The sequence below is a fragment of the Podarcis pityusensis genome (genome assembly GCF_964106645.2).
Source record: "Podarcis pityusensis genome assembly, chromosome: 16".
Lineage (NCBI taxonomy): Eukaryota > Metazoa > Chordata > Lepidosauria > Squamata > Lacertidae > Podarcis > Podarcis pityusensis.
This window is the reverse complement of record NC_138041.1, coordinates 6,179,857-6,251,775: the sequence shown is the minus strand read 5'-3', so window position 1 is coordinate 6,251,775 and position 71,919 is coordinate 6,179,857. Positions and strand designations below refer to the sequence as shown.

At 44.8% G+C, this 71,919-nt stretch overlaps 5 long non-coding RNA genes across 6 annotated transcripts; 3 read left to right on the top strand and 2 right to left on the bottom strand.

Moving 5' to 3' along the window:
* The first annotated feature begins 5,045 nt into the window (after positions 1–5,045).
* On the top strand, positions 5,046–7,397 carry LOC308465162. The gene is made up of 2 exons (XR_013980302.1): positions 5,046–5,507; positions 7,075–7,397. It is a non-coding gene; the product is annotated as an uncharacterized lncRNA (long non-coding RNA).
* A 5,800-nt stretch (positions 7,398–13,197) lies between these two features.
* Positions 13,198–16,258, bottom strand: LOC308465137. The gene is made up of 2 exons (XR_013980272.1): positions 14,787–16,258; positions 13,198–13,847 (listed from the first exon to the last, which is right to left on the bottom strand). It is a non-coding gene; the product is annotated as an uncharacterized lncRNA (long non-coding RNA).
* A 5,910-nt stretch (positions 16,259–22,168) lies between these two features.
* Positions 22,169–25,945, bottom strand: LOC308465498. The gene is made up of 2 exons (XR_013980485.1): positions 25,065–25,945; positions 22,169–23,290 (listed from the first exon to the last, which is right to left on the bottom strand). It is a non-coding gene; the product is annotated as an uncharacterized lncRNA (long non-coding RNA).
* Positions 25,946–27,326: 1,381 nt separating this feature from the next.
* Positions 27,327–34,724, top strand: LOC308465171. 2 transcript variants are annotated; one of them, XR_013980314.1, is made up of 3 exons: positions 27,327–27,368; positions 31,935–32,205; positions 33,829–34,724. It is a non-coding gene; the product is annotated as an uncharacterized lncRNA (long non-coding RNA). The 2 variants fall into 2 exon arrangements; XR_013980315.1 differs by having other exon boundaries at positions 27,328–27,368; positions 31,941–32,205.
* A 7,810-nt stretch (positions 34,725–42,534) lies between these two features.
* On the top strand, positions 42,535–45,418 carry LOC308465150. Its single transcript, XR_013980285.1, has 3 exons — positions 42,535–42,736; positions 43,160–43,380; positions 44,792–45,418. It is a non-coding gene; the product is annotated as an uncharacterized lncRNA (long non-coding RNA).
* The last annotated feature ends 26,501 nt before the right edge of the window (positions 45,419–71,919 follow it).

The window sequence follows — 71,919 nt, the reverse complement described above, 5'->3', positions numbered from 1 at the left end:
TTCAAATGGTGTGCTTGCACCGCATCATGTGACCGATTATGCTAGGTGGGGCTTCCCTGCCCCCCCAAAAAAAATTTGATTCAAGTTGGCACCTCTGGTATAGAAACACTTTCCCCAGCATATGCCCCCTTTTTTGGTGCACATTACAGTGGTACCTCAGGTTAAGTACTTAATTCGTTCCGGAGGTCCGTTCTTAACCTGAAACTGTTCTTAACCTGAAGCACCACTTTAGCTAATGGGGCCTGTTCCCAATTTCTGTTCTCATCCTGAAGCAAAGTTCTTAACCCGAGGTACTATTTCTGGGTTAGCAGAGTCTGTAACCTGAAGTGTATGTAAACCGAGGTACCACTGTACTTGAATAGAGAATGGCATTACAAAATTCAGAAAAGTGCAAATTTCAAAGTATGGCAGTGCTTCAGTTCACGTATCAATTATGAAAGTGCAAATTTGGTAAGTTGATTTTTCAATGCAAACTGAAGCAAATTTCTCCATCATCCCTTGTCCCAACAGCAACTAGCCAACATAGCATCTAATCTCCTTTCAAACAAATCTGGTTGGGTGCTCAGTGGACACATTGAACCTTGAAGATAGGTTGAACTAGTAAGTGCAAAAAAATAAACTCAATACCATATATTTCTACACCATATATCTATATGTACACATACTAGGAGCTACTACCCTTGCTCTCTTCACTTGCCAACCCTCTCTACCTGCCAACATTTTTGCCAATGTCCCTTCCCCGACACCAGCCCTCCTCCCATTACACCTTGTCCCACCCCTTCCACCCACAGTTCCCCCAAGCCTCTGCCCCTCCTCTCCCAGCTCACTTCAACTCCCAGCCCCTTTTCAAGGAGGGAGGAGATGCTTCTCACAGTGGCTTGCTAAACCGCTGTGTGAAGTGTCTCCCTCCCTGCATTTAACCTCGCTGCAGCAACACTTGATTGAGGAGGAGTGCTTCACAGAATGGCATGCTAAGCTGTTCTGTGATGTGCTCTCCCCTCTCCATTAAGAAAGAAACACATAAACTCTTCCTATATGTCATGCTGGAGTTGGCAAGGCTACCTATTGGTGGTGACACAACCTGCCAAGTTTGATGAAAGAGAGAGAAAGAGAGAGAGATGATTGATAAAAAAATCTTCTATCCCATGGCCAGAGAGATCAACAAATGCCAACAATAAAATCAACAAACTATAATATATAGTGTCATTTTTTTAAAAAATACAATGACTCATTAAACAATATTCCTCAATAAACAGGTAATCTGAAAGCACTTCTAGTTTTATGAGAAAGGGAGAAAAAGCTTCCTTACGCCTGAATCATGAAGTCCAAGCTATCCTCATCTCCCATGGATTGTTACAACTGCACATGACTCACAGCTGCTAGAATAATAACCAGCAACACTTTGATGTGTGGAAAGTTAATTGCGATGCTACTTTCAAGAAGTATCTTAAAATGATTTCCATTTGCCAGTATTCTGTTTTTTTAAAAAATGATATTTATTAAAATTTCAAAAGAAAAAGATTACATTAATAAGAAAATTAACAATAAAAAGGAAAAATACAAAGTACAAAAAAGAAAAAAACAGTTAAAAACAGTTCCATCTTTTCATCACTTCTCTTACATTTACTTGTTTCCCGGACCTCCTCATACCTCCCTCTTTTGTATTCCAATTCAATTTGTTAGTCCAGCAATTCCTTTCCCTCCTTTTTAATCCTGATCTTTAATCTTGATATATTATAACATTAAATTTTTACGTATTAAAAACCATTTTTTCCATATTATTTTATACCATTACAGCTAGAAACCACTTAACTTCAATCCGACATCATTCTAACATTCACATTCGCCAGTATTCTGAGCATACCTGAAAGTTAACCCTACCTTCTCCCTTCTGGAAGAGCTTTTTCTGACACTCAGAAGCCATTGTCTTATTTCTCTGGCAAAACAATCCACTTGGATTTCTGCACACCCATTGGATTATAACCACTCTGTTGTGAACCTCTCCAAGAAGTTTAAACCTCACTGGAAGACATGTTTGCATGTTATGAGATGAAATTTAGAGTCAGGACTTGGAGAATTTGGGAGGGAAGATCCTACATAGATGCTCGATCTTGTTATGGAGCTCCTATATAAGGACCCTCCAGACTATATCTTGAAGAGCCACAAGCTTTCCTTCTCTATCTTACATCCTGCCACATGTCCAGGAAACCCAGAATCTTCAAACTGCAGAGATTCTCAACATCTCTCCTCATTTCTCCAGAAAGCCACCTCTATTCCTGACCATTGGCCATGTCAATAATGTTTACTTCAGTTGTTCCTACAGGAAACTCAGCTTGGTTAGTGTGCCAGACACTTTCTGGAGAACCATGGGTTCCCCAACTCTGCAAGTGCATTAAACGTGCTCCGTGATTGATTGGGACATGCTTCTAGGACAGGGGTGGGGAATTTATGGAACATCCAAATGCCATCATCCCTGACCACTGGCCATGCTGACTGGAGCTAATGGAAGTTGGAGTCCAAAAAGACTCCCTGTCATTGGACTAAAGCTTTCTTGGTGTGGTCTGACTTACCCTGTGGATAGTCAAGGCTCTGTGAGGCGATGCAAGGGCGAACGTATGAGGGACCCATGGCCTTTTTATAGGGCTCAGGAGCTCCTCAATAATGAGAGATGCTGCTGTATATGGGCCTTTCATTCCTTATGTCAGCCCTGGTAATTTGGTGTTCGCTTGATACAAAATTTAACACATTGACTCACACTTTTTCAATCTGCTTCCATTCCTACATAATGACAACCTGAGCACCATAAAAAAACAGAGTTTTACAACTGAGCTAACCTACATTGTCTTTTTATGTGTGTTTTATTCCATGGTGATACTGGGAGCAACTATGTTTGTTTAGCACTGGAGGTGATCAAATTTGAGGCACATCTGTTTCAGAACCACCTATCATGACTGGGTGATGATGTGGTGACCATGTTTAGAATCCAACCATTCCTGGCTTGTGCCTTTGTGGTAAACCAACTGTTCTGTCATGTTCCTTTTCTCACACCATTTATCTCATTATGTAATATTAGAAAATAGAACAGGTGTGTGTGTGTTTGCCATGTGTGTGTGATTACTTAAGAAGTTCAGGTGCTTTTCTATAAATTTTTAGAAGACATGTGGACTCATCCAAACATGATCAAGAAGTGAGTTGGTAGTAGAAGGATGTGATAAATTCCTGAATTCCAATATAATGCTTGCTGGGCTTGTGAACAGGACAATGACTTCGTTCTTATTAATAACAAAGACAGGAAGTTGCCTTATTCCAAGTCAGACCACTGGTCCTTCTGGTTCAGTCTTGTCAACACTAAATTGAAATGACTCTCCTGGATTTTAGACAGAGGTCTTTTCTGCCTGACCTGGAGATGCCAGGAACTGAAGCAGGGACCTTTTGTGATTTGTACCTATGAATGATTTTCTTCTTCTTCAAATAACATTTTTTTTTTTCCAAAATAGTTTTTATTAAACATGCATGCATTGTCTCTATTTTCAGGTTGTAGAGTTTTTTTCTACAGATCACTAACATTCTGTGTGAGACACTGATGTTGTATACTGTATAAGGTTGGGGGGGAGAGAGAGGTGGAGAGAGAGGGGGCAGAGGAAGGTGTATTGAAACTTACCTATAGTTGGTACCCAACACCGTGAAAATTGGTGCTGATACGCCCAGGAAGCTCATCAAAATGCTGGGTAGACTGCACCTCTACAGGCACATACCTCCACATGTGATGAGATTGCCCCCAAATCCAGAGCCGTCTTTCCCATTAGTGTTAGTGGTCCGTTGCGCCAGGGTGCCGGCCTCTCAGGGGTGCCCTAGCGAGTTGGGGAGCTGCACGGCTTTGCCAGCAGCCTCCCCTTTCCCTGCATGCCTGCCAGCTGCGCCCCGCCAACTATATGGCTGGCGGGCATGCAGCTTCCTTCCCAAGCCTCCACAGGAAGAGAGCGATCCCCGCAGAGGCCTCCCAAGCATCTGTGTCTGCTAAAGACGGTCGTTGTCCTCCTTCTGCTTCCTGGCGAAAGGTGGCACGCAGCCTTTCCGGGCTGTCTTCTCGGGCGCTCCAACCCCTGGGACAATGTCCACCAGCACATTTTCCTGCTTGATTGCCACCACCACATCAGGAATCGGGACAGTGGGGGAGGCAGAGGACATTTTCCACCATCCCCTCCCTTGTTTTGGAGTTGCCGGGGGGGCGCCAAAGGGATCTTTGCACCACAGCACCTAGTATGCTTAAGGCGGCCCTGCCCAAATCCAACCCTTCTGGGCAGCAGTCCTGCAAATTATGCATTATCTGAGACAAATAGGGCTTTCAGCATAGGAACACAAGCAGGGTTCTGCTGGATCAGACCAAGGGTGGCCTATCAAGTCTAGGATTCTGTTCTTACAATGGCCAACCAGTGTCCCAGTGGGAAGACTACAAGCAGAATGTAACGCAACAGCAACTCTTCCCACTTGTGAATCCCAAGAAGTGATGTTCGCATCCCTGTTGAATTAGGCTATAGGACTGTGCAGTTCATTACCTTGTTCTCACAGCAGCAAGCCAGGTGTTCAAATGGGAATCCCACAAGCAGGAACAATAGCAGGTCAATAGCAACTCTCCCAAATTGTGATTCCCACAACTGGCATTCAGAGGCATTCTGCCTCCAACTGTAGATGCTGCAGGATGGAGTGTTAAGTACTACAGACATGTTAGGATATAGTTCCGTTCCACCTTAAAAGGAACAGGCATGACTGTTGTGTGTCACATGCCTGTTTACTTCCAGCACAGTCTGCTGGGAACTTCCGTTTGTATATTGCTTTGGCTTTACTGCAGTTTTGCTAGACACGAAGGGAAGCAGACATGTTTTTCCTTTGTTCCTGAACTATGCTGAATAAATACCTGTAAATAATGCTTACACATGACTCTGTCCGCCACTTCCGCTGTGAGGATTTATTCACTCTGCTGATAAGAGTGTGCACAGCTTCTGAATGTTTCTGAGGCTCGTGTTGCTGATTGATGCTGTACCGCAGGTCGCCCAGCTGCCGGCCAGTGGCTGGAGCCAGCTGGGGGCCTGCCAAATGCCCCCATCTCCCCAGCAGTATCCCAACAAGCCATGCCTTCTTCCAGGATATTCTATTCCATATCTTCTTGCAAGTTTCACAGACACCCAAACAAACAAACAAAACCAGTAGCATTCTGTAGCACGAAATATGAATATTCTCAGTGCTAGGTAGCACAAACCATCTCTTTGTTCATAATAAGGTCTAAATTGCCATTCCATTTAAAATAATGAGCCCAAGATCAGATGTTGGATGAAGGCACAAAAAGACTGTTGTGGTTCGGGTTAAGACGCATGATGTCTTTTCCAATTTGGGGCTATGCCTCACGTCCTGGGGGAGGTACATGGCACTGTATAAAATGATGGCTGTCCTATGGTCCAAATAATTCACTCAGAGCACTTTGGCCTTCTGCTGCACAGCTGCCATAAAGGGTGAGCATGAATGGATTTTGTTATATTTGAAGATACGGGGTGGGAGAGGCTCAAAGTTGCTGTTGGGGGGTGAGAGGCTTGGAAAAGCTGTGAGGAAATGGGGTTTGAGTGAGGTGTAAAGGGAGGGGTAGATGGTGCTGGCAAGCAAGGGTGGAAACCCCTACCGTGTGTGTGCGCGTGCGCACGCGTGCGTGCATGTGTTTGCATCCAACCCAATGTACATTGGATTGGATCCAAAGGTTCTCTGTTTGTGGTAGGAGTCTTCTTTTGATGCAGAGACAGGGAACCTGATGTACCTTGCAGATGCAGACATCTCTGACCATTCACTAGGGCAAGGGACCTTTGTCATTCCAGATGTAGTTGTAGCTCTCATCAGCCCTAGCCAGCATGGCCAGTGATGAAGGATGACAGGAACTGTAATCCAATAATGTCTGGAGGGCCACTGGTTCCCCATCCCTGCCTGATAAGTGATGATGAGAGTTGGGAAATGGAAGTTCAGCAACATCTGGAAGGACAGAGATTCCCCCTATGTGTGTTCCAGGGCTTTTTTAAAGGCAAAACTCGCCAGAACTCAGTTCTAGCACCTCTTAGGTGGTCACCATTGCCAATATAAGAGAACAAGGGAGACTTTCATGGTGAGCTCCGGTACCTCTCTTTCTAGAAAAATAGCACTGACTGTGTTCTAATGGAATAGCACCTTCTGTTGGGGAAAAAAGGAAGCGCTGGATTCCATCTGTCAGCCATGAATGCAAATTTGTGTTTGGGCTTATATCCAGACAGAAAGCCCCTTGAAAAGTCAAGGGGTTTGGCTTGGTTCTGAGAGACCACCATGCTAAATGCTCAAAGTAATAGGTGTAAGACTTTAACTGGTAACACTAGGTTCATTTCTGAACTTGTTTTGGTGTGTTACTGTATCAGGAAACAATGGCTGTTGTTGTTTCAAAATGGCATTTCTGTAAAAGAATGAGTGGCTTTTAAACTCCTGAGCAGCTCTGTAAGATGGCTTGAGTGGCTGGAAGACTCTGGCTTGCCTATTCATACTACCTTCATCTAGCTCAGGAGTACCTACTGTGGTGCACTCCAGATGTCATTGGACTATAGCTCACACCATTTTTGACCTTTGGCCATGCTGGCTGGGGCTGATGGGAGCTGATAGTCTGTAACAACTTCTGAAGGGCACCATGTTGGCTATGTCGGATATGGTCATTAGTAGGAGGTGGCTGAGGAGGTAAGGCACCTCCATTCCTCACCTCTGAAGTAGCAAGACAGGGCAGAGAAAGAGGAAGCTGCAATTAGCCTTCCGCATCTCAAGCCTTTAGGTGGACAAGACTGACCTCCAGTGGAGATGTGTGAGGCTGTGGGTGGCAAACCCAACTGAAACAGCTCAAGCATTCAGATAGGCATCTACATTACTCATGAATTGGAAGGTCCCTCAAAAGTGGCCAGCCAGCCTCTGTTTGCCAGTTTTGAAATTTATGACAACTTCTGCAGAGACAGGAAAGAGTCATGTGGGAGATATTGAGTGCCATAACTGCTCCTTTCTCAAATGCTTTTAATCCCTTTTCAGCATCACCACAGCTACAGGAAAGATGGGCTGTTGTGGAAGTGGTATGAGGAAGCATGACGAAAGAACATGGCATGAAACCCATAGACATGCAGCGTGTGTGCCAAAGCAGCCCAGAGACCATCATAGTGGTGGTGGCTGCTGCTGCTGCTGCAAACCACGACCTGCCCACCATGAGTTGGAGCATTCTGGACATTCTCCAGCAAGGCAGAATTACCCTGTTCAACCTTACCCTTCAGCACCCATGCATTATAAACACCATGACATGTATTCCCCAGAATCTGTTCATACCAAAGGCTGAATAAACTACCATTTCAAGCACTGCAGCACCCCAGCACCATAAATTCAAAGACTTCAATTCAAAACTCGAGGATTTAACACCATCTGTTAAAACGAAAAATAACAAAAACCATGCACTCCACAAAAAACCATGCACTCATTTGTCATGAAGTCTGAAGTTGACTGTCAAGGTCTGGATTTTTCAGCCATTGAAATACCACAAGCGGATCCTTTGGGAGAAAGGGCAGAACATAAATCTAATAAATTACAACAATTAGATCAACAGGAATGTCAGAAATAATACCAATAATTATAGTAAAAATATGGATGTGAATGCTATCATTATTAATGCTATCATCCAGCTGAATGGATAATGAGCTGATTTAGCTGATGTGGTTTGGTTTGTGGTGAAATGCTCTCTCTCTCTCTCTCTCTCTCTCTCTGTGTGTGTGTGTGTGTGTGTGTGTGTGTGTGTGTGTTTAACTGGTATGGCCAATGCACTGTGCAAATCGAGCTAATTAGGCATCACTGAAGGAAGCCACCTTCTATTGAATCAGCTCATTGGATTGCCTGGCTTAGCATTGTCTTACACTGACTCCGATTCCCCTCTTGGAGTGGTTGAATAATCAATCCCTCTTCCCAGGGAACTCTGGGAATCCCACCTCTGTGAAAGATGGGGGAATCTGCAGTCCTCCACATGTTGTCAGACTCCAACTCCCATCAGCCTCCAGTAGTAGTAGCCACTCTGGGCAGGCACTCTGGGCAATGAAATACTAAAATACAATAGTCCTTCAGATATTAAAAGCTTCCCTAAACAGGGCTGCCTTCAGATGTCTTCTAAAAGTCTGGTAGTTGTTTTTTCCTTTGACATCTGATGGGAGGGTGCATTACACAGGGCGGATGCCACTACCGAGAAGGCCCTCTGCCTGGTTCCCTGCAACCTCACTTCTTGTAGTGAGAGAACCGCCAGAAGGTCCTTGGTGCTGGACCTTGGTGTCCGGGCAGAACGATGGGGGTGGAGATGCTCCTTCAGGTATATTGGACCAAGGCCATTTACGGCTTTAAAGGTCAGCACCAACACTTTGAATTGTGCTCAGAAATGTACTCGGAACCAATGTAGGTCTTTCAAGACCAGTGTTATGTGGTCTCAGCAGCCGCTCCCAGTCACCAGTCTAGCTGCTGCATTCTGGATTAGTTGTCATTTCCGGGTCACCTTCAAAGGTAGCCCCACATAGAGTGCATTACAGTAGTCCAAGCGGGAGATAACTAGAGCATGCACCACTCTGGCAAGACAGTCCACAGGCAGGTAGGGTCTCAGCCTGCGTACCAGATGGAGCTGATAGACAGCTGCTCTGGACACAGAATAGACCTGTGCCTCCATGGACAGCTGTGAGTCCAGAATGACTCCCAGGCTGCACACCTGGTCCTTCAGGGGCACAGTTACCCCATTCAGGACCAGGGAGTCCTCCACACCTGCCCACCTCCTGTCCCCCCAAAACAGTACTTCTGACTTGTCGGGATTCAACCTCCAGGTCTAATGGTCAAGGATAATGGGAACTAGAGCCTAGAAGCATCTGGGAGGACCATATATTGCCCATCCATGGTGTACATCTGAGGCAGGGATGGGAAGCCTGTGGTCCTCTAATGCTTGTTTGACTGCAACTCCTGGTAGCCCTAGTAGCAACATTGGATGACGGTAACTCTGCAGCTCATGGGTCATATCTGGACATTTTATGGTTCACAATACCTCCACTCCTCTGTCACCAATGCCGTCCAATAGACCTCTTATAAAGATTATTAACTCCCACGGATCCACCAATCTGAATCCATTTCAGAGATCCTCATGAAGATCTATGGTTAAAGAACTCTGGAAATTCAGCTCTGTTGAGAAGGATAGGGAAGTCTCCTGACAACTCTCAACAACCTTAACAAACTAGAGTTCCCAGGATTCTTTGGGGGAAGCCATGTCAGTTTGAAGTGCTATGCTACTGTATGGTGCACATATGGCCAGAATTTCTAAACACCTTTCATTTGTTTTCCTGTGTGCAACTAATTATACAAATCTAATTTGGATATTGTGTAGGGATAGGATTTCTAGCAACACTGATCAGGAGAATGCAGAAGAATGGATGAAGTGAGTATATCTGAATAGTGGGGCAAGATACCATTTGGTAAATGAAGAAGGAGGAGGAGGAGGAGAAGGAGGAGGAGGAGGAGAAGGAGAAGGAGGAGAAGAAGAAGGAGAAGGAGGAGGAGGAGGAGGAGGAGGAGGAGGAGGAGGAGGAGGAGGGAGTTTGGATTTGATATCCCACTTTATCACTACCTGAAGGAATCTCAAAGCGGCTAACATTCTCCTTTCCCTTCCTCCCCCACAACAAACACTCTGTGCAGTGAGTGAGGCTGAGAGACTTCAGAGAAGTGTGACTTGCCCAAGGTCACCCAACAGCTGCATGCGGAGGAGCGGGGACGAGAACCTGGTTCACCAGATTACAAGTCTACCGCTCTTAACCACTACACCACACTGGCTCTCTGCTGTGTACATTCACACTGGTTATACCTCCTTTGCCCAGTGGTTAGGGATGGGAGAAAAATTCAACCCAGTTTGCATTTAAAGGTGAGTCTGTCAAATTCACACCTTCCAAAACAATATTAGAACCAAAACACACACACCCTTCGAAATGCACACTTATCTGAATTTTGTGGTGCACTTCTCCCCCCCCCCAAAAAAACAGTATTTACAAAAAATGCATATAACAAGGGAAAGTGTGCATAAAAATGAATATATCAGTGAAAATAAGCTACAAAAAGCATTCCATTAGAGGAAATGGCTTTTAAAAATATGCACATCTGTCAAAATTGAATATAGAAAAAAATGACATTTGTATGGCAAGGCACCCCCCTACTCTTCAGTTCCCCTCCCCCAATACCAAGAATAAGACACATGACATCCAATATTTGGGAGAAATCAGACCACAACTTTATTGATTACAGATGCAAGAGATTTGGCATGGGCATTGGATAGGCCCTACCCCTTCTGGCCCACCTGCCCAAAGAACTTGCATTTTGGGGTCAACCAGAAATGACCTACACCCAGAGGTAATTCCTCCACTGTGTTGTACCTGGAGAGTGCTGTGGCACCTTGCCCCCACATGGGGATCTGGATAAAAGCATCAACCCTAGATACCCAATTTCGGATGGGCCAGGCAGATGCTACAACCTACCCTCTGACCAAGACTATGCCTATCCAATGCCTAAACTGCTGAAGTTGCAACAATTGCTATGAGGATGGTGAAAACCAGAGGGATGGAGCCAATTTGCCAACTGGGAAAGTGCCAACCTGGCCCTGAATACACTGAGCAACTATACCATAATAAGGTCAAGGAGAACAACATGTAGCAGCAATATATAAAGGGTGGGAGGGAGAGATCCAATGAAAAGTGGCTGCAGAGCAAGGCAGAGGCTTATGTTATATACAGGAGGAGTGGGCCAAGCCAGCCTGCTTGTGATTTGCTGATTAGGTGAGCAGGTAGGACCAATTTACCCAGGTAGCAAGCTGAGCCCAGAGGCTTCCTTTGCTGTCTGGGAAACAGTCCCTGGGACTTCCCACATCAGATCCCGGAGTGCGGGAGGATGCCACCACGCAATGGTGGCCACCAGAGAGGGTGAGTGGACTAGTCCAAGCTGCATACAGAATGTGCTTATTATGAGAAATTTACATTAATATGCTGATGAATTCCCACGAGACATTTTTAACATAAAATCAAGTTATGGCTGAAATGTGGGGAGCTGCAATTAAGATTGCAAAAATGGGGGGGGGGGTGAGAGAAGTGAAACTAACAGATTTTTCCATCTCTACTAAAGGTAGACACTTTCACAAATGTTTCAATTGGCCTTTTTGGTCTTGGATGGGGAACTTGCAGCCCTTAAGATGTTGCTAGATTCCAACATCCTTCAATCCCAGACGACTAATGAATGTAGGAAGCTGCCTTATTCGGAGTCAGGTCATTGATGCATCTAGCTCAGTATTGTCCACACTGTCAGTAGTTCTCCAGGGTTTTAGGCAGTGGACCGTACCCAGTCCCACATGGAGATGTCAGGGATTGAATGTGGGACTTCCTGCATGCAAAGCCACTGAGCTCTACCACTGAGCTATGGCCCTTCCCAGGTGGCCACACCATCCTAAACTCTCTGCCCTTCCAAGCAAGCCTTAGGGTGGGCCAAACATGTGCTGAGAGGAGGAAGCCTCCAGGCCCAGTCATGCCTTTCTTTCTCCCCTCTCAGCTCTCCCAACCTAGCCCCAATAATCAGGAATGATGGGAGTTTCAGTCTAGCAACATGGGGAGGACAACAGCATCCCCACCCTCCCTGCAGGCCTTGCCTGATTCTTGGTGGAGAATTCTTTATAATTTTATTTGTGACCAATGGGTTCAAGGAACACCCTCAGCCAATTAGATCACCCCTTTGATTGTTGTAATTGCTTGAGGAAATTAAGAGCCCATTAGCCAGCTGGCCTGGGGGACACGAACATCATTTGGACAACTAGAAATTCTAGCTCTTCTCCCACAGAAAGTGCAAGCCATCACAGAAGCACTATTCAGATAGAATCCTTATTCTTTCCTAGACACAAATGTCAAGCTAAAGCCATTTATTTATTTTACATATTTACAGTGGTACCTCGGGTTACATACACTTCAGCTTACATACGCTTCAGGTTACAGACTCTGCTAACCCAGAAATAGTACCTCGGGTTAAGAACTTTGCTTCAGGATGAGAACAGAAGTCGTGGGGCAGCAGTGGGAGGCCACATTAGCTAAAGTGGTGCTTCAGGTTAAGAACAGTTTCAGGTTAAGAACGGACCTCCGGAACGAATTAAGTACTTAACCTGTGGTACCACAGTATTGCATTTACATCCTATGCCCCCCCCCTTCAAATTGCTCAAGGTAATGTGGATAGTTCTCCCCTTCCTCGTGTAATCCTCACCATAACCATGTGAGGTAGATCAGGCTGAGAAGTAGTGACTGACCCAGTGAGCTTCACAGACAAGTGGGGATTTGAACTCTGGTCTTTCTCAGGTCCTAGTCCGACACTCTAACCACTATACCACACTGGCTGTTGAGACTTTTTATGCCACAAATACTCTGGTTTATTTCCGACTTGCTTTTGTTGCACTGTAGACTTTCCAGGCAGCAATAATGCGGTACAGCATTGGGGAAGCATCACAGAAGAAACTAAAGCTGAATAAATCCATGACTGGTGCTCTGCTGCGAGTTCAGTTCCAGGCCCAATTCAAGGCTTTCTAGGTGTTGCTGGGTCTCTCAGCATCCATTGTTATTTTTTAAAAATGATTATCATTGGTAAATCACAATGCATTTAGAATACAGTGGTACCTCGGGTTACATATGCTTCAGGTTACATACGCTTCAGGTTACATATGCTTCAGGTTACAGACTCCGCTAACCCAGAAATATTACCTCGGGTTAAGAACTTAGCTTCAGAATGAGAACAGAACTCATGCTCTGGCGGTACGGCAGCAGCAGGAGGCCCCATTAGCTAAAGTGGTGGTTCAGGTTAAGACAGTTTCAGGTTAAGTACGGATCTCCGAAACGAATTAAGTACTTAACCTGAGGTACCACTGTATCCACAAGATTAGAGACTGTGTGTATGCTGTTATGTCAAGAGCATATTGTAGAATACACTGTAATAAAACACTAGTTTGTAGGGGCCTTTTATCTCCAGAATTATCTCCACCCTGACCCATTCCCCCAAGTAGCAGAAATTCATCTGGAAGGAAAGTGAGACCATTTCAAGCAAAGTGATTTGCAACAAAACACCAAAACAAACAGGAACTTGTGCAAATTGCATGTAAGCTTTATTGTACTCTAGGTACCTCATCCAAGAAGGAAGCTATAGAAGAGAGGAATATGAAAGCAATTTAGCTCACCTATCAAGGGAAAATATCAAGAAGACTATTCAGCAGCGAAGCTTCTGTTTCTTAATAACAGCTGTGATAAATATTGTACTGATTCCAGGAAAGAGAAGAAGAGATGTTTAGCAAAGGAGGGTGAGAGAGCTGATAGCCTTTGCCAGTTGCAGGCAGGAGATGCACCAGGAAGTCTTCAGCTGATGATACTCCAAATCCATCTGATAAGCGAGCAACTTGGAGGCTGGGTTTTATATCCACAGATGTTCCATTAACAAATCTTGGCTGAACCCAAGCTCTGCTGAAGGGGAATGGCACCACCCTTGGATTTCACGGGTGCAGAGGCAGATTGCAGAGACTGGCAGCAGGCCTTCGCAGGGGCACAGGCGGATTGCAGAGACTGGCAACAAGATTGCATGGAAGGATAGTAGCTTTGGACAGGGATACACTGGGGCGCATAGCATGGCTGGGGTGCCATGGGCATTGGGCAATAAATGATGGTTGCCCCACTTCCACTGCCACCACAGCAGCCACCACAACAGCCACAACAGCTCATCTTTGTTGAGCGAATGAAAAGCTGGAAGATAAATCAAATCACCTTAGTTAGGTATGGTTACCATAAGAAACAAAAAAGAGACACTTGCTGGTTCAAAATGGGTATCCTTCTGGTCCAGGGATGGTGAACTTTTTTTTTTTCATTTCAAGGGCCACATTCCCTTCTGAGAAACCTTATGGGGGCCACATGGCAGTAGGCGAAAGGGAAAAGTGGATGGAGCAACACATGTGAATTTTAGCTTTGTGCAGCAGGTTAATTTCTTTTCACACACTCCAACTTTGTCCTCCATGCAAGCAAACAAGGGGCATGATCAGAGTTCAAGGACACATTCCAGCCAGGTAAAAACACTCAAGAAGGATTCAAAATAGGACTGGTGAGGAGTGTGGTGGGAAGATGGGGTGTGGCTGGGAAAAGTCTCCGGGACCAAATGGGGAGATTGGGATCAAGTGGGTTTGGAGGAGAAGGAAGAGGGTGGAATCCACACACCCCTCCCCCCCAACACACACACACTTGGTCTCCTAGGAACATACAAAGTTACCTCATTTTGAGTCAGACCATTGATCCATCTAGCTCAGTACTGTCTACGATACTGACTAGCAGTGGCTCTCTGGGGTTTCTAGCAGAGGGCAATCCCCAATACTTGCTGGAGATGTTGTGAATTGAACCTGGGTCCTTCTGCATGCAAAGCCAGTGCTTTTCCAGTGAGTTATGGCTCTTCAACCGGAGAGAGGGAGGTTTGCAAGGTTTAATCTCTCACCTCCCTAACCTCACCCTTCTTCATTAGAACACAGGAAGAGTCCTGCTGGATCAGACCAAAGCTCCATCTAGACAAATCATAAAGGTTTCCCATTGGAATTCAGAGCCTGCAAGGAGGGCATGAGGGTAACAGCCTTCCATGCAATCAGTAAATAACCAATGAGAAGTCCACCCAAAGTTGAACATCAATGGAATATTTCCTACCTTAGTTAGCAGAAGCAACCGGTAACGATGAACCCAAGTGGATTGGATGAAGTTCTGCGGGATGGCGGACCTTATTTATACATCTCAAGTCGCCCTTCCTCTAGGAAGTGACACATCATCGAGAAGTTGAAAATTCTTCTTCAACCTCCAAGGCATCATTATTTCTTCCTGATTATATTTCCTGGCTCAATTCAACTCCCATTAAAAATTATGCTCCTTTAATGGTGCAGATGATGAGACTGGTCGTCAGCTAACATTATAATTTTCAAACTAGCCCAGCTAGGATTCTACTAGCTGGAAAAATGGAAAGATGCCAAGATGCCAATGAAAGAAGAATGGCAAGTTAAACTTATGGAATACGCAGAAATGGCGAAACTTACGGGATGACTCGGAGACAATGACAATAGAGACTCTAAAAAAGATTGGGAACCGTTCATGCTGTATTTACAGAAACATTGTAAAGAAATGGACTCACTAGCAGGGTTTGAGTAAACACATACAACTAAGAAAACAAATGTAAAGGTTAAGAAACAATAATTTGGAAATGAATCAAGTGTAAGATGTAATTTGAAAGAAAACATGGTATAAAATGATAAGAATATAAGAGCGTTTAGCTAAAAGATTACAAAATTAAGGAAAAACAAATTAAGGAGAAGTAGCAAATATTTAAAGAACCAGAAGGGGAAGTTGAGGGAAGTCACAGGGTGGAGGTGGGGATTTGTATTTTTTTATTTTATATGATGAATGTGTTGAATATTGAATTGTAAAAACTAATAAAAAATCTTTAAAAAATAATTTTCAAACTAGCCCAAAATTCTGTTACAGAATATCGGAGTGAATGTCTGCTGATGGCTTTTCTCATCGGGATCTCCATAGCTGAATACTACGAAGCTTATGGGTGCCAGCAACATATCTGACAAAGCATAACCTCAAAATCTAGGACAGAATCCATCAAACAGACTCTTAAATCTGCCATTTGAGTGGATAGCGGGCTTTTTTCCCTATGGCCAGTTGTTTCCCCTATTTATGTGACAGCTTCTAAGGCTTGCAAAAGGTTCACCACCACAGAATTATAGGGTTGTGTAAGAATGCAGATGGGGAAATCTGCTTGTATTCTTCTGATTGTGTTGCCTCCTCTGCATATGCTCATTCAGGAAGAACAACAAAGCACCCTTATTTTCCGATCAGTGAATGACAGACTTTGTTGTTGTTGTTGTTGTTGTTGTTGTTGGCATCTGTCTGTCTTGAGAGACAATACAGTGCACCTCTGGGGGTGAAGTTAATCTGCTGTGCTAGCAGCACCAAAGTGACCTCCCTGGGGTGCAAGCCTGGGCAGTGTGTACTGAGGTCTTGGGATGCCTGGATGACAAGACTCCTCTGTCTGCCTCACTGATGTGGTCCAAAGGAAAGCAGAGCAATACGTTTGGTACCAGCTTGGCTGCAGGAGTTGCTGCAGCAGACAAGGCACCATCCAACCGTCTTAGGGACTCTACTCTGGGTTTGTGCAAGGCTGTCAACTTACAGATTTGAAAATAAGGGACCAGCAGCTTCGAAAATAAGGGATCAGCAGCCAAAATAAGGGATTTTCCGAACACAGATATGTTCAACTTCTGCCCCTCCGAGCCAAAGGCAGAAAGCCCAGCTAGCAGCCAAACGAAGCCTCAAGTGGTGGTTCCCACAGCACAGCAACCCAGCAAAGGGGATGCAGCAAGGAAAACCACCGTCATCTCTCCACTGAGAAGCGCTGAGCAAAGGCGAGTCCCCAGGCAATGCGGCCAATTTGATCTGCACAAGGCATGCAAGCTCCACCCCCCAGTTGTTCTTAGACTCCTTATTGGGTGAGCAACACAGCCAAGCAACACAGTTGGAGCCTCCCTCCTCCCTGGCCAGCAGGGAAGGAGTGAGAGGAGCTGCTTCCTTTGAAACCTGGGAAATTTAAGGGACATCATCAATAAGGGACAGCAGCGGGACACAGTGCTGGGATAAGGGACTTTCCCACCAAATAAGGGACGGTTGACAGCTATGGATTTGTGTAGGGTTTACTCCTTAGTCTTTTCTTCTCCCAAAGATATCCCACAAGGCAGCAGAGGTTTAAGATCAAAGTTTTCTTTCAACTATCTTCCCAGGTTGAGCCCCATCTGCCCTTCACTTCCCTCAACAGCATGGGCAGAAACTGCCTTCTTGACCATTGGACCCACTATTGGGCTAATCCAATTCCTAATTCCCAGAAACAGGAAGTATTGAAGAGCATTCCCTTTCCAACTTCCTCCTTTAGCAGTAAGCAGTTTTCAATGGGTGGAGGTACTACCCTCACCACCTCAAAAGGAAAGGAGAGGTGAGTTAATTCATAGACATGTGAAGTGCTAGAGCAACTTTTCAATGGTGGCATTGTCCTGCAAGGCACCTTCTTGATTACCCCAGGTCTAGATGTGGGTCTCAAAATATTATAGGCTGATCCTATGCAAGTTGTAGATACACTGTACATTCAAAGGACAACTAAAATTTATGTCTGTGCCAAATATTCTTGGGAACTGTTAAGAATGCTAGGAATTGTAGCTCAATGAGAGGTGAGCTACACGTCCCAGGAGTCTTTGGGACAAGTCCATGAGCTTTACATATGTGTTGTGACATGCTACATGTGTACAATATTGTGGAATGAAATGTTTCAAGGCAATATTGGACAACTATATTGTTAGAACAAAGCAAGAAATAAAACAACCAAAGAGATACAAACAACAGGTGGAAAATACCGTGCCCTATATTCATGATAATTCAGCCCCATGCTCAAACTTCCGGTTCATGCTCTTTAACTCAATTCACAGCTCACCAGGCAAATATTTATTTACTTTTTGTTTTGGTAGGGTAGGCAATTAAGCTATCTTTGGATAATAGCAGGATTATTCTTAGGCTAGCCCCAAAGGCAGTCACAGGTCTGTGTTTAAAAGGTGAATATTGGGGTGCTTTGACTCTGAGTGTCTTGGTGACTGTGCTTCAGGTTGCTTGTGATTCTGACTTACAAGTAGCTTAATTTTATTGGGCCTTCATTGCAGTATTTCCAGCTTTCTTGTTAAGTATAAAGTCTTCTCTTATTTGCATTTCATAGACCACAGAGTTAGAGGGGCTTCAGCAAAGGTTTGACCCCAGATTGCCAGCATAGGATCTGCTAATAAATGGGGGGGGGGGGTTTGACCCTCCAGATATTTGACTCCAACTACCATCTTTCTTGTCTATTGGCTGGAGCTGGTGGGAATTGGAGGCCAACAAGAGCTGTTGACAAATTCTGTTCATAAGAAGAACCTACTGAATCATGTCAATGGCCCATCAAGTTTAGCATCCTGTTCTCCCAGTGGTTCACTGGATACCTGTGGGAAACTCACAAACAGGGCCTGAGAACAAGATCACTCCCTCCTGTGGTTACCAGCAACTGAAATTCAGAAGCACTGGTGGCTTGGTTTGTGGGGACAGAGTATAACCATAATGGCTAGTGATGGTTCGTACCTTTCTCCTGCATTAATTTTTCCAATTAAAGCCATCAAAGTTGTAGGCCATCACTGCCTCCTGTGGGACCAAGTTCCATAGCTGAACTTTGTGGTGTGAAGAAATACTTTCTTTTATGTGTCTTGAATCTTCCCACACACTGCTTCATTGGATGCTTACAGGTTCTAGTGTTTTGGGAGGAGAAGAAAAACCACTCTCTGTTCTATGCATAGTTTAATGAACTTCCATCATGTCACCTCTTAAGTGCCCTTTCTCTAAAACAAAATAATAATAATAATAATAATAAAATAATAATAATAAATAATAATAATAATAATAATAATAATAATAATAATAATAATTTATTATTTATACCCCGCCCATCTGGCTGCGTTTCCCCAGCCACTCTGGGCGGCTTCCAACAAAGTATTAAAATACAGTAGTCTGTTAAACATTAAAAGCTTCCCTAAAGAGGGCTGCCTTCAGATGTCTTCTAAAAATCTGGTAGTTGTTCTTCTCTTTGAGATCTGGTGGGAGGGCGTTCCAAAGGGTGGGTGCCACTACCGAGAAGGCCCTCTGCCTGGTTCCCTGTAACTTGGCTTCTCGCAGTGAGGGAACAGCCAGAAGGCCCTCAGCGCTGGACCTCAGTGTCCGGGCTGAATGATGGGGGTGGAGACGCTCCTTCAGGTATACAGGACCGAGGCCATTTAGGGCTTTAAAGGTCAGCACCAACACTTTGAATTGTGCTCGGAAACGTACTGGGAGCCAATGTAGGTCTTTCAAGACCAGTGTTATGTGGTCTCGGCCGCCGCTCCCAGTCACCAGTCTAGCTGCCGCATTCTGGATTGGAGAAAACTCCAAATGCTGCAACTCCTTCCTCAAAGGGGAGTTGCCCACCAGAACAGCCCTGCTGAATCAGGCCAATGGCCCATCTAGTTCACCTTCCTGTTCTCACAGTGGCCAGCCAGATGCCTGTGGGAAACCAGAAATTAGGACCTGACTGCAGCAGCGCTCTCTCACTCGTGATTCCCAGCTACTGGTATTCAGAGGCATATCGCCTCTTACAGTGGAGGCCGGACATTGACTACCTGTAGCCTAAGATAGGGTTGCCGTATTTCAAAAAGTGAAAATCTGGAAGCAAAAGTTGTTGAGAGTTTGGTTGTTGTTGTTTGAGTTTTTGAGCTATTTTTAAAAGAAAACAGCCAAAATCTACACTTCCAAAATGGGATGCCATATGTCTGGATTTTACTGAACATTTTAGCAATTTCCACCTGGACGCAGTAGAAAATGTACATGTCAAAAAGAGGACTTTCAAACCCTCCAAATGTCCCTATTTCCCAGGGACAGTTCTGGATTTACAGAACCCATCCCAGTTTCTTATTTGATCCTGCAATGTCCCTATTTTCCTTAGGGTGTCCCTGTTTTCATCCGAAAAATGATGGTAGGTATGGAGTTACACGACCCCCGAGCCAAGGAGATAAGTAACTATACAACCTTTAGAAGACATCTGAAGGCAACCCTGTATAGGGAAGGGTTTTTTTAATGTTTTACAGTGGTACCTCGGGTTACATACACTTCAGGTTACAGACCTTTCAGGTTACAGACTCCACTAACCCAGAAATACTACCTCAGGTTAAGAACTTTGCTTCAGGATGAGAACAGAAATTGTGCAGCAGCAGCGGCGCAGCTACAGCAGGAGGCCCCATTAGCCAAAATGGTGCTTCAGGGTAAGAACAGTTTTAGGTTAAGAACAGACCTCCAGAATGAATTAAGTTCTTAACCTGAGGTACCACTGTAATATATATATGTATATATATATATATGTTTGTGTGTGTGTGTGTGTGTGTGTGTGTGTGTGTGTTTATATATGTTGGAAGTCGCCCAAAGTGGATGGGGCAACCTAGTCAAATGAGCAGGATATACAGATAATTAAGTTACTATTATGGAATAGGATATCCCTATTTTATCAGAGAAATGTTGGAGGATATGAACTTTCGGCCCCATAATATGGTTATATTCCATGTAGTGGGTTTTATTAAGAATGTAGGAGCTTTCTATCCAAAGAATGCCTTCACTCCAACCACAAAACTGGGGTAGCACAACTGGCAGGCTAAAAATAAAATGGCCTTTATTATAAGCCAAACACATTTCCAGGGCAGAGGAGAGACTTTTTACAAGGGCATACATATCCTTTCCCATTTGCTTCTTGCATTGTCCTACAACTGACAGGTTTGGACTGCCAAAATGGAGCATTGTCCCAACAACCTGCTGAAACATCCTTTCAAATATCTAAGCACAGGAGTTTCTGGGCCTAAGGCTCAGATAAATGCTACTTTGCAGTACTTCAGATGTCCTCCTTCCTCATTTCCTCTTTCCTCCTTCCAACACCCACAAACATAAGTACCAGGGATCTGAACTCATAAAGCCAAGGTAGTTTATCCCTCACCGAGAACAAGGTTGCATCCTGGAGGCTGAATCTGCAACGTAGTCATTCCACAGGTCAGTGTTCTTCAACTTTGGGTCCACAGAGGTTGTTGGACTACAACTCCTACTATACTTGAACACTGGCTAAACTGGGGGTGGGGGAAAAGTGATGGGAGCTGAACTCAGTAATTTGGAAGCAGTAATGTTCCAGTTTCTGAGATTCACAGGTGGGCACAGTGTTGTTCAGCTCATGTCCTGCTTGATACTCACATGCATTTGTGAGAACAAGATGAAGGAACAGGTGGGCTATTGGCCGGACCCATGTGGCTGTTCTTAAGTTCTTATGTAGTCCAACAAGATATGAGGACCCAAGGTTGATGAGCACAGCCATAGATAAAGCCCCTTGCAAGTGGATTTGGATACCTCTGGAGAAAAAATGCAGCAACAGGAGGAAACTGATTTCCTTCCCCTTGCCTTTCATTTCTCTGGATCACACCCTCACCCTATCCTTTTATTCATACTCCTCCGTACCACGCTTGCTAGGCTTCTTCCCATTTCCAGACTCCAGCTTCTCACCTTGTGAGGATTATGCAACCCATTATTCTGTACACCATAGGTGAGGAATCTCAGGCTTTGTGACCTGAATCTAGGAATTCTCCTCAGCCATTCCCTTTCTCCTCAGGCCACATCCATCACTGGTCCTAATTCACACCTAATTCACAAGTGTGTATGTGTACATTGTGGGGGGCTGCCTGACTAGAATGTATACTTGAACTCTGGTAATGCACGGGTGGCGCTGTGGGTTAAACCACAGAGCCCAGGACTTGCCAATCAGAAGGTCGGCAGTTTGAATCCCCATGACAGGGTGAGCTCCCATTGCTCGGTCCCTGCTCCTGCCCATCTAGCAGTTCGAAAGCATGTCAAAGTGCAAGTAGATAAATAGGTACCGCTCTAGCGGGAAGGTAAATGGCGTTTCCATGAGCTGCTCTGGTTCGCCAGAAGCAGCTTAGTCATGCTGGCCACATGACACAGAAGCTGTACGCCGGCTCCCTTGGCCACTAAAGCGAGATGAGTGTGCAACCCCAGAGTCATCCGCGACTGGACCTAACGGTCAGGCGTCCCTTTACCTTTACCTAATGCCTCTTGCTTGCCTTTATGGGGGTTAGAGAGGGGTGTCTGTGTTTGTAGAAAGTAGCCTACTAGACAAAGAGGAATTTTCCAATCATTATTCCACCCTGTCTACCACTGGCATGGGAACCTCAGAAGGTTGGTCAGAAGGGAATGTGGTCCTTGATCTGAAAAAAAAGTTTCCCAACCCTGCTGTAAGCCATTCTGTTTGCCCCTTATCTCTCCCCTAGGGGATCAAAAGAGCTTATCCAACAGCAGCCAGCAGCTCCTTGGAAGCCCATCCAATGTTGCTTTGGTGACTGCCAACAACCCTCACCACCACACGACCCCTTAATTCTATGACAAGACACAAGTTCAATCATTCCAATATTTTATTGTATTGAGCCTCTCAATTTACAGCTAATAGACCATGGGGGGGGGGTGTATCATTCCCAGATGTCCTTGTGGCCAAAGAAGGATCTGTAATTTAAGAAAGAGCTTCAGGCGGGCAAATTAGCAAGATGGAGGCCATGGAAGTGAATCACCTAGTCTTCAAATCACCATGGAACGTAGTGTTGCTGAAGTTCATTCCCGCTGTTATTCTGGCAGATGGCAGACTTGAGCTTCCATGCCAGATTCCCCTTTTGTTGAAGTTGGCTTGCAAGTTGAAGAGGATTTCAGCATTTGGATCTGCAGCCACTGGAGCAGCAGGAACAGACAGAGTGACGAGACTAGGGATAGCGGGGAGCAACCATATTCAAAGTGGGGATGGCTGGTTACAGGGACAGGGGACAGGGAAGATTGGCCATGGAAGCAAGGGGCAAGGGGAGTGTAAACACCTGGAATGGAAATGGAAGGGGGCAGTGGCTTCATCTAGGACAGCAATGTGGGGGGAGAATGTCTGCAGTCAATATGGCAGAATGGGGAGTGGTCACCCTAAGCATAGCAACGGGGGGAGTTGCTGCAGCCAGGGTGTGGGAACAAGGAGGAATTGTTACACTCTAGATGACAATGGGGGAGTAGCTGGATCTGGAAGGACAAGAGGCTCCACATGGTGTCGAAACAGGGGGGAAGTGGCTGCACTTGGGATGGAAATGGGGGAGTGGACACACCTTGGATGGCAATGGGGGAGTGGAGGAACCTGAGATGGAAACAGGGGAGTGGAAGCGACAAGGGTGGAGGCTGGTGGGGGGGATGGCTACCCGTAGAGTAGTAATGGGGAGAGGAGATGGCTACCCATGAGAAAGCACCTTGTGGTGCAGCCGTGGGCTGGGCTCAGCATTTTTTACAGCACATCGGAGAACAGCAGGACGAGCAGCAAGCTGGGCGGCAGCAGCAGCAGCAGCAGGGAGAGCAGCAAGGTGTGCAGCACATTGGGGCGCAGCAGCAAGGAGTGCAGCAAGGCCGGCAACCCGAGGAGGGTGTGCAGACAATCATGGTATCGTTGCAGCCGCTACCACCGCAATCGCAGCAGGAAGAACCACCGTTTCCCATTTCTGTAAAGCAAAGGGGGGTATTGATAGAAAACGGTCTGTGGTTTTTGTGTGTGTGTGTGTTTAAAAAACTAGATTAGCAAACTCTGAGCTTTTGAGAAAAGCACTCTTTAAAATCCAGCCCATGTTTAGAAGGGTAGCCAGGTTTTTGAGATGAACGATGTGGTTTTCAAAAACTGGATACACAGATCAGGCAACTCTGAGCTTTTGGGACAACTGCTCTTTGAAATTTAGCTGTGTTTAAGAAGGTAGGGATGCGGGTGGTGCTGTGGGTTAAACCACAGAGCCTAGGACTTGCCGATCAGAAGGTTGGCGGTTCGAATCCCTGCGACGGGGTGAGCTCCTGTTGCTCGGTCCCTGCTCCTGCCAACCTAACAGTTCGAAAGCACATCAAAGTGCAAGTAGATGAATAGGTACTGCTCCGGCGGGAAGGTAAATGGTGTTTCCATGTGCTGCTCTGGTTCACCAGAAGCGGCTTAGTCATGCTGGCCACATGACCCGGAAGCTGTACGCTGGCTCCCTCGGCCAATAAAGTGAGAGGAGTGCCGCAACCCCAGAGTCGGCCATGACTGGACCTAATGATCAGGGGTCCCTTTACCTTTACCTTTAAGAAGGTAGCTTTTGAGACAGCACCTTTTGCAGAACCCTGGCTGAAGTCAGGAGCACATTAACCATGAACCACTGAATATATGTTGGAAGCACCAAGGTTCAATTGGTCTCCTAAGCAAACTTGGAAGAGTGGGTAGATGTCATAGTACTTCCTTACAAAAACAGGCTCCAATTTCCTACAATAAAGAATCCCAGACCTCGGGCTTCAACAGAAAGGGTCATTTTATGTTATTGAAGTCCATAAGGTAGAACCTTCTGGAACGCCATTTTTTTGGGTGGGGAGGTAGGGGAACAATCATGTTAGAGGTGCTTCTCTAAGACAATAAAATAAATCTACTTTTTAAGGATTTGAAATTTTAAAAGCCTGGGGGGTGGGCAATTGAAATCTATGGCTCTGTTTTAATATAGGTGGCGGAAGAGAGCCACAGCTGCCTGCACTAAATGAACTTTCTAAATAGTCTCCAAGGGCAGCCCCACATAAGGCACACAGCAGTAGTCTAACCTGGAAGTCAACAAGCATGAGTGACACTGGCCTGGCCTCTGCCATTCAGTGCTGGGCATAGCCAACTAATAAGCCAATGCTGATAAAAGTATCCTGGACTTTAGCCACCAACTTCTTGTAAACCACTCTGAAGTTTGTTTGTTTGTTTGTTTGTTTGTTTGTTTTACAAACAAGCATTATATAAATTGCATGAAATAAATAAAAAGGCGAGCAAGCAAATATACAAACAAGGATTCCTGGAGCAAGGATGCTTCCAACAGTACCCTCTTAGCAATTAATTTGGTTCCTATAGGAGAATGTGATCCTATCAAGGCATTGCTCAATTTTACTTAGACCTCTACCATAATCAGTTTTCTTATCAGGATTGAGTTTAAGCTTATTTACCCTCATCCAGTACGTAGTAATTTTTAAAAGTATCATATTTTGAAAACAAGACATTCACTACTGTTTAATCTTTAATATAGTCCACTGTGAGCATTATAAGCCACATTATAAGCCTGCGGCTCTGCAGATGTTGAAGGACTGCATCTCCCATCATCCCTGAGTATTTTCCATACTGGATGGGAGCTGGAGTTCAACAAAATGCAGACAGCCACAGGTTACCGTCCCCTGATCTAAAAGTAAACCATTTCCCATTGCAGTAATGACCTGTCAAAAGCAACTTACCGTTCGGAGAGGTTGAAGCTGGTATAACGACAATGAACCCAAGTGAGATAATGAAGATCTTTGGGGATGGGGGCACCTTTTATATATTTTCCCCAAACCTTCCTGTAGGAAGTGAGGCACCGCCGTGGAACGGCAGAGCCTTCATTCATCATCAAAACACGTTTCCTTCCTTGATGCCATCATCCAATTCATGCTCCTCGAAGGAATGCCCATTTCTCATTAAAAGAGCACTTCCCCATGGCGTGTGTTTAAAGGGATTTTGAGTTAGCAATGTGGTAATTCCAAGACCAGGAGGCACATGAATAGTTTTAAAATATGAAACCTAAGGAGGAAGATTAGTGCTCCAATGCTCTCCTTGTGGGGACCATATGACTAAATATCCATTATTCCCCAAATGCTTTTGACTCTGCGTCCTCTTGATGCATCATCAGATTATCACAGGTGTGGAGAACCTCGGCCCTCCAGATGTTGCTGAACCACAACTGCCATCATCCCCAACAAGCATGGCCAGTGGCCAACATCTGGGGGGGGGCAAAGGTTCTTGCTTCCATAGTGAATGTAACCAGCAAGGTCTAAAGCAGGTGGGAAAACATGGTGCCCTCGTATGTTGTTGGACTCCAACTGGATAATCACGGTAGGACATTGCTTAGGGGTTGTAGCTGCAGTCAAAATTAAGGACTGCAGCCAACTAACATCCACTTACAGTAAGCCGATTAAAAACAATGAACCTGAGTTAGTCATGCCCAGCTATTCCGTTGGGTCTACTCTGAGTAGGCTTTACATTGGATGCATTCCTAAGTTTTAGGAATGCTTTGTAATTATCTGGATTATGTTCCTCTTTTAAAGTTTTCATTATCTTTTTGTTTGTTGGTTGTATCCAGTATCAGCCCTACTCAGAGTAGATCAACTGGATTTTTTTGGGGGGGGGTTCATAATTTTTTTTTTTATTTTCACATTTGATTTTCACATTTTACAAATTTACTTAAATTTCAGTGTATATTTTTCTTAAAATTTTGACTTCACACCCTTACCTCTATGATGTTCTTATTTCCACCTTATACTCTCTGCTTTATGTAACATACTTTTATCTAATACTATTATGATCTATTTCACTTATTATTGTTTTCATTCCACTGCTCATAATTCCAACCTGCCCATGTTTTCTTTTGACTGTAACAGTTCTTCAAATAGTCCAAAAAGTGTCTCCACTCTCCATGAACAGTTCATGATTGGATAAAACCCTAATTGACTATGTGAATATTGTTATTGATTATATTACTATTCAAGTTTAAAAACAAACAAAACCCAAGTTTCTTCCCCTTACAGCAGTGGTGGGGAACCTCCGGCCCAGGGGTCAGATGTGACCTCATTAAACCTTGGATAATGCCAATGGTAGAAGAATGGCAGATGAAGATGTTGGAGTTTTGGGAGCTTGCTGACCTGACTGGAAGAATCCGCGAACAGAAAGAGGAGGAATACCAAGAGGATTGGATCAAATTTAAAGAATATTTAACTAAATACTGTAATATAAGATAATTAAGAAGCTACTTGAAAGTATTAAACAGGCCTAGGATTATAATATGAATGTTGTATAGTGAAATGGATTTAAGACAATAAGAAAAGAGATGAAGATAGTAAATGGAAGGAACTGATCGTAATAGAAAGATGTTTGGGAGAACTGTTACAAGGGAACATAATGAAATTCAGTTAGGGGGGATTCGAGGAAGTCACATAATAATGGAATTTAAAATGACTATAAGAAGGAATATGTGTTTTTGTTTTTATTTTTATTTTTCTTGTAGTATTGTAGTGTGTGTTCTGTTTTGTATGTTTTATTCATTATAGATGTGAAAAATCAATATTATTTTTTTTTGAAAAAAATAAAAATAAACCTTGGATAATAATCAACAGTCAAGAGTCACATGTTCCCAATAAGCAGACCCTACAACATCCATAGACTCCACAGTGTGTCCTTTAAAAAAGAAAACACTCCTCTCTGTGCCTCCTGGGAAGCCCTAAGAATCACTGTGCTATTATCTAAACAAAGCTTTAATCATACATAGTACAAACACACTTCTAAAGAAGAATGGGATATGGGGGTTGAGTCAAGCGCCATGAACCATTAGACGTCACGGCAGGTGACCATGTGTGTTGATGTTTAATGAAGACCTTGCCGTTTCATGGTGGTGTCTCACTTCCAAAGGGAGAGTCACAGAGCTGTATAAAAGCTGCCCTCCCCCAGCAAAACTCCTCATTTGCTCAATAGGATGCATCCCTCCTTGCCATTTCCCATTGCTTAACAAGGTAAGTCTAGCTTGAGTAATCTTTGTGAACTGCTTAATAAGGTCTGTTTTGCTCAGCAGATCTTTGTTCACAGTAAAGGGATAAACATAAGAATGTGATAGAATTAGCCAACGTCATCATATAAACCGGGGGTAAGGAAGCTGTGGCCCTCCTGATCCTGCTGGGCCCTAATTCCCCCAAACTCCGGTGCCTGTGGCTGATGGGTTGTTGGAGTCCAAGAACATATGGGAGGCTGCAGTTTCCCCTTCCATGACGTAAGGCCTGGGAGGCAGCGGCGGAACAAGCCGATCAGGCACCGTGCATTCCCTGCGCCCAGTGGCGGGGTGAGCTGGGGCAGGACACTCTGTGGGGCCTCCAAGTAGTCTGCCTGTCTCCTCTCAATCAGCCACCCTACAGCTGAGGGGGAGGCAGCGGACAGACCTTTTGGGACAGCGCGGAGTCTGTGCACATAAGCCACTGCGTCTCTCCCAGGAAAGATGTGTGGCTCAGGCATGCTGCAGGCCCCGTGGTGAGTGCCGCCTGGCATTTTATCACCCCCCTCAGTGGTGACACCCAGGGCGACCCACCCCCACCGCACCCCCTTCCTCTGCCCCTGCTGGGAGGTGGGGTTGGAATATGGAAAGCCATAGCTCAATGGTTGAGCACATCCATTGCAAGGAGAAGCTCCCTTGGGTTTCTTGAGGCAATTTCACAAAAAAAATCCTCTTTCCATCCTCGTCTCAAAGATGTTGTGTGGTTCCAATTGTCGCTGCTCTCCCAGCTGTTGCTGCTGCAACTGCTGCTGCCACCCTTGCTGTGGTCCCAGTAGTTTTGGCTCTTGTGGCTGCGGTTCTGGTTGCTGCTATCCTAGGCAGAGCTGCTGCTGAAGAACCTCAAGGGAAGCTTTGGAAGCAAGTAGGGGACGTGAGGGACGCGGGTGGCGCTGTGGGTTAAACCACAGAGCCTAGGACTTGCCGATCAGAAGGTCGGCGGTTCGAATCCCCACGACGGGGTGAGCTCCCGTTGCTCAGTCCCTGCTCCTGTCAACCTAGCAGTTCAAAAGCACGTCAAAGTGCAAGTAGATAAATACCGCGGGAAGGCAAAATGGCGTTTCCGTGCGCTGCTCTGGTTCGCCAGAAGTGGCTCAGTCATGCTGGCCACATGACCCGGAAGCTGTACACCGGCTCCCTCGGCCAATAAAGCGAGATGAGCGCCGCAACCCCAGAGTCGGCCACGACTGGACCTAATGGTCAGGGGTCCCTTTACCTTTACCTTTACTAGGGGACCTGAAACCACCACCACCCAGACTCGCCCTGCTGCTTGTCTCCTTTTGTTCGTTGTTCCAAGTTGATTCCCTCAAGCTTTGCACCGGCCTCCTCTACTAATTGGTAGATCACCTTTCATATTCTCTCATTCTACTCTTTGCTTTGTAATTCGTGGAGGAGGCATGGCTGTTTTCGAAACTGGGTTCTCCTAGTTCTGTTCCATCTCTGTGAGTAACTCCACTGTTGACCCAATGCAAAATATATGTATGGGAGATAAGACAATCCCAAAACCATAATACAAAATAAGAGGATTTTCCTCTTGCTTTGTTTGGAAATGTTGCAGCCTGCCCAATAGGTCGAGCACCTGCTTTGAATGCAGAACAAAACAGCCCTACCAATCCAGGTGAAGGATTATGGGTTTTATTTACTTATTTAAAAATATTTAGATACTGATATTCATGGGGGGGGGGGGAGCAGAGTGGTTTACAACTGTACACAAAAGCATGCAATCACGTATTAAGAATTTAAATCCAAAGTCAGCTAGCTATTATGGAAAAGTTTTCAGTGGGTGTTTAAAAGCTTAAACAGAAGTTGCTAAAGGCTTGGTTTCTTATTATCAAAGGAGTTTCGCCAACTCAGGAAACAACCAGCAACTCTCCTGCGTATTATCTCAGTGGGTGAGCTGGGTTTTCAGGTGCACAATTTCCGTTCTCATCCTGGGGCAAAGTTCCCAAACCGAGGTACTACTTCCGGGTGAGGGGAGTCTGTAACCCAAAGTGTTTGTAACTCGAAGCATTTGTAACCCGAGGAAGCACTGTATATAATTTCCCAGTAGGCATTAACCTTACTACAAGACCACCACATATGATAAAAAGAACCTCCTTTTTCTTTTCATTTCCAACACTTATTTGATTTAGATTTATTCCTTTTTGCCCTTGACCCCATATGGTGACCCGATATCAAGCCATGAACGCTACCACCACCTGAAGATAGAAAGCAGGTTTTGCTTTCAGCCCACAAAAGATATGTAATTGGTTACATGTCCCCTACACTTGCATTGTGTTTCCTTTGCATTGTAATTAATTGGGTGGCCTAACGTAATGACAGTGAGACGAATTCAGCTAACGAGTTCCTCTAGTGCAGTGTTGGCCAAACTTGGGTCTCCAACTGTTTTGAGACTACAATTCCCATCATCCCTGACCACTGGTCCTGTTAGCTAGGGATGATGGGAGTTGTAGTCCAAAAACAGCTGGAGGACCAAGTTTGGCCAACACTGCTCTAGTGGAATCCTGCACAAAGGTTTCTGCTAGTTGTGGGGATAAAACGAGGGAGACGAGAACCATGTACCCTGCCTTGATCTCCTTGAGGGCAAAGTGGGATTGAAATGGAATAAACAAATAAAAGCAAAGCAGCAGCAACAACAACAACATCCTATGTAGACTCCCATAATTATGTGCTGAACATATTAAAAACACAATATGCATGTCAGATGCATTGCTAATTATATGCACGAAGGGGAGAAATATCGTCCTCTGGTGACAGAGGATGGGCAAGGTATTATCCTAGCAACTCGGATAATAATTACATAGGGCTTCTGTTGCTCTTATTGGTTAAAGAACTCCAACCTTTCCACAGTTTTGAATGCATCTTCTGCATGGGTTACATTGCTGCAGGGATGCTGATCTCTTTCATCATCCTCAAAGACTTCATAATGAACAATGTGATTTGAATTAAATCCAGTATCGAGCAATAGAAATCCAATGTGATTTTGGCTTTGGGCATGATCCCTGGAATGTAACTCCCTCAATGTCTGTGAAAGAGGTGCGTGAACACAGCCATCAGGGTTTGTTGGTGGCCTGAACCTGTCTGATGTTCTTCTGAATAGGTTCACATAGGAAGCTGCCCTCTATAGAGTCAATCAATTGGTTCATCGTGTTCACTGTTGTGAGGTAAAGGTTCATTTTACATATCATATTTTACAGAAACTGTACCATTCAGTATTCCATTATTACATCCATCATAACTTTATTTACACTGTTAAATTTATCTCAATGCTGCCAGTGTTTTCAGCCATACACAGTTATTTTCCCTATATTCAATAAACGTTTTCCAATCTTCTCTGAATGTATGTTCTTCTTGTTCTCTTATTCTATATGTGAAGTCTGCAAGCTGTGCATATTCTGTCAACTTAAGTTGCCACTCTTCTTTGCTTGGGACCTCACTTGTTTTCCATTTTTGGGCTAACAAAACAAGGGCTGCAATTGTGATATACATAAATAACCTTTTCTGACACCTGGAAATTTCAGACTGAATTATCCCCAATGGAAAGAACTCTGGTTTTTTGGGAGGAAGTACTTTCAAACATTTTCCCCCCAATTCATTATGGGATCATTTCCCAATACTCTTTTACCCTTTTACAAGTCCAATACCAGAATTGTTTTAAAGAAATTATTATTCAGGATAGAACAAAGAAAGCAGTTTTTTCACACAGCTCATAGATAAACTACAGTGGTACCTCTGGTTGTGAACGGGATCCGTTCTGGAGGCCTGTTCGCAACATGAAAAGAGCACAACCTGCAACGGCGCATCTGCACACGCACAGGTTGCGATTCGCCGCTTCTGCGCATGCGCGCAACGTCATTTTGCACTTCTGCGCATGCGTGAACGGTGAAACCCGGAAGTAACCCTTTCCGGTACTTCCGGGTCGCCACGGGATGTAACCTGAAAGAACGTAACATGAAGCAGACGTAACATGAGGTATGACTGTATTGAACTTGCTCTAACAAAAGGCAGCAATGGCTACCAGCTTGGATGTCTGTAAAAGAGAATTGTACAAATTCAGGAAGAATAAGGCTAATGATGGCTACTAGTTTCTATGGTTGTGCTCTGCCTCAATGGTCAGTAATTCTTCTGAACACCAGGAGGATCCCCTTGGGCTTGGGCTCTGTATGTGGGTTTCCCACAAGGATCTGAATGGCCACTGTGAGAACAGGACAGGGGATTAGACAGCCCATTGGCCTGTTCTTATTTTCTTAAATCCTCCTTAATAAGACTGAAGTCAGGAGGGCCAAATCCAGAATATAACAAACCGGGGATTGCATGTGAAAAGAGCTTCTCCTACCCAGCCTCTGCAAAATAACCACGTTTTTGCTAATTACATGCCACAAAAGGACAACATCGACTTCTAGCAATAAAGGTCCCCTCTATGGTTACTTGGGTAATAATTATGGTCTTTAGCTATAGGATGACGGTGACGAAGGCACTTAATGGCTTAAGGAAACCCTACAATGATACTTATTTTAAAATTAAACTTCTGCATGAGTTCTAGCCTGGGATTGACCCTGTGATGGTGGGAAGGGATCCACGGAAGAATACACAGCCATAAAACAATTTGCAATGAGGAATGTGAATTGAATCAAACCGAAAGAGGGCATGTCCGCAGGTGGTTATTGGAGAACTTGCTGTTCCTCCACGGTGCCTCACTTCCTAAGGGGGAGGATGCAAGGAGCTGTATAAAAGGTCTCAGGACATTGGCTCCTCATTCATTTGATCCACTGGCTTCCGTTCCACTCGACGTCTCTCTGTTTAAGAAGGTAAGGAGAATTTCACGAATTGTTCATCACGGAGGGGGGAATTTCCTTTGGTAGAGTCTATGGCAGGAATGGCCTGATGGATGTTGCTGAACTACAAATTCCAGCCCTGGCCATCGCCCATGCTTGCTGGAGCTGATGGAGGGCTGAAGGTTCTCCACATCTGGTCTATGGACTCTTCTTTTAACCAAACTATCAATCTTACAGGAGGGACCATTAACTTAAAGGTAGAGGGTATTGCTTTGCATGTTGAATGTCCCAAGTTCAATCCCTGGCATTTCCCATTAAAAGTGTCACGTCAAGTGTAGGGAACTTTTGGCCTTCCAGCAGTTGCTGAACTACAACTCCCATCAGTCCCAGCTAGCATAGTCAATGGACAGAAATGATAGGAATTGTAGTTCAGCAGCATCTGAAAAGCCAAAAGGTACCCACACCTGTTGTAATCCCTGAGTGGCTAAGCTTTGACCGTTCAGTTGTTGCTGGGCTATAGCTCTCATCCCTGACTATTGGCCATGCTGGCTGAGTCCCAACAGCATATGGCAAACCATTATTATTATTATTATTATTATTATTATTATTATTATTATTTATACCCCGCCCATCTGGCTGAGTTTCCTCAGCCACTCTGGGCGGCTCCCAACAGAATATTAAAAACACGATAAAACATCAAGCATCAAAAACTTCCCTAAACAGGGCTGCCTTCAGGTTAGCCATCCATTAACATCCTTACAACCACCTATAAAAATAGCCCTGGGTTGTTTTGCAGGTTGGGGATAAGGGATTGAGGTTGAGATATTGTGGTTTTTTTCTACACCCACTTATGGACTTCATGGCCAATAAAAAATTGAAATAGGAGCTTCTTAAGCGATAGCTCGTTGTCTTAGGTGCACGAGCTGTGATTAGTTCTAAATGGAAGAAATGCAATGGCTGGCTGGCAACTAAATGCTACTTAGAGTAGATCTACTGAGATAAACGGATCCAAGTTAGTTGACCCCTTGAAAATAAATGTCACGACTAACTTAGGCCCATCAATTTCAGTAGAGCATAATTTTGTTGGAGGGAACCCAATGTCTATCCAAAACACCAGCCTGCTGTCAGAAATGACATAGGTCCACTTTTTACATCTCAGAGCATACATTGTATCTCTGTGCTGGGCAAATATCGTGGGAAATGCACATTAAAATGCTAATATCAGGAAAAATGCATTATATGGGGTGTTTAGTGTAGGGTTGGGGGGGGGGGTTGCAAACAACCAAAAAGGTATATTAGGAGAAAAATAAACTAAAACATTTTTTAAGTAGGTTATATTTTAAAAGAGGGGGGAGTAAGCTGATGTAGAAATGCAGTAATGGATATTAAAATAGGGTAAATGAGAAAGCAAAATCTCAAAATAAGCACATTTGTCCATTCCTATTTGTATACTCCCACCTGGGAACCGATGTCCCCATTGTGGAAGGATGTGTGGATCCAGAATTGGCCTCCACAGTCGCTTACGGACTCATTGTGAAAACTGTGTTTATGGAAGACAATCTTACTCGGCTATGAGGGATCGCCAAAGACGACTATAAGGACTGAACCACATGTCACCTATCCTCAAAAACCCACACCACTATTTATTTTTTTCAGTGCTTGCCTTCTCTCCAACCAAGATGGGCTGTGATTGCTGTGGCTCTTCGTCTAATTCAGGAACCATCATTTGCTGTGTCCCATCCGGTGGCAGCAACTCCTGCTGCACCCCCTGCTGCACCCCCTGCTGTGCTCCCTGCTGCTGCTGCTGCACCCCTTGCTGCTGCTCCAAGCCTGCCTGCTGCTGCACCCCTTGCTGCTGCTCCAAGCCTGCCTGCTGCTGTGTCCCCTGCTGCTCCTCCAAGTCTTGCTGCATCCCCTGCTGCGCTCAAGTCAAGAAATGCTGCTAAGGAAATCCCGGAATTACGAGCAAGTCTAAATCAGAACGTTATGGAAACCGGAATGACATCTCCACTGCCAGCTGCGATGCTCTTATGGCCGCAAGTTTTTTCTGCCCATCCAATGTCCCCATCGGGACAATAACTACCTAAACTACATGCTTAATCCAGATTAAGAGCAATTCAGTTCAACTAGAGTTACTTACAAGTACAGTGGTACCTTGTGTGAAGAACTTAATTCGTTCTGGAGGTCCATTCTTAACCTGAAACTGTTCTTAACCCGAGGTACCACTTTAGCTAATGGGGCCTCCCGCTGCCGCCGCACGATTTCTGTTCTCATCCTGAAGCAAAGTTCTTAACCAGAGGTACTGTTTCTGGGTTAGCAGAGTCTGTAACCTGAAGTGTCTGTAACCCGAGGTACCACTGTAAATATGATAATCTTGCAATGCAAAGCTTTTGACCCTCCCTCTTTCACTCCAATGTTGGGTCATTCCCTTCTTTCCTTTTACCTCTTAACAAATGAAATGTAAAGTAAATGTTGGGTAGATGGTGCCCATGTTTGTCTTGGGGTGCAGGGTCCTTTCGGAGGCCTCCAATAAAATTCTAAAAGCATTCAAATTGATCTTCTCCTCGGTTGCTTTTCATTCACCTTTTCTTGCGGTTATGAGCTGCTCTGCCCCCTGCCACTCCCCTTTGCCGTAGCTAGTATTTGGGTTACTGCGTCCCCTGCTGTTGTGCTCCCTCTTGTGGCTGTGCTAAGTCTTGCCACTTCCCCAGCTGCTCTCAGACCAAATGCTGCAGGAACCCCTGCTCCAAGAAATGCTGCTAAAGAAACTCTGGATGTTCAAGCAAGCCTAGAACCTTTTAGAAGACGGGAGAACATCTCCAGCAACATCACTGATCTCATGGCCACAATGTTTTCTTTGCACAAGGTCTTCCCACTGTGAATTAGCTACCTAAAGCAGCAGCCCTAAGCATACTTACCTGGGTGCAATCCCCATTAAGCTCAGTGGGAGTTACTTCTGAGTAGATGTGCCTAATCTTGCAGTGCAAAGCTTTCAACTTCCCTGTGTCACGCTATTGAAAGATTCCCCTCTTCTTTCATTCGACAAAATATGTGAAGCTTGCGTAAGTGGTGTCCCCATATTTACCTTGGTGTCTAGAGCCCATTCTTATGCTGTTCTCCAATAAAGTTCTAAACTCATAGAAGTTGGACCTCTTGGGGGTTTTGCAGCTTTTCTTCTCTCTCTTTTTTGCAGTTACGAACATTTCACACACCTTAGTTTCCATAGAATGGCTGACCAGAGGTACTTGTTTCTTAGTGTGTTGGTGTTGAAGACATTGGTACCACCAGACCTGCCTCTCCTGTAGCTTCTCCTGTAGCCTCTTAAGTCTTCTCTTCTCCTTCCTCCTTGCCATTCCATCACAACCAGACCTCACTTCCTTTCCCACCTCCTTCCAGCCTTTCTTAATCCTGCTGCTATTTAACCATTTGCATCCTATTCTGTAGTTTCGTCAAATTGTATCCAATCTACTTGCTGGTGGGCGATGAAACTGAATTGCTGTAGAATGAAGGGGTGGTAAGGGAAACTCAGGACAGAATTAAAGCTGTGCAGCCTGAACTGGATTAACATCCTTGAAAGAGAGTTGAACACCTGCTGCCTGCCCTTCCCATGCTCACCTTGCAAAATTAAAGGCCTAAAGCTTTTCGCTTCCTCCTCTAATTGAGCAGTAAGACTGTCTCCTCTAATAGCTTCTGAGGAGCAAAGGGAATACACCGCCTCTCTGCTCCCCTGGAGATCATCCTTGATTGCTTTGGGTTTATATTTTGGTTTTTCAATCTTCAAATTGACATAAGGGCAGTAGTACCTTTTGGGATTCAGTCTCCATAAGGATCTTTTCTTTAAAGCGGGCTGCGTTTTTTATCTTCATGTACCAAGGCAAATTGCACTATGAAATTTAACACCCCTTCCTACATGAGATATCTAAAGCACTGGAGTCCAGTGAAGTCCTCTGTAGATGCTGCTGGATTCAAACTCTCATCAGTGCCGGTCTACATGGCCAAAGGTTAGGAAGTATTGCAGCTGCTGGAGGACATCATGTTTGCTACTCCAAATATTAAGCAGGAATGGACAGTGGCAAAGCTTCATGCTCTGGCACTGGGGGGGGGGGAGAGCAGGCAGGGGTGGGGCTGGCGTGCATCCCGGGGGCAGGGCACGCTGCCCGCAGGGGCGTGATGCCCCGCGCGGGAGGGGGGGCAGTTATGATGGCACCCCACCAGGATTGTGCTGCCAGGGGCGGTGTGCTGCCCCCGCACTCCTCTTCCTCTGCCAGTGGGAATGGGCAGACTTTGAGTCAGGTCACACACACACACACACACACACACACACACGATCCTGAGCCTGGGAATTTTGAGTATCAAAGCTGAACTGAGTTCACAGCTCTTCCAGGGGAAAATTTGCTTGTGGTTACTTCTACTCCCCCCCCCCCTTTCTGCAGTATAATTTATAGGGACTGGGGGCACATGGTTATGTTGGCTATTTGCAGATTAGTTGCGCTGCAGAAGGCGGGCTGGGGAGACCACACATTCAAGAAACGCAAAATAACTTTTGCTAGGTTTTAATAACAAAAACAAAAACTCCTTTTGCACTTAATTACAATATATCAATAAGCATGACCCATCCACCAGGGTACTGAGGGAGCTAGGTGCTGCTCTTTATATACCATACCCAACAACTTAATTACCACAACTTAACAGCACCTGCTATACTGCTTCACAGCTGTAAAACTAGGTCACGTTATTTGCTCTGGCCTTTAAAGAAATACACATCTTGTGGAACAATAATGCGCCTTCAAATTTAAAGAGACAATTCAACAGGTTAAGTAGCTGGGAGTTATAAATCCTTGGTGATCAGATTACCCAGAAATCTATCCGAATCCCAATCTAGCCTCTGCCCACTTCTGTTGCGAAAAGGGGTGCTGTCAAAACTCAACCCAAAGCAAACTTAAGAATTCCTTCTTACATGAAATATCCGAGAAGCATTGAAGTGTTTTGTTAAGATAGGTGAAGTATATTGAGGGGTGGTTATATTGTTGGGGGTGGGGTGTATTGTTGTCATGCCCTAGCTTCTTCTAAAGGGGAGGGCCTTCACACAGTGGTTTAGCAAGCATCTCTGTGAAGTACCTGCCCCTCTTTTAAAAAGGAGTGGGACTTGGAGTGGGAGGTGATTGGGGTAAGCTGTGGGGAGAAAAGTGAGGGGTGGGTGGTGTGTAAAGGGTGGTGGGGTTGGTCAGGTGTGGGGGAATGGCAAAGAGGTAAGAAGGATGTCTAGCAGAGTGAGCATGGGTGCCAGCCTCTGATGTGTGTATAGTCTTGTGATGTTTGTCTTTCTGTCTTGTGATTGTGCATAAAACAAAGCAAGACACTTTCTCCCTGGATTTCAAGAAATTCTCACTTGTTTTACCCCCCTTTTTTTGGTGACATTTAAATTGTATCCAGCTATGTCCTACTCAGAGTAGAACCCTTTGAAATGAATGACCATGGTGAAAGAATTCCATTGGTTTCTGTGGATCTACTGTGAGTTGGGCTAACATTAGATAGATATCAACCATTTTCCCCCTTCCCACAAAAAGGACTGTTCATATTTCATCTTCCTTTCATCATGAAACCAAAAGGCACCATATTTGTGTCATGCAGGTAATCAATCACCCAGGAACTGACCCACTAAGTTTCAGCAAGATGGCGGCTTAATATGTCTACAGGCCATGATTAATTACGTTGCGATATGAATGTCCTCCTTTATAATAATAATAATATTTATACTTTTCAAGTTTATACATTTCACAAATTTTACAACCATTTTGACATTTTAAAAATTGACTTCCTTCCCCCTCTTTCTACGGTTCCTTAAATTTATTTTTAATATCTTCTACCTATCCGAATTAACTTGATTTGCTCATTTGTTTATCTCCTTTAAATATATACTCATGAAACTGCAGGTTATTACAATAATCCCACCGATGTTTTTATCTGTTTACAATTTATCTGTAAATGTTCAATAAACCATTTCCATTCTTATATGAAAAATTTGTTATCTTGATTTCTTATGCTTCTGGTAAGTTTCGCCATTTCTGCATATTCCATAAGTTTTTGTATCCATTCTTCCTTTGCTGGGACTTCGGCTTCTTTCCAGAAGGAAATGAATGTCCTCCCTATGACTGAGACCTTGAAAAGGTGCTATGCTACCTGAGTAGACAATGCCCAGGTAAGGTCGGTCAATGCTTTGACACAGCCAAAAGCATCTTCTTGTGTTTTATAGACATTCCTTAAGAAAGTAGGTTGAACTAGATGGTTCAGCTGGTCCTCCCAACTTCTATGACTCACACAAATTGTGTGGATTAAGTTGTGCTATCTTTACTGTGGAATGGTTGGGGAATGTGGCAGGAAAATACAAGGCAGGTTGGTCCCAGGTATCATAATTCATCTTGAACCTAGTCAGCAAATCACCTGAGGTCACAGCAACCTAGTAATCTTCTTTTAACAACAGGCCTCTAAACTGCCTTTGGGGATAGGGTCAGAATGACATTGTTATTATTTTCCACGCATAGTTTTTAATCATCTACAGGGCAAAACTAATTCTTTCTCCCCTGAAAGCTGAGTCAGAGAGCCGTAACACCAGAAGATGATTCTATGACAAGACTTTCGGGGTTCATGTCGGGGATGCAATTGATATGATCAATAAACATGTGGTTGGTGTATATTTATTAGGTCTGTGGTCAATTTGGATCAACCAGGGATTCAGCCAGAGCAAGTTGAGGTGATCCTGATTCACCCAGATTGGATCAGGCCTACTTACAGTGATCAAGGGCTGTCAAATCAGGTTGGATCTGCTACAGATCACATGGGGTTGGGGCCACACCTAAGTGCTGGATTAGACCAATATAGAAGAGCCCTATTTTTTCTTATTTAATTTATGATTCACCATTCTTCTAAGGACCTCAAGGTAGCGGGAATGCCTCCCACCTTTCTCCTAACAATCATCTGAGGTAGATGAGTCTGAGAGATAAGATTAGTCTGAGAGATTAGTCTGTGCTCAAACAGTACGAAACAAGGTTTGACACTCCCCAGTCCTAGTTTGGTTATGAACCATAATGATAACACCATCAAAAGACACAATGGGAAAAATGTTTAAAATATCTTTCAGCAAAAAACCAGAAGCTTACCTATTAGGAATCACAGATTCGGACATCCCTAAAAAAGTAAAAGAACTTTTTCTCTATGCTATGGCTGCAGCAAAAATACTCATTGCGACAAATTGGAAAAGCGATAAAGTCCCCTCTAGATCAGAGTGGATTCAAAAAATGACCGAATATGCAGAATTAGACCATTTATCAGAAAGAATAAAAAATAAATCAATGGAAGTCTTTATCACAAAATGGGAAGTTTTAAAAATCTATTTGAAAAATAGTAATGACAGTTTAAGTCTGTAGCAGCATTTGAATAACTTCAGTAGGAGTTTTAAGTTTGATGAAAAACCTAGGATAGAATAAATAATATTAAAGCCAAAACATGTTATAATATGGCAGTGAATAATGGACGAGAAATAGAAGTAAGGAGTAGACAGGAAGTCATCTATATAGGAAAAGTCATCTTTATGTTAAATGTATCGTGAGCTCTATTTAAAGTATTGGTGTTGTTGTGGTGGTGGTGGTTGTTTTTTATTTTCATTTTTTTCTTAGTTGTTAGGAGGTGATGGATATTTGTTTATCTTCATATTTCTTTTTTATGTGATGTATTAAAATGAAATTAAAAATTAAAAAAAAAAAGACACAATGGTTTTAATAGAAGCACAAAACAAATATCCCTGCAACCAAGGTCCTTGGACAGAGGTGGAAACTGCCTCCCCAGCCTGACTCTTCCAGAGAAGAAGAAGACAGTTCAGAATCACAACAGGGGTTTGAGGGAGGTCACAGCTCAGAGGCAGATGAGGGGGGAACTTGGGAAATAATGGGAGAGGAGGAGGAGGAAGAAGAAGCACCAGGTGGATTTAAATTAAAGATTGGGTTTAAAAAAAGTGGAAAAGAAACTGCTGGACAAATAATGCAGATTGGAATACAAAAGAGGGAGGTATGAGGAAGTCCAGAAAATAAGTAATTTAAAATTGGGAATGGAAAAGAGAGTTTGTTTTTAATTGTTATGTTTTGTGTTTTTATTGTTAAATTTTGTATTGTTTTTTTCTGTGTGTTGTTTTTCTTTTTCTTTGTTTAAAACCCTAATAAAAAATTATTTCAAAAAAAAAAAAAAAAGAAGCACCAGGAGGATGACAGCTGATGGACACAGTGTATTTAGAAAGCATTCCAGACCCCCCTCCCAGAACCTGGCGAGCCTTGAAAGTAGAAGAGCTAATAGCACAAAGACAGAGGGCATTCATCAGCACGAGTAGAGATGACAAATGAGGAAGTGGGGGAGATGGCGGGGGGTGGGGCAGATGTTAGTATATTTCCGTTCTGCCTTAAAAAGGGAGCAGGCTGTTGTGTGTCACAAGCCTGCGTACTTCCTGCTCACAGGAAGTTTCTGTTTTGTATATAGCTTTTGTTTTCAGTCGGTTGCCTCGACACGAAGGCAGGCAGTCATGTTTATCCTTTGTTCTGACCAACGTTGAATAAATCTGTAAAATTTGCTCTCCTGGGTGACTCTTTCGTTGTGGAAATTCTGCGAAAAAGGCGTGCACGAGTCCTGGAATGTGGACAGCTATTTCTGAGGCTCGTGTCGCTAATTGACTGATACTGTTTCCACGGGAGACCGGGAGACGACGTGGAGGCATGATGGCCTATGTCTCCCTGGCAGTATCCCAACAGCAGATTCACTCGGGACAATGCCATTATCCAAGAGGCTGGGTTCCAAAGCCTCTCTCCGTAAATACTGAATAAAAAGCAGGTGGTAAGAAACATTTCCTTGTCTTTGTACATTCTTGGGCAACCAGCCATGGGAGCTGCTGGCAGATGCCTAACACCGTCTGAGACAACTTGAAAGACAGGGGAAATGAAAGTGGATCAGAACTATAGTTTGTTAACTATAATCTTAAGAACTGCAGTTTGTTAAGGTGGCTGAGAGTTGTTAGTAGGTCCCTCATTCCCCTTTCAGAACTATAATTCCCAGAGTTCAGCATACAGCTGACAACACACTACAAAACCTCTGGATACATATATATATATATGTTGTCGTTTAGTTGTCTTAGTCGTGTTCGACTCTCTGTGACCCCATAAACCAGAGCATGCCTTGGAAACTCTCACTTTCTTCTCAAAGCGTCTTCTTTTTATGTCCATGGAGTTTTCTTGGAAAAATACTGGAGTGGTTTGCCAGTTCCTTCATACATATACATATACATATGTCTGTGTGTGTTCATTCATATATATATATATATGAATGAATGAGAGAGACAACATGGGGCAACTGAATTGAACTTTTGAGGGAACCCCCAATGAAGGCCCCATGGTGCTGAATACCTCTTCCCCAAGCATCACCTATTGAAGACAACCATCCCAGTATGACTGGAACCACTGCAAAGTGGTGCCACTCACCTCCAACTTGGATAGCCTCTCCAGGAGGATACTATGGTCAATGGTATCAATAGCTGCTGAGAAGTCAAGGGGGGTTAACAGGGGTATATTACCCTTATTCCCAGGGTAGTTTGTATGGGAAAACCAACCCAAAACCCCGACTGAAATGGATCTAGAAAATCAGTCTCCTCCAAGAGTGCCTGGATCTGGTCAGTGACCACCCACTTAAGAACCTTGCCCCCAAAAGGTAGGCTGACAAGTGACCAGTAGTTGCTTAGGGTCTTAGAATCTAGGGGTGGTTTCTTAAGGAGCTGTCTTATCATTGCCTCTTTCAAACAGGTGGGAACCACCCCTCTTGTAAAGAGGCATGGCCCACCTTCCTGGCCCAGACAGCTGTTTCCACCCTGCTAGATGTTATCACCCAAGAAGGCCCAGGTTGCAGGTAGTTCCTTGAACTGATCCAAGTGCCTTTTCCACATCCTCAAACTACACCAACTGAAATTCATCCAACAAAACAGTATTAGACAGTGCTCTGGCCATCTCTTAAGATTCTACTGCTATAATGGAAAAGTTATGGATGGCCTTAGCATAGAAAGAGACTACATTGCTAGTTCATGTTATTGGGTGAAGGAAGCAATGGACTAAGAGTAGGTTTCTAAGCCCATTACTTCCGTCAACAAAATTAACAACATATCCAACTACAATGTGGCTATGCTATGTGGCTTCTTGTACTGAGTTTTCTGTACTGAATGCTTCCAGAAATGCAGGCTTCAGTTTTTGAACATTTCAGAAGTTGAACAGTCTTTCGGAATGGATTACATTTGAAAACCGAGGTTCCACTCTATATTAAAACTGCATTGGTCCTCAGATACCAAAGAAGCCTTGATTCAGAATTCTGTTCCCCAGAGTTGTTTGTGACTGGACTTAACTGTCAGGGGCCCTTTACCTTTTTAGTGACCAAACAGGTGTCTCAACTCAAGATGTTGGTCAGAACTTTCTGATATAGCAGTCAACACATAAACATTGAGTGGCTGACAGGTGCCAGTGGTGACAACTGTGAAACAATGAGGGTATGGGTTGGGTTGGGTTGGGTTGGGTTTGGTTTGGTTTGGTTTGGTTTGGTTTGGTTTTAGATATTCTGAATGTTTTCAAATGTTTTAGATTTTTTTAAAAATGTGGTTTTTTTATTAATTTGATTTTTAATTGTACAATTATACCATTTTGATATTTGCTACCCTGGACAAATGCATCAGAGAGATCTGGAAACTTAGGTCACATAAACCCTAAAGCACCAAGCAATGGAAACTTTGAGGCACTGGTAGACACTTATTGGAATTTGACTAGGTAGGATTGAACTAGCGTCCATAACACCCCAGGCAAGACCCATGATTTCCCGCCATTAAATTCCACACACCCCAATAAACTCTTTTCTGGGACTGGCCTGTGTGTATTAGGTTGTCATTAAGCCAGCGATTACAATCATTTTTTAATAGACATGAATTAAGACAAGAAGCATAAACCGGAAGACAGTGTGGTGACAGCAATGTAACATGTGCCCTCATGGTTCATGAAGAGTTTGCGATGCTTGGGTGGAGCCTCACATTTCCTAGGAGATAAGTGTTCTGGACAGCATATATAAAGCTCCCCTTGTCCCAGGGATCTCTAGTCATACACTTGGATTCATCAGAATCACCATCTCCCACCTGTGAACGAGGTGAGTGGACTCTCTCAGAGGCATTTAGTTGGTTGCTGTGAGTACAGAATGCTGGACCAGATGGGGCCTTGGCCTTATCTAGCAGGGCTATTTTCTTATATTATTATCTTCTTTACTGGAGAGATTTAAGCAGAGGCTGAACTAGAATCATCAGGGATACTGCCCTCACATCCTGGTTGAACAGATCCTGCCCTGAGGAGGGATTTGGGACAGAATCGATGAGATTGAAGGTCCCCTTCTCACCTTAGAAAGCTATGAAACCTAAGTTGTATTTCATTGACTTCTGGGCTTGCCCTTTGGAGAATTGGGTTGGCCATTTTGAAAAGGCCTCCCTGGAGTCAGTGGACTCAATGACCTTATCCAGAAGGTTTTCCCTTATCTCCTTAGAGGCAGCTAATTGCCCTACATAGCAAGCAGCCTCCTGAAGTAAAATGACCTTTCTCAGTGATAGTGTACCTGATTTTCAAACCTTCAGTCCCCAGCATCTCCAGGTAAAGCTGGGAGATATCACCATCTTGAAACCCTGGAGAGACACTACTAGTACTGAGCTAGCTAACTTTGAAGGTGACTCGGAAATTAAAACTAATTCAGAATGCAGCAGCTAGACTGGGAGCAGCCACCAGGACCATATAACACCAGTCATGAAGGATCTACATTTGCTCCCAGTACATTTCCGAGCACAATTCAAAGTGTTGGTGCTGAGCTTTAAAGCCCTCAATGGCCTCGGCCTTGTATACCTGAAGGAGCGTCTCCACCCCCATCGTTCAGCCCAGACACTGAAGTCCAGATCCAAGGGCCTTCTGGCAGTTCCCTCAGTGCAATAAGTGAAGGTACAAGGAACAAGGTAGAGGGCCTTCTTGGTAGTGGGAATGCACTCCCATCAGATGTCAAGGAGATAAGTAACTATACAACTACAGTGGTATCTCGGGTTAAGAACTTAATTCATTCTGGTGGTCCGTTCTTAACCTGAAACTGTTCTTAACCTGAAGCACCACTTTAGCTAATGGGGCCTCCCGCTGCCGACACGCTGCTGCTGTGCGATTTCTGTTCTCATCTTGAAGCAAAGTTCTTAACCCGAGGTACTATTTCTGGGAGTCTGTAACCTGAAGCCTGTAACCTGATACAGAAGGCATCTTACTTTATTCATAGGACAAGGACTGTAGCTCAGTAGCATAGCATCTGCTTTGCACACAGAAGGTCTTAGGTTTGATCCTCAACATCTCCACGTGGGGCTGGGAAAGACTCCTGCTTCAGACACTGGAGATCTGGCTCTGTTTAAGGCAGCTTCCTATGTTCTGACATTCTGTCTCATTCAGGAGAGCCCTAGTTGTATTCTCAGTGCAGTTCTGATTTCATGTGGATGCTGTTGCTGCTTGCTGATATGCCCCATTCTTCTTCCTCTTCTCCCCAGCTTTGCTTCCACTCCACAAAGATGGGCTGCTGTGGCCATTCTGACTCTTGCGGCTGCCATGGGCATGGAGCAACCAGAGTAGTCTACTGCTGCGTGCCGTACAGCGGTGTCCAGTCCATGCGTTCCTGCTGCTGTTCTTGCTGTTCACCCATGCAATCCATGCAGTCCTGCTGTTCTCCCAAGTCCCACGGCTGCTGTGCTCAAATTCAGCAGTGTTGTGTCCCAAGCAAGAAATGCTGCTAAGGGGAGTGTGCCCGTCCCCCCACTTCACCTGCAATTGCTAAAGGAGCATCCACCCAGCAGAATCAACATTGCTGCCAATAACACTAAATTCAAGGCCTGCTGTTTTGTTTTCCCTTCCAACATACTGCTGAGCAAAATGTCCAACTCTGTCTCGCTACCTGATATATCTTACCGCAGGTTGTCCTATTGCTTTAACTGCTGGAATGCTTCTGAGAGGAGGTGGGGGAGATGAATTTGAGAGGATCGCATTTTGAGTCTATCGCACTGTTTTCAACTGCTTTCTTGGTAGAGGGGACAAATCCCCAGATCCCAACATCTAAAACTCCTCTTAACTTGCTTTTATTGTATATGTAGAATGCAATAAAAAATACTTTTCTGCAGCAATCCGCTGTGTTGGTGTCCTTGATCCTGAAGCTGTCCTTTCCACAATTACATTTTAAATCCAAAAGGGTTCCCAATTCTCAGATGCACAAATTAGGAAAAAACTTCACTTTCAGAAATTTAGCCCCTAGTTATGTAGTCTAATAATCACCATTTAAAGGTAAAGGGACCCCTGACCATTAGGTCCAGTCGTGTCCGACTCTGTGGTTGCAGCGCTCATCTCGCTTTATTGGCTGAGGGATCTGGCGTACAGCTTCCGGGTCATGTGGCCAGCATGACTAAACCGCTTTTGGCGAACCAGAGCAGCACACGGAAATGCCGTTTACCTTCCTGCCAGAGCAGTACCTATTTATCTACTTGCACTTTGACATGCTTTCGAACTGCTAGGTTGGCAGGAGCAGGGACCGAGCAATGGGAGCTCACCCCGTCACGGGGATTCGAACTGCCGACCTTCTGATCGGCAAGGCCTAGGCTCTGTGGTTTAACCCAGAGTGCCACCCGCGTCCCTTAGGCTGTCTTAAATCCAGTTTAGAATTCCAGGACTACTTATCTCTACCATGCTTGAGTCATCTCCTTCCTTCCTTCCTTCCTTCCTTCCCTCCCACATTAGGGTTCAAGGCAGCTTCCAGAGGCACAAACTTGAGCAGAAGATTGGGGGGCCCAATGATGCACACATGACATGCACATGGTGCCGGGAGGAGCCAGGGGGTAGAGTCAAATGTGGTGGCAGTGTGGCTTCAATGGTTGGCAGCTCCTCCTCTCTGGCACTCAGCCTCTTCCTGCTGCTGCTGCCACTGGCCCAGGGCTGCTTCCCCCTCCTGCATCTCCACAGCAGCAGGAGTTGCCAGCCATCAAAGCTGGGCTGTGCTTGGTTCTGCGATTGGTCCCCTCCACGTCTGATTGTTCTCAGCATGGGGGGCCCTCCCTCCCAAATATTTTATTGGGAGTTGCTGAAGAGACCTGGGTAGGCTTGCCATATTTTTTAAAAAAAATAAATTCCTGACATCCTCAAAGTTGTTGAGTAAGCTTTTTTTTAAGGAAACCACTGAATCATGGACATAGAGAGACAACAGGACTGTACAAGGGTCCCCAATTATAAAATCACAGAAAACGGGAGATACGTAGCCGCTCCAGCAACATATTTCTATTTCCTCTCATCCAGAAATGCAAGAAGGGCTTTCACTCTTGCTAGAAGCTCAGCCTTGCCCTTACCGGTTCTGGAAGGCTCCTATAGAAGAGTCCCGTACGCACAGAGACTTTGCGCCTGTTAATGGTTTCAGAACTCACAGAGTTAAAGAGTTCTGGTGACGTCTCTTTCCTGAGGCGTGGTTAGAAACACTTAAGGGAGGGGTTTGACTCCGTGTGTTTCAGTCTGACTCTCGGACGCGATGCGAAAGGGAGAATGTGTCAGTTCTCGCCAGGTCTGAATTTATGGTGTTATTCTTCATGAATAAAGGCAAGAGTAGATAAGGACTGCCTTGTGTCTGCTCTGATTTATTCCACACGTGCTGCACTCTGCTTCTCACCGCTGTGTTTCGCTCTGCTACCGGCAAGAGAAAGAGGCCTGAGGAGGTTTTTTGCAGGAGGCACGGATAGCTTGCAGAGTTTCGCAACGGAAGTGGTGCCAGGCTCCATGTTCAGTCTCTGTGTACACTCTTGTCCGGTGTAATCCGAAGAGGTTATGGGTGCTCGCCAAAGCTTTGAAGCATTGCAGTAATGTCCCACGTGTGGGGGAAGCCAGCAGGAAAGTTGCTGGGGTCCAGCTGGAGCTCTGGAGCTGTGTCTTTGAAGCTGGAAGGAGCTCGCTGGGGAGAAGCGATCTGCCGGAGCCGGGAGGCGGAGAAAGCTACTGCCGGGAGACGTGAGTAAGCTTAGCCCCCGGGGAGGAGATGGCAGACGATCGTGAATCATTCTCAGTTCCCTTTGAGAAATTAAATGGACAAAATTGGGCCGAATGGAGCCGGAAGCTAAAGGCCTGGCTGGTAGCCAAGGGGTTGTGGGAGGCGACCCAGGGGCCCCCTCTCCCACCACCTGCAGCAGGAGCAGCGGCAGCGGACATAGCGGCTGCTCACGCGTCGCAGAGGAAAAACCAGAAAGCCCTGGGAGCTATAGTGCTCAGTTTGGAGGGCTCCCAACTTCCTCGGGTTGAAGGGCTTGAAACTGCTCAGGAGGCCTACCAAGCCCTTGAGAGGGTGCACCACAGAACCACGGCTGGTGCAAAGATCCACACCACCAGACGCTTGTTTGAGATGAAGCTGCGTCCCGGTGGGAACATCAGACAGCATGTTACTGAGATGCTATCTGTTTTCAATGAGTTGCGCCTGTTACAGGTCAACTTTTCAGAAGAGCTGAAGGTTTATATTTTGCTCAGCTCTCTGGACAAAAGTTATGACAATTTGTGTCTGTCTATGGAATCGATGAGTCCACAGGATTTGATGCTATCGTACGTGACAGGGCGTCTTTCGGACGAACAGGAGAGGCGTGTCCGAGAAGGCAGGTCTGGCGCAGGCAGCTCCACCGGTTGCAGAGGTGGGGGGGGGCAAGCCAGATGAGAGCTGTGTTCAGGCTTTTTCCACTCGTCGATGTTATGTCTGTGGATCGAACAGCCACCTAAAACGGGCTTGTCCGCAGAGGAGCAGAGAGGCCGGGCAGGATGTCTCCAAGGTCGTTTCCCATGGGAACCAGTCTCGGAGAGGAGGCCAGCGTGGGAACGCAAAGGAAGGACGTGACTCAGAGAAGGGAGACTGTTATCATCTCGCGGCTTCTCTGGCAACTTTGAACAACAATGCCAGCAGGGACACAACTGTGAAGTGGGTGCTGGACGCAGGAGCGAGTCATCACCTGATAACGCCATCTGCTGGGGAGCTGCAGAATTGCAGGGCTGTTTTAACTGGAATGACTTGTAAATTAGCTGACGGAACAAAACGAAATGTATCTAAAGTCGCAAATGTATATGTTTCTGTTTTGCAGGCGGAGCTGGAGTGCTTCATTGTACCAGGGATGAAGTGTTGCCTGTTATCGATTTCTGCTCTGGCGAAGCAGGGATACAAAATTTGTTTTGAAAATAATACCTGTTCCATTTTCAGAGGGGGGAGGCAACTTGTCAATGTGGAGAGCAAGGACAATCTCTTTGTTCTGGAAACACCTCTGGAGGGTGGTGGGAATGCAGGGAAAGCACAGGCGCAGTGTGCTAGTGTTCCCAGCCATGATTCATGTGTTCATGTATGGCACAAGAGAATGTCTCATGCTTGTCTGGAGGATGTTAAGAGGCTGCCAGGCTGCACCAAAAGTTGTAAAATCACGCCATGTGAGGGATCCCTAGTGTGCAGGGCATGCAGCAAGGTAAAAAGGTGCAGGTTTCCCGGGGTAAAGAGGGTAACCACAAAACCTTTTGAGTTGATTCACACAGACCTTACAGGACCAATGAGGTGTAAGAGTCTGGGTGGGGCCAGGTTTCTGCTATTGATATCGGATGATTTTACTCAGAATTTATGGTCTTTTTCTCTCAGGTCGCAGAGAGAGGCGGCGCAACTCATCCAGGATTGGGTTGCGGAGGTGGAACTAAGGTTCTCCACCAAGGTGCAAGCGTTCAGGAGCGACCGTGGGTCACAGTTCACTGGGTCTGCTCTGAAGGAGTTCTTCAAGGAAAAGGGAATTCGTCACCAGGTGACGGGTGCAAAGTCTCCTCAAGAGAGAGGCGTGGCAGAGCACAGGAGTGAAGCACTGGCTGAAGTTGTCAGGGTTTTACTGTGTGACTCTGGGCTGCCTCAGAGCTTTTGGAGTGAGGCTGGGAAGTTTGCCAGCTTTGTTTTTAACAGGTCCTACAATCACGATGTAGGTGACACACCGTATTTTCTGTTGCACAAGAGGAAGCCACAGGTGCATTTCTTCCGTTCGTTTGGTTCCAAGGCTTCAGTGCCAATACCAACAGCGCAACGGAAGGAGGGTGGTCCTAGGTACCAGGACATGATTTTCTGTGGGTATGATCCTGCAACAAATGGGTGGAAGTTTGCATACCCAGAGGGTGATCAGACCACGCTGCTGGTCAGCAAGCATGCTGAGTTCTTTGAGCAGGATGGTTGGTCACAGCCTAGGTATGGTTCTGATTTTCTCTCAGAATGTCTGTCCGATTCTGAGGGGGAGGAAGGAGAGGCAGAGGCGGAGCCTGTTGCTGAAGACCAGGTTGCTGATGATGGTCAAGCACAGGGGTGGGTTTCTCCACAGGTTAAGAGGGAACCCAAGAGTGAGCCTTCATCTCCTGTTAGCCAAGTGCAAGAGGCCCGAAGACGCAGCAAGTCAGAGGGGGAGTCTTCTGAGCTTGCTGGAGACACACTTGCTGACCCCAGTGGGTCAGGAGGAGCGCCCGAGGTTGTGCTCCGGCGGTCAACTCGGACCACAAAGGGCATTCCACCGGAGAGGTTTCAGGTCACCAGTGCGTGGGTTGGTTTCGCACAGTGTGATTCTGGGAGTGTGGAAGGGATTCAACAATTGCCTGGGATAGATGCCAGTGGGAGGCAAAAGGCAATGGGAGGTGAGTTGAACTCAAAGAGGTCTGTAAATAGGGGTTCACAGTTTCCCTCAGGATTCGTGACGAGAGGGGGTGTTAATGGTTTCAGAACTCACAGAGTTAAAGAGTTCTGGTGACGTCTCTTTCCTGAGGCGTGGTTAGAAACACTTAAGGGAGGGGTTTGACTCCGTGTGTTTCAGTCTGACTCTCGGACGCGATGCGAAAGGGAGAATGTGTCAGTTCTCGCCAGGTCTGAATTTATGGTGTTATTCTTCATGAATAAAGGCAAGAGTAGATAAGGACTGCCTTGTGTCTGCTCTGATTTATTCCACACGTGCTGCACTCTGCTTCTCACCGCTGTGTTTCGCTCTGCTACCGGCAAGAGAAAGAGGCCTGAGGAGGTTTTTTGCAGGAGGCACGGATAGCTTGCAGAGTTTCGCAACGGAAGTGGTGCCAGGCTCCATGTTCAGTCTCTGTGTACACTCTTGTCCGGTGTAATCCGAAGAGCGCCTGCCCATTAGGGGAAATAGGAAGCCTCGAATGTATATTTTTGAGATGTCCTTTTTATGTTGAGATCCGTTGAGACACCATTGACCCTTTGCTGAAGAGGCTCGCCGATCTTTCAGACAAGTCTAAACTTAATTCTCTCCGCTTAAGCAAAGATCGTAAGACGACCTGGCTGGTAGCCAGATTCTGCACCCAGATTTGTAGGCACATACCATTCTCTAGAATAAAATAACTTACTAGGGAAATGCTGAAGTCTCCCTTTGGGGCGCCTCAGGGTAGCCCTTCTTGCGATTTTTATGATAGCCCAAATCTCAGTTGTACAGGTGTATGTATATATCAAAATTCATACAGGTGTATGTATATATCTCAATTCATGAGCTATTGCTACAATCTGCTCTGATTGTATATTTTATCTTTCTGAACACTGTTTTTATTGTGTTCTGCGAGCTGGTCTTTGACCGTAATAATCTATCTATCTATCTATCTATCTATCTATCTAATCTATCTATCATCTTTCTACAGTGGTACCTCGGGTTAAGAACTTAATTCGTTCTGGAGGTCCATTTTTAACCTGAAACTGTTCTTAACCTGAGGTACCACTTTAGCTAATGGGTCCTCCCGTTGCTGCCACATGATTTCTGTTCTCATCCTGAAGCAAAGTTCTTAACCCGAGGTACTATTTCTGGGTTAGCGGAGTCTGTAACCTGAGGTACCACTCTATCTATCTATCTATCTATCTATCTATCTATCTATCTATGGAAACCACTGAAATTGTTGAACTTTAAATAACAACAACAACAGTCCCAAAGTTGTTGAGCCAAAATTGTATGAAGGAAAACTGGGGACACCTCAAACCCCCCCCCCCCCGGGAAGGGCTAGAAGTGGGGTGGAAAGACATGCCAGCATGTTCAGATTACAGTGGTAACTTGGTTTCCAAACTTAATCCGTTCCGAAAGTCCATTCCAAAACCAAAGCATTCCAAAACCAAGGAGTGCTTTCCCATAGAAAGTAATGCAAAATGGATTAATCCTTTCCAGACTTTTAAAAACAACCCCTAAAACAGCAATTTAACATGAATTTTACTATCTAACAAAACCACTGATCCATAAAATGAAAGCAATAAACAATGCACTGCAGTCACACAGTCATTCAATCAATAGCTGAACTGGGTTGCACACAGTCACAAAAACAAAACAAGGAGCCGCAAAAACAAAAATGCAAAATAAATAGCAAAAACAGATAGTGTAACATTCAAAACGGAAGTGTGCCACTGAAATCGGAAGCGTAACACTCAAAATGGAGCATGTTTGGCTTCCATAAAAGTTTGCAAACCGGAACACATACTTCTGGGTTTGCAGTGTTTGGGTTCCAAGTTGTTTGAGTACCAAGGCGTTTGAGAACCAAGGTACCAGTGTACTTGGAGAGGGGCATGTATGTGGGGGAGCAGCACTGAGAGCTGCTGGGCAGGGAGGAAGAAGCCAAGGAGGACTCACCCAATGTCCTGTTAAAATTCAACCCCCCTGCCCCGTCGCTATTTTAGACATATTATTTCCGTATATGTCTGAAATTTTCTGGATGTATGACAAGCCTAGACCTGGGCCCCTTCTCACTGGCGCCTATGGCAGCTTCCAACATCATTTTAAAACATCATTATAAAATACAAAGTCACAAAAGCAAGCTAGTTAAAAACGATAGTCAAAATATATAAAAACACATCTAGAACCACAAATTAAAATATAATTTGCCCTGACAGTATGCGTGATTAACATCATCTGCACTTCAAAGGCCTGTTTGGAAAGGAAGGTAGAAGGACAGCCTGCTGGTAGAAGGATAGTGTCAGGGAACTGACATTGGAGCTAGAGGCGGAGGGAAGGCTCTCAAATGATGCTGGAGAAGGTCCCAACAGGGAGAAAGGCAGCTCAGCAGATGGGAAAGCAAATCAGCGCAACACCAGGGATAAAGGGAGGCAGATGGGGGAATCGGCGAGAGGGCTCCAGGACTCTTCACTGGACACCAGCGGGGAGAGCACGGGTCCTCCGCTACCCACGCCCTCCCTGCGCAGAAGACTTCCGCGCAGGGAGAGTAGGAGGAGACTTGGCGTCAAACAACTTTTATGTTGGAAAAGGTTTAAGAAACGCCCACTGACGGATTCTGCTAGCGACTGAGGCAGCCACGAAGTGAAGGGCTGTCCAGACAGAAAGGTTTAACAAGGCAACATAGCCAGGAGAGGCGGCAACTTACACACGAGCAACCCATACTCATTACAGATAGCAAAGAGGGAGCCCAACCATAATTCAAAAGCATCAATTCTTTGGCGATCAGCCTTCTTTATAGTCCAGCTCTCACTTCCATACATCACTACTGGGAAAACCATAGCTTTAACTATATAGACCTTTGTCAGCAAGGTGATGTCTCTGCTTTTTAAGATGCTGTCTAGGTTTGTCATCGCTTTTCTCCCAAGAAGCAGGCGTTTTTTAAGATTAGAGAAATTCATGGAGGAGAGGGCTATTGATGGCTACTAACCATGATGGCGTGTTGTCTTTGTCCATGGAGTTTTCTTGGCAGGGATACTGGAGTGGCTTGCTGGTTCCTCCTCCAGGTGGATCACGTTTGGTCAAAACTCTCCACTATGACCTGTTCATCTTGGGTACCCTGCTCAGCATAGTTCATAGCTTCTCTGAGTTATTTAAGCCCCTTCGCCATGGCAAGACAGTGATCCATGAAGAATTTTGAATTATGGTGCTGGAGGAGACTCTTGAGAGTCCCATGGACTGCAAGAAGATCAAACCTCTCCATTCTTAAGGAAATCAGCCCTGAGTGCTCATCGGAAGGACAGATTGTGAAGCTGAGGCTCCAATACTTTGGCCACCTCATGAGAAGAGAAGACTCCCTGGAAAAGACCCTGATGTTGGGGAAGATGGAGGGCACAAGGAGAAGGGGACGACAGAGGACGAGATGGTTGGATAGTGTTGTCGAAGCTACCAGCATGAGTTTGACCAAACTGCGGGAGGCAATGGAAGACAGGAGTGCCTGGCATGCTCTGGTCCATGGGGTCACGAAGAGTCGGACACGGCTAAACGACTAAACAACAACAACAACAACCATGATGGGTGTGTTCTGCTTCCACAGTTAGAGGCAGCAATTCTTCTGAATACCACGTGCTGGAAACCACAGGTTTAATTCTCCTAGGTATCTGGTTGGCCACTGTGAGAACAGAATGCCATTGGCCTGATTCAGCTGGCTTTTCTTATGTTCTTGTCTCACATTGGCCCATTTAATTCAGTAGTGCCCATACTGTTTGGGAGAAGCTCTCCAGAGTCTTAGAATTAGGTCTATCCCAGTGCCGGCAACGTGACATGACATTAGACTCTTTAATAGGAGTTGCCAGGGACCGAAACTTGGACCTACTGCATGAAAAGCAGGTGATCTGCCACAGAGCTACACCCTTTTCCCAAATATGACTGTGGATGAGGAATCCCATGGAATCCCATGGAATCTCCTTAATCACTGCCATTACGGCAGGTCTCTCATCAAGTAGCCTCCCATCCTAAGGCCATTCCCAGGAAACTTGAAGGACCCGGTGGTTTACAGAAATAAACATTAGGAGTGTCGGGAGCCAGAGGGCAGAAAACTCCACCGGCAGGGCAGGATCAACAATAGCAGTAATGGTTTGAAGGTGAGTGTCTCTGTCAGCGATGCCCGGAATCTAGGTTTAGTGCCTTTGTAAAGCAAAACCTTGGCATTTGATGATTCCTCTAAGACACAATCATAAGAACATAAGGAGAGCTTGGCTTCTGGATGAGGCCAATGATTCATCCAGCCCAGCATCCTGTTCTCACAGTGGCCAACCAGATACAAGTGGGAAGCCCAAAAACAAGACCTGACCACAAGAGCCCTCTCCCCTCCTGTAGCTTCCAGCTGTTTCCAGCTGTGGAGGCTGAGCAAAGCCATTGCGGTTAGTAGTAGTGTCTTGAAGAAAAAGAAGACAAATGTGTGTGGCTTTCAACTGTCCAGCAATTATTTTTGGTGCAAAGGGCTTATTTTCTGCAGAAATTGTTTCCTACTTTTTGGTGGAATGAGAAGGTCTTTAGGCAAAATACTTCAGATTGTTCTCCATCTCTCTCTCTCTCTCTCTCTCTCTCACACACACACACACACACACACACTGACCTTGGGCTAAATGATGGATGGGACTACAATTCTCTCCCCTGTTAATGGCCACATGATCTTGGGGAATAATCTGTTGGTGGTTGCTTGTTTGCAGTGTGTGAGGTTGAATATAAAAGTGCCTGCCCTCTTTCTCTCTCTTTCCTCCTCCTCCTCTTTTCTATGTGAAGTGAAATTCTCCAAGCACTTATTTTGTAGAAGAGGGAATGGGAATCTCAGGGGTTGAATGTGGCCCTCTCTATGCAGCCCTGAAGACTCACCCCAATTCACTATGTGGCTGTGGCTATCAAGAAGCAACTGTGCACTGATGCATTTGCCCTTAAACTAATGTCCTCAACCCTGGCCTTGTTTGGCACACAGTCCCCCCCCCCCAGCTCTACCATGCCTCTGAACTCTGATCATGCCTCTTAATCCACCAGGTGGAGAATATAGAGGGTGTGTGTGAATGTGCATAGAATATAGTCTATGGCACACATTCACCTTTCTTGCACCACCTCCATTGGCCTCTGGTGCTGCCCCCCACTAGCATGCGACCCCCCAGAAGGAAACCCAAAAGGCAATATGACCCGTGAGCTGAAAAGGGCTCCCCACTGCTTCCATAGAACATAGGAGAATGTTGATAATTGAGTGTTCAAAGATGAATGGAGAAAAAGCACACCAAGACTTTAGTAACATCTTTGATTTCAAGATTTTATTGATTCCTGTGTTGACAATCAAGGAAAGGGACAACAGAAGACTGGCCAATTATCTGAAGCAAAAACCATCCTGCACACCCAAGAGGCTGTGCAAGGATCATTTCAGCTTTAAAAGAGTTACTCCTCAAGGACAAATACAAACTGTTAGATATTTTTAAACCAAAGTTTTGATGTTAATGATCGAATGAGGTACAAATCATGAAGCATTGAAGGAGTTGTTGTGAAAGCAAGCAGTCAATCAAGAGGACTTGGAATCAGCTTTGGTAGGGCTGGCGAGGTCACATGGAGTTGATTGGCAGGCAGCTGGCATGGAGGAAACTGATCTGCTCTTCAGCTTTTAGCAGGACTTTGATTGCTGAGAAGAGCCTTTTGAGCAACAGCAGGGAGAGCAGCCACACTTGGAACAGCAGGGAGATTTGGTGCTGCAGCAGGGGGGGCAGCAGGGCTTGCAGCAAACCTGCTGGCAACAGGGTACGGAGCAGCTGCTCTTGGAACAGCAGCAGGGGGAACAGCCACACTTGGAACAGCAGGAAGGCTTCTGGCAGCAACAGGGGCTACAGCCGCACTTGGAACAGCAAGAAGGCTTCTGGCAGCAGCAGGGGCTACAGCCGCACTTGGAACAGCAGGAAGGCTTCTGGCAGCAGCATGGGCTACAGCCGCACTTGGAACAGCAGGAAGGCTTCTGGCAGCAGCATGGGCTACAACCGCACTTGGAACAGCAAGAAGGCTTCTGGCAGCAGCAGGGGCTACAGCCGCACTTGGAACAGCAGGAAGGCTTCTGGCAGCAGCAGGGGCTACAGCCGCACTTGGAACAGCAGGAAGGCTTCTGGCAGCAGCAGGGGCTACAGCCGCACTTGGAACAGCAAGAAGGCTTCTGGCAGCAGCAGGGGCTACAGCCGCACTTGGAACAGCAAGAAGGCTTCTGGCAGCAGCAGGGGCTACAACCACACTTGGAACAGCAGGAAGGCTTCTGGCAGCAGCAGGGGGAACAGCCACACTTGGAACAGCAGGAAGGCTTCTGGCAGCAGCAGGGGGAACAACCACACTTGGAACAGCAGCAAGGTTTCTGGCAGCAGCAAGGGGAACAGCCACACTTGGAACAGCAGGAAGGCTTCTGGCAGCAGCAAGGGGAACAGCCACACTTGGAACAGCAGCAAGGCTTTTGGCAGCAGCAGGGGCTACAGCCACACTTGGAACAGCAGCAAGGCTTTTGGCAGCAGCAGGGGCTACAGCCACACTTGGAACAGCAGCAAGGCTTTTGACAGCAGCAGGAGGAGCCACCACACTGGCTGCCACAGGAGGAGCAGCCACAGTTGGAACAGCCACACTGTTTACAGCAAGAGGAGCAGCACTTGGGGCAGCAGCAGGAGGGACAGCAGCACTGCTGGCACTGGCAAGGGCAGCAGCAGCCCCTGGAACAGCAAGACTGGTTGCAGCAGGAGCAGCCGCAGCCCTGGCTGCAAGAGCCCTGGTTGCAGCAACAGGGGGTGCAGCAGCCCTGGGAACAGCCGCAGGAGGAGGAGCTACTTTGGCCACAGCAGTTAGAACAGCTCATTTTTTCAGAGGAGAGATAAAGCTATAGGAAAGAGAGAAACATATTGTGGGACCACTCCAAAGTATCTGATACTGCTTTATTTGTGTCTGACATTGGTAAAAGCCAAATCGCTTGTCTGAATGAGTGCCGTGTCCATATACTGTATATAAATAAAGTTCTGCCTAAGGTTTCTCACCAATATTTCCTATATTGGCAACTCAGAAGATAGAACAGGATTTGGTAGCTTATCAAATATAACTTTCACTCCATGTTCATTAATATAATGCAGCAAGTGAGTTCTAAATGTTTGGTGGCGGTTGCTTATATATCTATGCATTTTACAAAATGCATACATGGCTAGATTGTTAAAACACACACACACACCCCTCAAAGCAGTTTGCAAAAAAAGATAAAACAATGAAATTATATTTAGGAAGAATGGCAGTAATAAGGCTTTCCAAAAAGTTAAAATAGCAATAGAATAACAACAGATTAAAACTCGCACCAACTGTCTCACTAACTAGGGTAGGCTTGTCTAAACAAAAAACGTTTTTAGCAGACATTGCAAAGAGTACAATGAGGGTGTCCGCCTGATATCAGTAGGCAGGGAGCTCCAATGTGTAGCGGCTGCCACACGAAAGGATTAAGTTCTTACAAATGTGGAATGGGCATTATGCGACACCTGTAGCAATGTTTGATGCTTTACTATTATTTATGATATTCTGTAAGCTGCCCAGAATGTCTAGAGAACCCAGCCAGATGGGTGGGGTATAAATAATGAAGTTATTATTTTTGTTATGCCTGTTACTCAGAGCACAGCTCTTTGCAAGACTTTAGCTACTCTGCAAAATAACTTAAGACATGCATTGCAAAACTTTAGTCGAAGCATAGCCCAAACTTAGTTCAGTGAAAATACTGTTTGGTTGAAGCACTAGCCCAAGACCTTAGCTCTTCTGAAAGCCTGGGGATGTCCACAAAGGATCATCAATATTTTCCCGCACAACCACCAAGAAGGATGCTACTTCTGGTACATTGTACAGAAAATTAAATATATATATATGCTGAAAGAGGCTACTGGAAATATCCCAACCCACCCTCAAAAAATCCAGTGAAATTGTTTTGGAAGACTTCAAATATACCCATGCACCAAAATACTGAAGTGAAAAAAACTTAGTAGAGAAACAATTGTTTAGCTCTAGAATATGCATATAAAAGGCATCAAACGTTTTCTGTTTTAAAATGGAAAAGCTGGACAGCCTTCTCAAGTACAGTGACCCACTCAATTATTAGAACAAGAATCCAGTTGGAAACAGAGCCCAAAAGCTATCCCACAATTTTGCTGCTGTTGTTCCAGCTAACTCTACTGGAACACGACCTTACCTTGTCAAAGTGATGGAAGGAGGAAGGAAGATTGAATCCAACGAAGTGAATGGAGACCTCTGGAGAGCCAGGCGTCTTTTATACAGCTCCTCGAACCCTTCTCATAGGAAGTGAGGCACCACTATAGAACGGCAAATAAGAGCCATCCGACACGTGGGTTTTTTGACTCAGTTCATACCCCTCATTTGGAAGATGTCCTCAGACTGTGGATTTGTAAGGCTACCTTCAGCTAATGACAGACTTCATCAGAAGGTTGTTAGAGGATTAATCTTCAAATAAGCACACTGGGGTACACCCGTGTGGGATGACTGAGTCTGTGATTTAGGTCTGCGAGAAAAGAAAGTCAATGGGAATTGTTGGCTAGAGAGGCTGTTACCAGCACCCAGAGGCTTCTGGCTTTTGGCGATATGCACAGACAAATTGGTTTCTCAGACCAGAGGCCATCTTCCCACCACTTCATGTCATTAGACCTCCTAACTCACAATTATGATGTTCAATCACATGAGAAGTTCAGTTCCATTCTCCCTAACTCTCACATTCAGAAAACCAAGTGCCCTCTGGTATGTGTGTGATATAATTATCACTTGAGTGTGTCTGGAGCAAAAACCATGAGTGGTATCAAACTATGTTCTACTCATAGCAGACTGATTGACATTAATGGACCAACATTAGTCAAGTCAATGCTTTTTTAAAAAAGAAATCATTTTTATTTGATTTTTCAAATACAAAGCTATAAAAATCCAAATATAAGTCCATACACAGAGAGTCCTCCAAATCTCACGACTCCCCCCCCATGGGTTCCCATTTTAAACATTTACAACTGCATATACTTCCATACTCTATCTTTTATATCAATCTGTATTGTCCATTTAAACCACAAGATGCTAATAACATCTGGGCGGCTGTTCCATACATAAACAGTCCTTTCTGCTCCTTTGGAATGTTAGTGCCTATAATTCCTAGTAGAAAAGCTTCTGGTTTTTTTTAACAAAGGTTATTTTAACATTTTTTTTCATTTCATTATATATCATCTCCCAGAAAGCTTTTATTACCTTACAGTACAAGTCCACGACATATGATAAAAGGTACCTTCTTTTTCTTTACATTTTCAGCAGATATTTGTACTTGTCCTATACATTTTTGCTAACTTAAAGGTAAAGGTAAAGGGCCCCTGACAGTTAAATCCAGTCATGAACGACTCTGGGGTTCCAGCGCTCATCTTGTTTACTGGCCGAGGGAGCCAGCATTTGTCTACAGACAGTTTTTCCGGGTCATGTCACCACCATGACTAAGCCACTTCTGGCGAAACCAGAGCAGTGCAGGGAAACACTGTTTACCTTCCCACCGGAGCAGTACCTATTTATCTACTTGCACTTTGACGTGCTTTCGAACTGCTAGGTTGGCAGGAGCTGGGACGAAGCAACGGGCGCTCACCCCGTCGCAGGGATTCGAACCGCTGACCTCTCGATCGGCAAGCCCTAGGCTCAGTGGTTTAGACCACAGCTTACTAGAGTCAAATACCACTGGTACATCATTTTCATATAGTTTTCTTTCCGTGTACAACAAGCCATAAATTTCAAGTCTGTTTTCCATAACCTTTCCCAATCTGCCATCTGAAGTCAAGTCAATGCTTTTCAACGGGTTTACTCTTAGGAAACGTAATGTTGAATACAATTCCATGTTTGTTATGGATGGGGAGGACGAATTGTCAATAATATTCTAAGCCATTTCTGGGCCTTGTACATTTCCCTTTTAATATAAGCATTTACAACACAAATTCTCCTGCTGAGAGGGTTTCAATACATTCTTAAAAACAGAACTATGATCTAAAGACTCAGTATTACATTGGTCATCATTTGTGACAATTTTGTTCCGTTCAGAGGGAAATCTCTGTGTAGCAGACACCGAATTTTGCAGTGAAGTTTTTCACCTTAGTTCCCTCTGTAACAACCACCACATTGAGGGGAAACACTAGCCACCTGGCATATTATCAGACGGAAAAATTAGTGCTCAAGGATTGGTCTTCAGGCACTTAGCAAATTCATTTCTTTTACTTAGTTGAACTTAATCAAGCATTACAGAAAAGAATACAAAAGAGGTTAATATCATAACAACCCTCTGATTAAACATAGCTTACTGTCATTGAAGCAAAATAATTTAAGAACACATCTAATAAAACCATTTATATTTTGAAAAGGAGTTTCTGGATGCAAGTTACACAAACAGCTTGTCCAAAACCTAAATTATACAAGAATGTGTTTGGCTCACATTTGAGCACACTAAAAGGATTAATGTTCTAAAAAGCATTCTCTGCGAACACAACTTGTTTTAGCTAATCTATAAAGGTGGATTGCTTATGTAAGGCCAATTAAAGAGTTGTGTTTTTTTAATAGGTGACATAAGGGGATTGGTTCAAGATAGGAAATCACTAGTAGTGATGTGCAGTCTGGTATGTGCCATTGGCCTGTCTCCAAAAGATGCTGCAAAAATAGAAATATGCATTTTATTCCCATTTGTAAAAGTTTAATTTTGTTGGATTGGGGTAAGGAAGATCAGCTACAGGGCCTGTTCCAAAGTAGCCAAAAGAGGTCCTGATGAGGTTGCAGAAGTGGTCATATTTGCCATGGTAGAACATCTGCCTTGCACACCAAATGTCCCCTGTTCAGTCCCCAATGGCATCTGTAGATAGGGCTGGGAGTGACTCCCTGCTTGAAACCCTGGAGAGCCATTGCCAGTCAATGTAGTCAGTATTCAGATGGACCAATGTGTCTGACTTACTAAAAGGCAGCTTCCTAACCAGTCTTCAAAAGGAGAGGAGGAAAGGGTCAAGTTGAGTTCCCCTTGAGAGGAATTGCCATAAGCAGGGACAATTTACCAAAAAAAGAAAAAAACACAACTTCTGCATTATTGATTGGGATGTGAAACCTGTGACCCTCAAGATGTTGCTGAACTCCAGCTCTCATCAACTCCAACAAGCAGGCCTGATTGTCATGAATGGTTGGAGCTGGAGTCCAGGAACATCTGGAGGGCCACAAGCTCTGCACTGTTGTCCTAGATAGTGGTGGATTTAGGTGGCAGGCCTATGGCTCTTAGGTTGAGCAATGTCAACAACTTCAGAGGCACCATTTTTTGCTGGAGGAACATGGCATTCTTAGGTTATTTAGTGGAGAGGAACCTCCGCCCCCCAAAAAACTAGGTAGTAGTAGTACTTGTAAGAAGTTATTGTAAGAAGAAGTAGTAGTACTTGTTTAGGGAAGCTTTTAATGTTTGATGTATTACAGTATTTTAATATTTTTTTGGGAAGCTGCCCAGAGTGGCTGGGGAAGCCCAGCCAGATGGGCGGGGCATAAATAATAAATTGTTGTTGTTGTTGTTGTTGTTGTTGTTGTTGTTGTTGTTAGTATTACTCTGAACTGTTGACCTCACATTTCTCATTGTGGTATAGGGGTATGCATGTGCTTTTGCTCTTTGCAGTGATTATGTTAAAAAGAATGACCTCCAGCCAACCAAAGAGTGAACAGTCATGCGCTTTTGAGTGATGATTATGATGTTCAACCACATGAGACGTTCCGCTCCATTCACGCCATGCTCATATTCACCAAACCATCCGCTCTAAGTGCCCTCTGGTGTGCATGTGTATGATGTAAGGAGCACAGTGTGATGAGCATCAAATGCCTCTAATTATATACCATAGGAAAATTCTCGTAATGAATGATGTGAATAAACTCAAAGAGCACGGGATTGGGAGATGAATGGCGTAGCACTGGGATATGTTCTTCGGTGGGCTATGAAGAATGTGTCCGTTCATTGGCCACATGTGATTTCCTAGGGGTATGGTGCACAGATCTGTATAAAAAGATCCTCCATCCCTGAGCTCTCCATTCATTCAATCGCATATTAGCTGTGCTTACAAGTTGCAACTGCTGAACAAGGTAAGTTGGATCTAATTGCTGGGCAAAAGCAAAATTAGTGTGATAGTTCTTCCAGGAAGGCGCTGAAGTTCCTACTACTGATGTTACTGGGTTTGAAACTACTTGCAGAATGAGATCCATCAGGTTCTCTTCTCTTTGCTGCTTGATTTTGCTTTGATTCTTTCAAGGACACTCTTTGCAAGAGCACGAACAAATTTGCAACCAGCTCCCTTCTTTGAATCCTTACTTAGAGGCTATGTTGGCCACCAACTTGAGTGGCTTTCAAAGAGAACTGGGCCCGTTCATGTCTGAGAAGTCTATGAGCAGCTACTAACTATAATGTGTGTGCTCTTCCTCCACAGTAGAAGTTAATAATGCTTCTGAAGGCCAGTTGCTGAAACCCCCAAGGGTGGAGAGTGCTCTTGTGCACAAGTCCTGCTTATGGGTTTCCCACAGACATCTGGCTGGCCATTGTAAGAATAGGATGCTGGACTAGATGGGCCATTAGTCTGATCCACCTGACTCTTCCTACATTTTTATGGCAGAATGTTCTCCAGATATTACGTGAATATTCTTCTTCTTTGCTAAATATTCAACTGATGTTGGACAGCTCTTGTCAACATTCTAGGAGAGGGATGGGGAACCTGTAGCCCTTTAGATGTGGTTGGACCACAACTTTTATCTTACTATTCCTGTTGTGGAACATTATATTACAAGCTTTTATAGGGTGGTATTCAACTAAAGTTTATTTGGACCCTTTGAAATGAATGGGCCTAAGGGGGTCTACTCTGAAGAAGACTAACTTAGGATATAACTCATATACTTTCATGTCACTTTTTTCTGCCCCCTTTGTATTGGTGAGTACTGACCCCTCAGAACACCATACTTTAGGGCATTGTTGAACACTCTTGCAATGAACAGCTAGCAAAACATAGGTGAAATAAGCAACAATGGAATTTCAAATAGGTTTTGATGGTTGATGGTTTCTGTATCTGATGGTTGGCAAGGATTTAGATTATACTGAGGGGACCCAACACAAGCTGGCACTCAAGCATTTAGATGACAAAAATGCATGCTTATTAACAATGACATACGTGTGAATATCAGCTGGTTCAGTTACAGAAATAAATGTTTTGCTTCTTTCAGCAGCACTCCATCAAAATGGCCTGTTGTCAAAAGAAGTCAACCTGCTGTTCCAAGTGTGGCTGCTGTCCTTGCTGCTGCTCCCAGACTCAGAGCTGTGATTGTTCCCCCTGTTGTTGTCAAAAGTCCTCCTGCTGTTCCAAGTGTGGCTGCTCCCCCTGCTGCTGCCAAAAGTCTTCCTGCTGTTCCAAGTGTGGCTGCTCCCCCTGCTGCTGCCAAAAGTCTTCCTGCTGTTCCAAGTGTGGCTGCTCCCCCTGTTGTTGTCAAAAGTCCTCCTGCTGTTCCAAGTGTGGCTGTTCCCCCTGCTGTTGTCAAAAGTCCTCCTGCTGTTCCAAGTGTGGCTGTTCCCCCTGCTGTTGTCAAAAGTCCTCCTGCTGTTCCAAGTGTGGCTGTTCCCCCTGCTGTTGTCAAAAGTCCTCCTGCTGTTCCAAGTGTGGCTGTTCCCCCTGCTGTTGTCAAAAGTCCTCCTGCTGTTCCAAGTGTGGCTGTTCCCCCTGCTGTTGTCAAAAGTCCTCCTGCTGTTCCAAGTGTGGCTGCTCCCCCTGCTGTTGTCAAAAGTCTAAATGCTGTTCCAAGTGTGGCTGCTCCCCCTGCTGTTGTCAAAAGTCTTCCTGCTGTTCCAAGTGTGGTTGCTCCCCCTGCTGCTGCAACCAGTCCTGCTGCTGCTCCTCCCCCTGCTGCTGCAACCAGTGCTGCTGCAAGCCCTGCTGTTGCTCCTGTTGTCAGTGCAGACCATGCTGCTGTTCCCCTTGCTGCTGTTGCAACCAGGGTTGCTGCTCTCCTTGCTGCTGTGGCTCCAACTCCTGCTGCTCTTCTGGATGCAATTCTTTCCAGAACAAGTGCTGAGCTCTTTAGAAATTGGTAATGGCACTGCAGATGTAAAAACCAGCCTGCTAGCCCAGAACCTAGAAGCAAAATTCCACTGGCTGCTTGCCAACTCAACACTCATAGTATCAGGATTATATATTTTTTAACCACCTGGTTGCCTTCTTAGGCACATCTCCCTGAGTTCAATGTCTCGATGCTGAGTTCAATGTTTCTCCCTCCTTTGTGAAACTGAAGATTAATTCTCTTCAGTACGTCTTCTAAGTGATGGAGACTTGACGTTTTCATGAAATATATGGTGCATTTATTTTCTCCCTGGTGTTTGGGGTGTGATTGTCTCTTTCTAACTCTGTAAAAACTCCTACAATTAAATTCTGGAATCATGTCTGTGCATGGTGTTGTTGATTCATTTTGTACTTCACAAAACTTTTCCTGGGGGAAAGGCTCATTGTTCAATGGAAGAGCCCCTACTCTGTATACAGAAGGTCCCTGGCATATCCAGGTAGGACAGAGGAAAAAAATATATGTCTGAAACCTTGGAGAACTGCTAGTGGTTACTGTGGAGAAAATACTAAGCTAAATAGGTTACAGCATTCAATCTCAAAGTTCTGGGGGCCACCACCTCCTTGGTTTCATTAACTCATTTCCATTGTCCCCCACACTATCCAGTCAAAAGCATTATTGAGAAAATCAGTTTGTTCAGCCCATGAAATGGGATGATAACACAACAAAACTCAAAACATTAACAATTAATTGTGCATTTATTTGAAATCAAATTAAAACTATTTAGTTAAATAAACTAAATAGTTTTATTTGGATTTCAGATAACTGTGCAATTCAACAGAATTGATGAACTTGATCCAGTGACTAACTTTTCAAAATCTGATAGTTATTTACCTTTCCAGTCCCCTCCCCCCCACCATCCACTTCATTCTTAGTGTCCCCATAGGTAATCCTGCCCCTCCAATGGGTTGTACATAAAACAAAATATTCACTCTAGAATGACACCCAACTGATCTATCTTCTGTTAGGCAATAGTTTCCCAATCTTCTGACCATAGAAAAAGGTGTTGTTCTTGAGGGGGAAGGGGGAGGAGCTCAGTGCGAGCAACACCACCATTGAGGAATGACCGTATTTCTTTGTCTTTCACCATAACATCTGAATAAATCATAGTAAGAATTTCTTGTTTCATGCCTGCTTCTTGTTGCCATTGGGGGAGGAAGAGAATTCCTCAAGCCCCCTCCACAACAGTTCTATAAGATTTGTTAGGCTGAGAGGCAGTGACTGGTCAAAGGGCCAAGTGGAGATTTATTTATTTATTTTTTTTAAAAAAATATTTTTATTAAGCAATTTCAACATAACAAATTATCAAACCGTATAATCACATACAGTGGTACCTCGGGTTAAGTACTTAATTCGTTCCGGAGGTCCGTTCTTAACCTGAAACTGTTTTTAACCTGAAGCATCACTTTAGCTAATGGGGCCTCCCGCTGCTGCCGTGCCACAGCTGCACAATTTCTGTTCTCATCCTGAACAAAGTTCTTAATCTGAAGCACTCTTTCTGGGTTAGCGGAGTGTTTAACCTGAAGCATATGCAACCCAAGGTACCACTGTACATTATCCCCCCTTTTTTCCTACTCCTCTTCCATCCCTCCCTCCCCCCTCCCACCAGGGACTTCCCTCAGCTCCTCTCTCTGATTTCTCTACACATATTATTCTCTGCATGTTATAAAGTTATACATATCCTGACCTTATCTACCTATCATGTTATCAACCAATAAATTTGTGTATGTTTATTCAAAACCTGCCAAGGAGTCCAGTTCATTTTGTTGTCTTTTTAGATAATTTGTAAAAAGCTCCCATTCTTCCTTAAAGTCACAGTTGGCCTTGTCCCACATGGCCAAGTGGAGATTTAAATCCTAGTCTCCCAGGTTCTAGTCTTGACACTCTAACCACTACACCATGCTGGCTAATTAGATCAAAGAAGGTAAATAAACTCATATTTGGACAGATGCCCATAATAATACAATAGGTTGCAAGCAGCATAATGTTATAATATGATAGTAATAACTTATTATTTATACCCCACCCATCTGCCTGGGTTTCCCCAGCCACTCTGGGCACATCCCAACAGAATATTAAAAACACAATAAAACATCAGGCATTAAAAACTTCCCTAAACAGGGCTCTTGAGCACTATAGTTAAACTGATTATTACAAAACCTAACACAAAAAAACCTATTTTCCATGAACCTCTCAGACTGTTTTATATATATCATTTCATAGTAAGTTAATTTAATAACTGCTTCTATAGACCAGATCTTTTCTCAAATCATTCACATATAGTAGGTAATATTTTTCCACTTTTTGGCAGATGATTTTATACAGGGGGGGAGATTTAATTCAGTGTCCATTGTCCTTTAAAAAAAATGTCCTTGATATATAAATACAAAAAAGGCAGGTGACATGTTCCTTTTGGTGACAGCTGACTTGACCTCAGGTGGAGCGAGAACATCACACACAGGTGCTCTGATGAAACAGTGAACCTGTGAACATCTTCCCAAGCCTACGGATGTTGGAGGAATGTGAGATTCCAAAGGAAAAACTCAAAAAGAGGAAGAAAGGTGCCCTGAAGTCTTTGAGTTGTTGATCTCATCTTTTCCTATTGACTTATAAAAGTGTACACATATTGCTAATTGGAACACTTAGATTAAAAGGAATGACCTCTAGCAAGAGAGCTCAGATGCTATAACAAACTAGGGAGCAATCATGCGCTGTTGAGTCACAATGGTGACGTTCAGCTGCATGGATCCAATGAAACGGTCCATTACCTTCTTTCGAGCATTTGAATTCATGAAGCCGTCCTTCTCAGGTGCCCTCTGGTGTGTGCTTGACATGAGGTTTACAGTGTGATGAGCCTCAAATGCCTCTAATTATAGACCTTGGGAAAAGTCTCTTGAGGTGGAAGATGTGAACCAACACAACGAACATGGGATTGGGAGGTGGAAAGCGCAGCACATAGACATGTGCTTTGAGTAGCAATGAAGAACGTCTCCATTCATTGGCGGTGCCTCATTTCCTAGGGGCTGGGTGCTTAGTCCTGTATAAAAAGATCCTCCTTCCCCAAGCTCTTCACTCATTCCCTTGAATCTCCATTGTGCTTCCAAGTTCCGACTGCTGTACAAGGTAAGTTCGAATTTAATTGCTGGTTATTTGGATAGCATTAAACTTCTTACAAAAACCACATCCATAATTAGAGTTATTGGGTAGATTTACGGGAACTACCTGCAGGACAAGATCCATCAGGATTTCTTCTTTACTACTTCATTCCTTACAGAGATTTTTTTTTTTCAGTAGAAGGAATGAATTTGCAAACAAATCCCTTTTCAGTCAGAATTCCATTCCTTATTCTTAAATGTTCTCCAGATAGTGTGAATACTCTGTGAATTTTTTTTGGCTGAATCTTCACCTAATTCTGTATGGCTCTCATTGGCACTCCAGAATATTAGCCTTCAAGGTTTTTTAAATAATCTTTTGAGTAACAGCCTTACCATCTTGATGTGTGTCGGGCTCCCAGGCCATGGCTGAAATAACAAGGGGTTTCTTAAGTATAGTTTCTGATAATTGTCAGCGAATTGGAATATACTGAAGGCATAACAAGAAGAGAAAAATTTATTGTGTGTTTCTCGATGCATGTATGGATGTGAGTACTGCATGGTTTGATTACTGAAACAGACTCTTCACTTTTTTTCCAGCTCCGCTCCATCAAAATGGCCTGTTGTCAAAACAAGTCTCAATGCTGTTCCAAGTGTGGTTGCTCCCCTTGCTGCTGTTCACAGGGTCAGAGCTGTTCCAAATGTGGCTGTTCGCCTTGCTGCTGCCACAAGGCTAAATGCTGTTCCAAGTGTGGTTGTTCCCCCTGCTGTTGTCAAAAGTCCTCCTGCTGTTCCAAGTGTGGCTGCTCTCCCTGCTGCTGCCACAAGGCTAAATGCTGTTCCAAGTGTGGCTGTTCCCCCTGCTGTTGTCAAAAGTCCTCCTGCTGTTCCAAGTGTGGCTGCTCTCCCTGCTGCTGCCAAAAGTCCTCCTGTTGTTCCAAGTGTGGCTGTTCCCCCTGCTGTTGTCAAAAGTCCTCCTGCTGTTCCAAGTGTGGCTGTTCCCCTTGCTGCTGCCACAAGGCTAAATGCTGTTCCAAGTGTGGTTGTTCCCCCTGCTGTTGTCAAAAGTCTTCCTGCTGTTCCAAGTGTGGCTGCTACCCCTGCTGTTGTCAAAAGTCCTCCTGCTGTTCCAATTGTGGCTGTTCCCCCTGCTGCTGCCACAAGGCTAAATGCTGTTCCAAGTGTGGCTGCTCTCCATGCTGCTGTTCCCAGTCTTGCTGTTCTCGATGTGGCTGCTCTCCCTGCTGTTGTCGCAAATTGACCTGCTGCTCCAGGTGTGGCTGCTCCCCCTGCTGTTGCTGTTCCCAGTCCTGCTGCTCCTGCCCCCACTGCTGCAACCAGTCCTGCTGCTCTCCGTGCTGCTGTTCCCGTTGTCGTCGCAGCCCCTGCTGCTGCTGCAAACAGTGTGGCTGTTCCCCCTGCTGCTGTTGCAACCAGAGTTGCTGTGTCCCCTGCTGCTGCCGCCAGACCTGCTGCTCTACTTACCAGTACAAGTGCTGAACTCTTTAGAGACTGCTAATGGGGCCTTCAATGCAAAAACTAGAAAGTCAGCCCAGATCCTGGAAACAGAATCCGGGTTCCTGCTTAGAAGCTCAATACTCAGAATATTGGAATCAACATCAACACAAAACAATATTTAAATGCATGCTGGTTGCCTTCCTGTTGAGTGAGATGACTCAAACTTTGTCCCTGCCTCCTTTCATGAAATTCTTCTCTTCAAAACCCCTAAAAGTGCTTTGATTTGTTTCATGGAATATATATGGTGTTCTATGTTTTCGTTTCGGTGTATTGGGTATATTTTTCTCTCTGTAGCTCTTCCTAATGTCCACTGATTAAATTCTGAATTCCTGGCAGTGTCTTGTGTTGTTGATTGAAAATCTTTAGCTCAGTTGGAGGGTAGAGTGTCTGCTTTATATGCACAAGGTCCCAGGTTCAAAACCCATCATGTTCAAGTAGACCAGAGAATGTTCCAGCTCCAAAACCAATGGATTGATTCTGTATACGGCAACTTTCTATGTGCCTATCCAAAAGAACATGAGGCTTGTTCATGGAGGCTAAGGCCATCAATGCTACTGATGGCAGTGTTGCCCCTTCACTGTTGGGTCTCCTGATGTTCTCCAGCCCTTGTCACCATCTTCCTCAGTAGCTGCAAACCTTTACTTTTGAGCTTTATAGTGAATGAACTGGTCTACCGCACTCAGTAATCCCAGTTACTGCCATGGCTCATTCTGATGCTCTAGTTGGCCAACGTACTCCAGATATTTGTTACACAACTCTACTGTAGGCTCAGGATCATGTGCTGCATATGTAATCAAGGTGTTGACCTTAAAATCCTTCAATGGCATCTGGGTTATGTGTTGACAATGTAGCTCTCGAATCGGTCCTTTGATGTGTTGCTCACATAACTAACGTGTTAGATTATGTCTTCACCACCATATAACCAAAGAGTTGGTAGTATACTCTTTAATGAAGTGGTCAGGGAGAAACAGTTGCAACTGGATGGAAGAATGGAAAAGCTTCAGTGGACACCAAGCAGGGCGCATTGCAGAAAATTTGGGTGACAGTCATTGGCTGTCCAATAATAATATTCTTTAGATTAGAGCCATTGCTTTAATGGGCCTAAGTTATTCATGTCTATTCATGTGTATTAATTACTATGGACATTCTCTGAGTAGGACTGACACTGAGTATAAACCAGTGAATTGCTGCTGATGAAGGCCCACTCAGAGTAAACCCACTGAAAAGACTTGCCCTAAGTTAGTAATATTGATTCATTTCAATGGGTCTGCTCTAAGTGAGAGTGACATTGGCTACAGCCCATTAATTCAGAACTCCAAAATCACTTTAATCTTTGGTTGATCTGGTTTACTCAGGCTCATACATTGGTAGCGATAGTAGAAGTAATACTATTTATTTGCTTCCCTTCAACCTAAGGTCCCAGGGTGGCTAACAACAATTAAAACACAGCAGTTGCTTCATAACACAGAGAGTAGCCTACTAGGCACTGGCTACAGGGGGGTAAATCAGGGAAAAGATGTATGATAAAAGTACTATAGGTTGTTTGGGTGATTCAATGATTTAATTTGAACTTAAACTAGAGTTAAGCTTGTTGGTGTCTCTGGATTTTCTTTCTCTTACGTCGTGGATAATGCCTAGAATTCTGAAGGGATGAGCCTTTTGATAACAGTTGGCTTTGCTTTATATTGTGCTGGAACATTATGCCGGAAACATGCATTTCCGTTGCTGGAAACCACAGGAAGGGAGGGTGCCATTGTGCTCAAATCCTGCTTGCAATTATCCAATGGGCATTTGGCTGGCTACTGTGAGATCAGGATGGTGAACTAGATGAACCATCCAGCAGACTCTTCTTATATTCTTAAGGTATCATTTTTTTGCAGTGGGGGGGGGTCTCAAAATAGAGTAAGAAAAAAATTCCCTGAAGTTTTTGAGATGTTGACCCCTTGACTTATAAAAAATATGTACACTTATTCTAATTACAGCACATGCATCAGAACAGTGATGGCCAACCTTGGCCCTCCAGCTATTTTGGGACTACAATTCCCAACATCCCTGACTACTGGTCCTGTTAGCTAGCGATGATGGGAGTTATAGCCCCAAAACAGCTGGAGGGCCAAGTTTGGCCATCACTGCATTACAAGGAATGAGCGCAAGTAATGAACCTCGGATGTAGCAACTGTTGCTCCTCTTCTCATTGCACCCCATGCTGCTGCAACCAGGGTGGTTGTTCCCCTTGCTGCTGTTGCAACCAGGGTTGCTGCTCTCTTTGCTGCTGTGGCTTCAACTCCTGCTGCTCTTCTGGTCGCAATTATTTCCACACCAAGGGCTGAGCTCCTTAGAAATTGCTAACGGCACTGCGGATGTAAAAACCAACTTGGAAGCAACATTCCACTGGCTGCTTGCCAACTCAACACCCGAAATGTCAGGAATATATATATATATATATATATATATATATATATACCAGGCAGAGTGTGTGTGTGTGTGTGTGTGTGTGTGTGTGTGTGTGTATAAAATATACTGCCTGGTTTTCTTCCCGGGCTCATCTCGCTGAGTTCAATGCCTCATTGCAGAGTTCAGTGTCCCTTCCTCCTTTTACAGATAGGTAGCCGTGTTGGTCTGCCATAGTCAAAATAAAAAAAAATCCTTCCAGTAGCACCTTGTTGATTAATTCTCTTCAATACTTCTTCTAAATTTTCAATGAAACAGTCTTGACTTTTTCATGGAATATATGGTGCTCTTATTATCCCCTTGGTGTTTGCTGTGTGATTGTCTCTGCCTAACTCTGGGATGTGGGTGGCACTGTAGTGAAAACCACTGAGCCTTGGGCTTGCCGATCGGAAGGTCGGCGGTTCAAATCCCTGCAACGGAGTGAGCTCCTGTTGTTCGGTCCCAGCTCCTGCCAACCTAGCAGTTCGAAAGCACGTCAAAGTGCAAGTAGATAAATAGGTACCGCTCTGGCGGGAAGGTAAATGGCATTTCCGTGTGCTGCTCTGGTTTTGCCAGAAGCGGCTTAGTCATGCTGGCCACATGATCTGGAAACACTGCCTGCGGAGAAACGTCAGCTCCCTCGGCCAGTAAAGCAAGATGAGTGCTGCAACCCCAGAGTCGTCCGTGACTGGACTTAACTGTCAGGGGTCCTTTACCTTTACCTTTAACTCT